The sequence below is a fragment of the Rhamphochromis longiceps genome, linkage group LG20 (genome assembly GCF_057381845.1).
Source record: "Rhamphochromis longiceps isolate RC_006_pf linkage group LG20, R_longiceps_female_GT1.1, whole genome shotgun sequence".
In the NCBI taxonomy this organism is placed as follows: domain Eukaryota; kingdom Metazoa; phylum Chordata; class Actinopteri; order Cichliformes; family Cichlidae; genus Rhamphochromis; species Rhamphochromis longiceps.
This window is the reverse complement of record NC_140576.1, coordinates 16,674,295-16,746,383: the sequence shown is the minus strand read 5'-3', so window position 1 is coordinate 16,746,383 and position 72,089 is coordinate 16,674,295. Positions and strand designations below refer to the sequence as shown.

The 72,089-nt window shown below is 38.7% G+C and overlaps 1 protein-coding gene and 1 pseudogene across 3 annotated transcripts; both read left to right on the top strand.

Moving 5' to 3' along the window:
* Positions 1 to 6,455: 6,455 nt before the first annotated feature.
* LOC146645146 (uncharacterized) lies at positions 6,456 to 7,302 on the top strand (annotated as a pseudogene).
* Positions 7,303 to 37,262: 29,960 nt separating this feature from the next.
* On the top strand, positions 37,263 to 69,722 carry slco4a1 (solute carrier organic anion transporter family, member 4A1). 3 transcript variants are annotated; one of them, XM_085394543.1, is made up of 13 exons: positions 37,263 to 37,402; positions 49,764 to 49,811; positions 51,338 to 52,441; positions 54,028 to 54,118; positions 54,967 to 55,088; positions 55,237 to 55,348; positions 56,868 to 57,022; positions 59,376 to 59,646; positions 61,427 to 61,577; positions 62,933 to 63,108; positions 63,474 to 63,538; positions 63,643 to 63,791; positions 64,565 to 69,722. In XM_085394543.1, exons 3-13 carry the CDS (start codon positions 51,610 to 51,612, stop codon positions 64,733 to 64,735), a joined length of 2,295 nt encoding a protein of 764 aa, XP_085250669.1. In that variant the 5' UTR covers positions 37,263 to 37,402; positions 49,764 to 49,811; positions 51,338 to 51,609; the 3' UTR covers positions 64,736 to 69,722. The 3 variants fall into 3 exon arrangements, with proteins under 3 accessions (XP_085250669.1, XP_085250670.1, XP_085250668.1); XM_085394544.1 differs by lacking the exon at positions 49,764 to 49,811 and having other exon boundaries at positions 37,274 to 37,402; XM_085394542.1 differs by lacking the exon at positions 37,263 to 37,402 and having other exon boundaries at positions 49,673 to 49,811.
* The last annotated feature ends 2,367 nt before the right edge of the window (positions 69,723 to 72,089 follow it).

Below are 72,089 nucleotides of genomic sequence, written 5' to 3'. Positions count from 1 at the left end.
AGCTAGCGCAAAAATTTTTTTTGCATATGAAACCGGAGGAGTTGTACTTACATCTTATGCCATCAGCTTGTCCTAGGTCACGGTTTCTAAAGCTTTGCTAAAACTGCATAAAAAGCGCTTGCAGGAACAAAAACATAATATTCCAGAAACACGCTTTGCCGATCCGATCAGCTGTTCATAACACTTCCTACGTTGGAATAGACGTCAGCGCGAACTTTTGCATTTCCGCCATTACCTGCCCGAAACCAGAAGTGACGCCATTTTCGCGGAAATGTAGTCTTTTTTACCATCAGGGCCTCAGGGCCTATACTGGTCTTTTAAAAAGTTATCTTTGACTTTATGACTTTCTGTGTCGTTTCTGGGATGCTTAGGACTCATATTGCACTGCTGGAAATAGTTTATTTTGATGCATATGCTGCTGTTTTGCAAATTTGCAGTATAATATTTATTTTCGTTTTTCCTGCAGTGTATAAAAATTGGTGTATTTCAAAAATAAAACTATGTAGACACTCAAAATAAATTTCCTGTGGTGGGAAACTATTTTGTGCAACTTTTTTGTATTTACAGTTTTGAGGGATAAGCCTCTTAAATTTCTCTAACTACAAATATATGTTAAAAAAGCAAAAACGATTTTCAATTTTTTTGTAGTTTATTGCACTTTTTTGCAATTTATGTAATTACTATGCACTTAATGCAGACATATTATTAAAATCTGGGCTATGGTTGTATTGATGTATAGCAACTTGAAATGCTCCCAAAAATGGCTCCACAGCATGTAAAAATATAATATAAGCTCTGGCGGACTTGGTTCTATGGTAGGTCTTAAAGGGTTAATATAAAATGAGTAACAGTAGGATGGACATTAGGTAAGGCTGCACTTTTTGCAGCGATCTCATATAGAAAACTATTCCGCGCGAATATAAAACAGGTCCGTGGCTCCGAACCGTAAAGGCATAAAACCGTAAAGAGACCTCTGGCTAATACGTCATTTTGGGCTCGTAGCCAAAAACTAGCTTTACTTTGTTGCCTGGGTCAACTTTGTATATATATATATTATATATTTACATGCTTCCATCTCCCGTTTCTGGTTGGTGACATCTCTTACTTTTCGACTCTTTTTCTCCCTCCCTCGAGCTCACAAACACATAAGGGTATGGCAGTCCATTCCAAGGTTATTATCGTTAACGAAAACTAACGAAATAACGAAAACTAGAAGTGAAAAAACATTTTCATTAACGGAAATAAAAATAAAAACAAAAAAGGAAAACTAACTAAAACTGTAATGAGTGTGCACAAAACTAACTAAAATTAACTGAATTTATAGCAAAAATGTGTTTAGTTTTCATTGATGTGTGCGTGTCATACAATAGTCAAGGGTGAAAATGAAGTTTAGTTTCCAGATTTTTTTTCTTGCTGTCTAATTATGCCAGCAGGTGGCAAGTACGTTTGTCGAGTCGTCTGTGTTGCTGCTCCGTCCATGCGCAGAATCATGTCAGGAAAAGTCGGGAGAAAGCGCCAGAGTCCAATTTGGGATTACTTTGAATATGACTGTGTTTTGGATAAAGCAAGTGTCTTGTAGTGGAAAGAGACAAATTATGAGGGACATTTCTAAAGGGAAAAAAATCCCACAAACCTTAAAGTGCACTTGAAAAGCTCACACAAGAAGGCTAACCTAGCTTACCTTGAGAAGGTAAGGGAGCACACTGAACCCTCATCCCCAGAAAACAGAAGCTAACCCCAGGCAAGGCAGCGTGATGCATCCCGAGACAACAGGACAGGGATATCTACATAACTGTGTGAGTCAATTGCCTTCAAAAAGTTTATCAATTCACTTGAACCAAAATTACGAACACCCGGTGCTGCAAGAGTTAATAGTCTCATTGGGGCCAAGATATACATTTTATAGTTGCCTGGTATCAATGGTTGTTCATCTGCCTTTATTTATTTATGTATTTATTTATTTATTTAAAGAACCCATAGGTGGAAATGTGATTTGTCTGTCTCTGCGTGTTAGCCCTGCGACAGACAGGCGACCTGTCCAGGGTGCAGGGTATGGTAGCTGGAATAGCAACATACCCAAGAAATAAGCAGAAGAGAATGACTGATATGATGAAACTGGGATTTTGTTACACTTAATTTTTGCAAACACAACTAAAACTATAACTGAAACTAATCAAAACTAAACTGAAACTAAGGATTTTCAAAAAAATAAAAACTAAACTAGCAAACAATTGGTAAAAGCTAATTTAAACTGATATAAAATTGAAAATCTGAAGTCAAAACCAAATAAAAATAAAAACTAATGAAAATTGCAAAACTATTAAAACCCTGGTCCATTCTCCCTGCAGCACGGACTACGCTTCCCATAAGGCTACAGTCTTTAGAGCTATGTCTGTAACACTCTGCCTATTGCCTTCATATTAAATCATTTTTGTGAATAATTAAAAAAAAATAATTCTTCACGTCATTATACGGGTGACATGCGGGCCATGAGATTGAGACACAGACATGAGAGCCTCTTAATGCGTGTTTTGTTTGGGTTTCCACCGGCGTGGACACCAAAAATATAGAGTTCATAGCCTTATGAAACAGGAAAATACCGCTGTGTAATCCATTCATTTCAACAAAGTAACTGTATTCTGAATACCACCTTTTAAAACGGTAACTGTAACGGAATACAGTTACTCATATTTTGTATTTTAAATACGTAACAGCGGTACATGTATTCCGTTACTCCCCAACACTGTATATTAAGCACCAAATCATAACAACAGTCACCTCGAGACACTTTGCTTTGTGTTGTTTAGCATTGGGAATTGATAAGAATCTAGCTATTCCAATTCCATTATTGATATCGCTTCTCTATTTCATTCCTTGTCAGTTCTGTTATTGACTGTGGTTGGGTTCTGATTGGCTTCATTTTGAGAGTCACCACCATTTCTAAGTAGCAATAAAGAAATCATATTCATGCAAATTAATTGCATGCTGTGGGTCAAATGTATGTGCATGTTTGTTGAGGTATTTCCTCTCCTTGTTGTGATCAGTGTTGGGTCATTACTCATATTGCACAGAATACGTAATGCAGTATGTTACTTAATTGCTCCTAGAAAAAAGTAATTTGTTATACTACTTGTTACATTACTTTCAAGTTCCTCTGTAAAATAGTTAAAACAGACTCTCTGATAATCACCATATTACAATATGAATATAAATAATCCCACACACCAACACAAATCCCTAATGGGGACACACATGTCTAAGATCTTAGAATGCAAAGCCTACCACACATACCAAACAATCGCCACAGTGATTCTGCTTTAGAAAAGTGAACAAGTAGAAAGGGAAGCTGCAGAGTGATTGCTTATCTATTTATTACTATTGAAGTTAAGGGTCTGGCTGCAGGGGTCAGCATTCACTCAAATTTCACTTTGGGTTCTTTGCTAGTTTAGCGTTAGCATATATTTTGGCAGATGCTTGCAAACAACCAAAGAAGAAAAAAGAAAGTGTTCACGGCATAATGCGGTTGTTTCTTTCCTGGATGCAGTTTTCCACTTATCTCGTCCTTTTGTTCAATAAAAATAAATGTCCCTATCCGTGCTCTAGACTGCGTTGCTATTTTCCTGTTCTGACACGCAAACTAAAATGAGCTGATTGTAGGGCGAGTGCAAGAACTGATAAGTGAGATTGATTGCAGGCAGATGAACAATTCCAAAAAAATTGGACTACTGGAATCCAGTTTTCTTCAAGAACCGGTTTTCGATACCTATCCCTAGTTTTATCAGTTTTGTGTTCAGAAAGAAAGACTGTATGTGTGTACTCAGTAGGGTAGATATTTGTGTTAGTGTGCAGAGCTGTAGTCTCAGGCTTACATTGAGTAATAACCCCAACACTGAATATTAGGCATGAGTTGCTGCGATGTTTTAGCTCAGCACGTTTATGGTATCATAAACATTTAAACATGTCTTAACATGTTAACTATTTGAGCACAATTATAAATAAACTATTGCTACACACTGTTAATACTTAACATGGTATATACTAGAGGTGTGGACTCGAGTCACATGACTTGGACTCGAGTCAGACTCGAGTCATTAATTTTATGACTTTAGACTTGACTTGAAAAAAGGTTGCAAGACTTGTGACTTGACTTGGACTTTTACACCAGTGACTTGGGACTTGAATTGGACTTGAACCTGTTTACTTGAAAAGACTTGATATTTTACCCAAATCTAAAATTTAACATACATATTATATAAAAAGTGTGGACCATTAATTCACTTTATTCATTCATTCATTCATTCATTCTCAATCTCGCGGCTCATGTCACCATACTCCGTATGTATGTGAGCGTGAGCTGTAGCACAGCCAATCAAATTAACCAGATTTTAAAAAAAAACAAAACAAAAAAAAAACGCTCGAGTAATTTCTTTCGGCTACATAAACTACAAAGTAGTCAACAACAAACGAAATGCAACATGCAAAACATGCAAGAAGAGAATTACAGACGGAGATGGAACAACTTCCAACTTTGTCCGACATTTGAAGTTGCATAAAGAACGGTAGGTGCTGCCTTTTTTGCTACGATGAGATAGTGACTTAGCTAACTTCATCTTATTAGCAAATGTTCTCCAGGCTACGTTGATGATACTGTTTGACTTTAACAGGTATGATATGTTTGTCAGGCTATTTTAAATCCGGTCCTACAAGCGCATCCAAGAATAACATGCAACTTGTTAGCTCAGAATTGTTGGTGAATGGTGAGCAGGGTCCGTTTCAAAAAGTGGGTTCTGTAGCTGTACTCAGGGAAGAGAGTTTCTCTCCGTCTCCTCCCCATCATTAACTCCATAGATTTAACCCAGTTTAGACTGACAAATACTTATTTTACCATCACATCACAATTCAAAATCACTGTTTAATTTGCAATTAGTGTATGGTCGTGTTTAACTTGCATGTCTGAGCCAGGGAAATTTTTTTTGGTTAGAAAATCTGGCCCACCTTAGTGTGTAATTGAGTAGTCCTGCTATATATGGCCCTTTTCTTCTGTCATTTATGTCAATACATCAAATAAAATACTTTGATCTTATGTTATTAGCTGTTGTTTATTTGCAAAGGTCAGTTATTCTTAACAGGGATGCTAAACATTGCTTATTAGAACTGTATGCAGAGTTTTGAGAAAAGTGTTTTAATAAATATTGTTTATATATTTTTCATTTATATTTTTATTGTCTGAAAACTATGAGGGTTTAAGTGTTAATAGTTATTTAGGATTATTAGGATCAACTTAAAGTCAAATGCAATTCATGAATGGCTGTAATGGAATTTCTGACATGAGTCTAATATGCTTACCTCTATCAGATTTGAAGAATACCAGATGAAAAAGAGGATCACAAATGAACCTCAACAGCCTTCCATATCACAGTTTATGGACACTTGTGCCGGACATGACAGCATGACTCATCCACAGCAGAAAGCTATCACGAATGCATTATTAAGTGACTTGATTATTGGTTGCAACCTGCCCCTTTCTATTGTGGAAAACAAGAATTTTCGGCACTTTCTGATGGTAGTTGACAGAAAATACAGCCCGGTATGTCGCAGAACAATTATATCATAAACAGAGAACCTCGCTGCTGAGAAACGTTCAATGTTAAAAACTCAGTTGAGCGAGACTGATCATGTTTCAGTCACTGTGGACATTTGGTCAGACCGAAGGATGAGGGGTTTCCTTGGTATCACTGTGTACTGGATACAGAAAGAGACAGAGAGGATGCAGCTAAAATCCAAACTGCTGGCCTTTGACCACTTCAAAGGATTACACACTGGTGAAAGAATCTGTGAGAAATTTGAAGCTATATGTGACAAATACAACATCAAAGATAAACTAGACTATATTATTAGTGACAATGCTGCCAATATCCGGAAAGCATTCACTGTGTGCTTTCCCACTGAGCAAGCTGAGGAACATGATGATGATGGTGATCATCTTGACGACCCAGAGCTCTGGCGTGACTTAACCTTGGAAGATAAGATAAGATAAGATAACCTTTATTAGTCCCACACGTGGGAAATTTGTTTTGGCAGTACCTGCATGTACTGATCAGGAAACAGTAGGTGCTGCTATGGCAAAGACACAGCGGCTGCAGTGTTTTCCGCACACACTTCAGCTGGTGGTGAAAGATGGTTTGTCAGAGACCAAAGTGGCATCGCCTTCACTTTCAAAGTTATCTAAGCTCAGCTCTCTATTGCACACAAGCACAACATTCAAAGATGTGTTTGAAGCTGAATTTGGTGAACAGAAAGTGATCCCTGCTGCTGTAATCACAAGATGGAATTCAGCACTGAGACAAGTGAAGGCAGTTATCCAATGTGAACATCTAAAACTCTGTGCTGTTCTTGAAATGGCTGGGCACAAGGAGTTATTATTCACAACACGAGAGTGGAACCTGTTGAAGGAGATGGTGGACATCTTCAAGCCTTTTGGAGAAACAACAGATTTGACACAAGGTGAGAAAATAGTCACGATTAGTGCTGTTGTTCCACCCGTGCTGTCCCTCAATCACCACCTTGAGAAAGTGAAGCCTCAAGTCCGTTTCCTGAATGGTTTGGTCAGGAGCCTCCAAGTATCTTTGAACAAAAGATTTCTTGGAATCTTTATCAATGTGCGAATGGCTAGAGCAGAAGATGGGATCACTGCCCCCTTTTCAGACCCAGTGTACCTTAAAGCAGCTGCTTTGGATCCAGCATTTTCTCTGTTGTGGGTGGAACACCATGTGTTGGGCAGTTGTGACATAAAGACAGAGGTGACACAAAAAGTTAAAGGTAAAGACTGAATATAGTTTATATTTTTTCTGTATTTTTTTTGTCTAAAATTGTAATAAAGGCTCTTTTGCTGTTGTTAATTTGTTTTGCCAGATCTGATCCTGCAAGATGCGGCAGATCCTGCAAAGTCAGAGCAACCTGTGACTCCTGGTGAGGAACACCAAGAGGCCTGTGAAGATGGAGGACTCTTTGCTGCTTACTGTAAGAGGCAGAAGAAGGATGTGGGGAAGAGTCCAGCTCTACAGCTAAGTCACTACCTGGATATTGCTGATGGACAGAACGCCCTCTTGTTCTGGGCAATGAACATGCAGACTCTTCCTTCTCTGTTTCATGTGGCCACCAGAGTTTTGGCAGTACCTGCATGTAGTGCTCCTGTGGAGTCGAGTTATCAGCTATGGTGGCATCATTCTACGGCCTCATCGTGCACAAATGACTGACAGACTTTTGGCCAATTTGGTCTTTTGCAAATGCAATGAAGAATAGTTAACTGAAATAACTTAAAGTGCACAATCTTGTTCATTGTATATATATATATATATATATATATATATATATATATATATATATATATATATATATATATATATATATATATATATATATATATATATATAGTTTAATTGAGCTGTACACGGTGCAATTTCAGAATTAGTTTGTGCATATTTTGTAAGTTACTTGTTTCATCAGGTGATGAGATAAATACAGATTTTAAAAAAAGAACACATGGTCTATTATTTACACCTAACATATAACTGCAACATTGTTTTAAAAAAAAAGACTTGAAAGGACTTGAAATTCAAAGTTTCGGACTTGGGACTTGACTTGCAAGTTGTCTGTCTTGACTTACGACTTGACTCTGACTTGCTTGACTTTACTTGATACTTGACTTGTGACTTGAGGAAAAAGACTTGAGACTTACTTGAGACTTGCAAAACAATGACTTGGTCCCACCTCTGGTATATACCCTAAATGTTAGCCATTGTACTCTTGACTCTTTATACTTTATATTTTCCTCTAGTGACAATTAAATAGTATTAATTAAATAGGGAAGCAATAAACAATACATTATTATTGTCTTTCTTTTATTTTTCAAAACACACTATCTGTCTAAATAGTACCTCTAGGGACAGAAATAGATATTCTGTTTTTGAGATAGTATACCTATGTCATCATCAAAACAATTTTTACCCTTATTATACTGAAAAAAAATGGCTTCATTGCTTATCTTTTGCTGTGTATCACTTCTGTTGTATTTAAAAGCCTGTCTCTGTGACACCCAGCTATGAGTGACTAATCTGCTTCATTCTCATTCTTATCTGACCTGATGATCTAATAAAATAAAAATTCATAGCATGATAATGTACTGAATACTGTAATAATAGCCAGTCAAGTATCTTGTTAAACTTAATTCCTGAAACTTTACATCAAGAATCAAAACAGGTCATAGGCCTACAGTGGGCGGTGGATCCCTCGATGTCATGAAAACCAATATATTTTAATGAGCCTGAGACCTGGGGCTAGACAATAATTTTCTTATTTGGGTCACGGAATGAAAAGTTGAATAACCTCTGCTATAAAATACATGGTATTTAATGGTATATTCACAGCCTACAGTCTCCACTTATCACCTTGTGGACAAAAAAGGGGGATGGGGTTGAATTTTACAGACTAAGGGTCACACTGTGTAAAGAGGCCAGTGGAGATACTGTCGGTGATGAGTATGGTCTATTTAAAGGTCCTCAGGGTTGGACACTATCTTTAATTCCTCAACTACCAGTTGGGCTGTTATCTCCTTTGCCACCACTGGGTGACTTCAGGTCACATAGACAAAGACAGAGTCAAGAAGCCATATAAGAACATGGCATTGGTGAATTACTTTGTGTGTTCCTTTCTGTAAGTGTTTGTCAGACTGCAAGTCTGTGTACCTCACTTTGATCTTACCTTCTGTGATCACTTATCCTTTAAACTTCCACCAGGTCACTCATGATGTTTTTGGGGCTAGTGTTAGGTAAATTCCATATAAAGGAGTAGATGTGAATCTATGTAATGTACCCTATTTTTACCTATTTAAAGGATTGTAGAATAAAAAGGGGGCCCGGAGGGACCAGACAGCAATGGGAATGTTTCTCTTGTCTCCATCCCCAATATTTTGAACCATAACAGGGTCATGAAGCCAAATTGTTTTTAAAAGACTTTATTTAAAAGATGCCATATTATACTTCCTGAAACTATATTTGTTTTGCAAGGTAAGATCCAACATAACCTTACCCTCAGTGGCCGGTCGTTCACTGGATATTAAGAGTGAACAATAAACCACTAAGAAAAGGAAAACTGCTGTCTTTAAAAAAACACAGATGTCTGTCTATAGTTCCCTGCCCTCTGTCTTCAAGTGTTTAACAAGTGTGTGTTGGCATAGGGAATTGTTGTAAAATATGAAGGGAGGCAAAATGAGTCATTCCAAGGCCTTTCTGAAACATTATTTACTGTGCCTCTCTGTTTGGTACCATAGATCACACTGCAACATTCCACATGATTTGCAGCAAAGCATGCTGCAAAGCAATCACAATAAAATCATCTGCATGTCTTATCTCTTAACTTCATTTTTGTGCACAGTTGAATGTGTGCAAATCACAGCCAAGAAAGTGAGGAGAGACAAGCCCAGCACACGTGTGAGTGTATATGTGGGTCTGTGTGATGACAGGGAAATGAACCAGAAAAGACAAAGCAGTGTGAGGGCAAAAAAAACTGTAGCTGGTTTCTAATCTTGGAAATACTTAAAAAGTCCCCATTTGGCTGGGGTCCACATCGCTCTCTCATCAGTCCCTCTCTTCTTTCTCTATTTGGATTCTGTGCATTTGTGAAAGATGGCTTTACAGCTTTCCTTTTAACCTCTTTATCATCCTCTTTGTCATGGTTCAGTCAGTTTATGGGTCAAAACAATGTTCCGTACTTGAAGAAAGTAAGACTACCTTACACAAAGCATACAGCTAAATGTCTGGCTAACCCATTGTTGCGTACAGATGATTGTTTTCCTAAATTTAAATTTGTTTTAGAAAGCAATGGAATTATGTAGTCAGACAAACAATAATTAAAGCTTGTTTGATGGACACTGAATCAGCTACTGGCTCTCTCAGCAGAGAGTAGTAAAAATGTAAACAGTGATTGGAAGATGGGTGGACCCGGGGAAAATTAATTGCTTCATTGCAAAATTTAACATGAGTGCCTGCTTTTCAGTGGTGGAATATACCTTTTGATGTTAATGGAACTTTTTAGAGAAATAAGAAGTGAGCGAATACCTTCAAGTGATTTAAGAAGGATATTTTGCAGGGATATTTTCACAATATAGGAGAAATTTGGCAAGCAGGCCATATTAGCTAGAAATCTTGACTTGTGTTTTTGGACTCTTGTAGGAAGCTTCCCACCAGAGTGTAAACTAATTATTTAAAAACTCAGAAATATTAAAAATAGGCAAAACCAACAGATTCTACACAATTATGCAAAAAGTCTGTTTACAGATATTGGCCTACAATGAACAAGTCAGAGTTTATGGTATGCAAGTGAGACTGAGAAATGAGACACCCAAGAGCTGAAGGTGGTGAGTAATATTGCTGGAAGCGGATGATGTAAGCATCTGCCAAATGTTGATTGGTTAATGAGTGAGTTGGAATAGATAAGAGACTAACAGCAAGTTCAACATGAACTGAATTTTTTTTTCAAATGCAGTATGAAATAAAAAAATTATGAAAATACAGTATGGGATTTATTGTACAATATTTTTGCCCTTTTGTACATCTAGTTGAGCGATTGATTGATAAAAATTAGCTTTGTATGTATCTGTGAAACTACCAAATGGTCAAAGCTGGTGGATAAAATTTTGAAAATAAGAAGAATCTTGAATCACAGGATATGTATTGAGTTGATATTGTCAGGGTTCCTGGGTCGTTGACCCAGTGATTTCAGTTTGTTCATGTTCAGTTTAGTTCGCCACATTAATGTTTCACTTCCTGTTTTTTCCCCGTGTCAGCTTGTCTCTCGTGTCATTAGTCAGATTATGTTCAGCCCTGTACTCACCTGTTTCCAATCATTGTCATCATTCAACCTGTGTATTTAAGTTACTCGGTTTCACCAGTTCTTTGTCGTGTCATTGATGTTAATGTCGTCTCTCCGTCTGTATGTTCAGTTAGTCAGCCATTCATCCAGTCTTTCAGCCAGCCAGCCACTCCATCGTTCCTGCTTTGTTCATTCACCCTCTCCAATAAATCCTCTTCATTTCTGCACCGTGAGTCTTGCGTTTGGGTCATCTCTTCCACGCCTCCACACACAACCTCTGACAGATATGCTCATCCCTTAGTATAATTCAATCACAGGTGGCCTGTATTAAACTGTCATTGAATTCAGACAATAATCAGTGAAAAGTACAAAGCAGAGGGACGATTGGTTTAACCGTTCATTATTTTCTCTGTAGTTGAAGTCAAGATTAAAAATCTCAAAGAAAGCTCAACAATATCTGTGTTGACAGTTGAGAACTGCATTTCATTATAGTGGAGGGGTCAGGACTGTACAGTAAACTGAAACCCTGAGTGCATCGGAGGAAGCAGTAGAAATAGTCTAGGAAGCACGCGATGCTGAGACAGACGGTATTGCAGTCCTCTGAGATGCTACAGTCTGGAACAGTGGCTGCTTTCTGTAATTGAGTTCAATAACAGAGTGAACTGAGGAGGGTATGTGGGAGGAGAAGATGCAATACAATACAGTATATCCAGTATATTTGGGCATGCACTGCCACACAGACCATAGCAGTTATCTAGAGTCAATATAATACAGATGGACTTTTTTAAATTAGTAATAACATTTAGTAACTAATAAGTCTAAAATAAGAAATCAACATGAAAAATAATATGAGTCAATATATTACAATCCTGAGGCGTTAACTCTGGCTTTTCTGGTAATAAGCTTTTTACCGGAGTACATTGCCATGGTAACTTATGCTGTAAATCTAACCTGCTTTGGAATAGGTTAGAGTCCAGATTAGAGAACAGCAGGTATGAATGCACACCTTATTGATGATTCAGGTTTAAAATCAAGTCATTAGCTTGAAAAACAGGGTCACTATTCCTTGAAGATCCCTCTGACCTGTTTACGCACAGTGTTTCAGACCGTCCTTTTTAATAACATGTAATATTGTCATGTTTCGATGGAAACAATTGGAAGACATATTTTTAGATGCAATTTTCCTAAGCATTTTTTTCCAGTCGGATGAAAACAATTTTATAATAGTTTTATTGTTTGATAAGAAATAATATATAAATGGGGACACTTTTTGGGTTTGGACAATAGGACTTTAAAATAAAGAGCATAAAATGGAACAAGGCAAGAAATAACACTGACACAAAGCAGACATAAGCAGTCAACAAGAGAAAGAGAGGGACGGGACTATAGACGGGAACCGATGGAGCACTGGATGCAGGAGACTAATAACAAACAAGTGAAGACAATCAAGATCATACGGAAGGATGTGAAAACCAAAACAAGACAAAACAGACAACTAATTATCAAGGTAAAACAGGAAATGAACAAGCATAACTGAAACAAGGAAACACTTTAACATAAATGAATTAATAAATACAGATGAAAACACAGGAAGATGAAACAGCAGCAGGACAATGCAGTCAATTACAAATACATGAATCAAAACACAGACAACTAAAAAAGGCATAAACCAGAGACTCATTAATATATCAAGGACACAAAGTCACAATATAAAATAAAAAAAAAGGATATTCTCACCTAACTATATATTTGGTCATCACGCTAATCGTGGAACTCACATTAAAATGATTATACTGAGAAGAAACAAGTGTAATTTCACTCCTCGCTGTTAATTGGGGGTTAAAAAGTTAAAAAGTGTCCGCAGGTTGGGTACAAACATTTCACTTGTACTGTGTATATGACAAATAAAATATGCATTTATTAATTTATAAAAAAAAAAAACATATGCAATATGGAGAATACCAAAAAATATACAATTCATACTAAATATAGTGTAATTTAGTATGCTCCAGTGAGCCAACATTTTTTTTACTTTGCCCTAAAGTTGTGAAACTGTTACTTCCAGGTGGGAAATTAAATAAATAGACGCGGGCTAAAGGGGCTGAAGAAAATATTTCCTCTGCATTTACATAAGAATATTATTTAAAACTATCATTATGAAGGGTACTTAATGTGCAATGTCCTGTGAATGTGTAAGCTTAGAAAGCTGACAAATTGAATGTCATTAATGTCTGACTGCACACATGGGCAAGTCTGGTTGTGCTGTGTTGGAGTTATTTGCTGATCATTACATCTAAAAACAAATAATAAAACAGCCTCTGGGCTTGAATAATGAAGCTGGTGTGAAGCACCCACCTGTCACTCAAAGCAGCCATTCCCTGGACACGGCAACTTAAACCAGTTTGGGTGATTGGACAGTTATTTAAATGTTTACCTCTGTACAGTAATAATTAATGGGGAAAATAGCTATAGAGTATCAGTGGACATTTCCATCTGTTTCCTTTGTAAATTTTTGTATATTTATACAGCAATTTCTGACATTTTTTGATGTTTACACCTGGGTTTTTCAAGCGCAGACTAAAGAACCAAGTGGACAGAAACACACCTTTCCTCAGCTTTCATGTACAGCAGCATCTATAAAATATGCAGACGCACCCAGTTTGATGAGAATCTCGGCACTGTTAGTTTAAATCATAAATGAATATGAAGGGATGAAATAGGATTAGCCTCTTTGTTATTGATTAGCTGGCCGTGTAATAATTAAAGCAGACTGAGCCGCAGGGCTACTGCAGCGTATGTGTGTGAGTGTGTGATGAATGCCAAGGTCCCCAAACTCAAGATCTTTCTACTCAGCACAACCACAACCACTTCTCCTCCTGCCAGCACCGCTACAGAGCAACCGCCGCATGGTCACACACGAGTGGGTTTGCTGTGTTTGTGTGTGTGTCAGAGTGTGTTTGAGAGATGCTGTAACAAAATGAGCCTACTGAGAACCTTTTTATGCATGCAGTACATTTTCTACTTTTAAACACATTGGTTGCTTTTTTTTAAAATTAAATACCTTAATTTAAGCATAAAACTAAATACTACTATTACTCAGAGTCTACACGCATGCACAGACCTACATCACAGAGAATGTGTGTATTGGTGTGTATACCACTGAGCACTTAGTCCTCTATCTCCCTGCAGGGTAATCTCTTGATTTGTGGGATTGACCCCTCTTAATTCAATGGAAGAGAATCGCTGTGACAGCAACACCGAATGGATTTTCAATGGACTGCACCTGCTCTAATAAGTTTAAGGATAACCTCCTCCTTTCCACCACACATACACACACAGAGGACCAGACCGAGCAGGGAGTTGACAGATCTTACGCGCAGATATTGTACAAACTGAATGAAGTCATCAGACTGAATCAACCGACTGAATTCCTCCATTCTTTCCTCTTGCATTCCCAGTCTCTGTAAATGTCTGTCTTCAGTCTGGTGGTTCTGATCAATGTCCTCTCTGTGAGCTCTGTCTCATTGGGCTCATCCCAGGATGTCTTCATTAGGAGTCTGTTGTCAGATCTCATTCGTAATTCTCTGCCAATAAAGCCTGTTAAACCTCTGATCCATCAGTCTGATACGTGGCTTACGTTTTACATTTAAGAAAGTTGGCAGATACTCTTATCTGCAATTGGAAAGATTGTTTTACTTATGAAGAGTGCTTCAGAATTGCTCCTGATGTGGTTGTGTGAAGATCAAACCTACAACCTTTTCTCTTTCACCTGGTCTCTGTGAGAATCACGGCTCCAGCCAAGTGCAACTAACCCTGTGCAGCATGTGCTGTGTGACTCGGAGGTCAAGGAGAGTCTCACCTCTACAACAGAAAGGAGGTGAAGGAAGAATGAAGGAGAGTGACTTGGTTAATGTGCCTGGCTGTACAGATTTTTGAAACATACTCTTTCTGCACTGTTTTTAGCACTCTGAACTCTAAAACACAGCAGTTTAAAGTAAATTATGTTTGGTTCAATATATGGAACACACACAAAATTGCTAAAGTGTGCAAGACAGGACTTTTGTCATTCTTTTTTTTTTTTTTTGCAATAAAATAAACTAACTTAAATAGGCTTTAATAACTTTTGAGAAGCCATAAACATATTAGAAGGGTGTTTGAAATCAAGAGCATAATAATGGGAACAAAAAGTTCTAACACCTTGCCTGCTGTTCACAAAATTGGCATTGTATGGTCATGAGATCTTGAAGCTACTTGCAAATGTCTATTTTGGACTTTTGTTCTGAGCATGATAGCAACTGTTGCACCCTCATAAAAACACACCCACTTCGAGGGGATTAAAAATATGGAATTGTTTTGGTCACACCAATACAATCATCATTGAGCCTACTCTATCCCAAAAAAAGTCAACAATTTGACTTAGGCCCCAGACATTCAAGCCTACTAATCAGTAGTTCGTGACCCCTGGCAAACAATGGTTAGAGAAGGATGTGTCTTCCCTGGCCAATTGTGAGTAGTTGCAGGAGGTTGCTGAATGTACCTTGGTGAAGAAGTCATAAAGAGGCATACACTGCTGTGCTGAAAACCCCCCTGTGATTGCTTCTGTCCCTAACATATGCCCATAGATTGCATGGAGACAGGCTTGTTTGCAAACACTTTCCAGCTACTTGCTGAGCAGTGATGAAACTGTGACGAGTATGACACAAATTGCCACGGGCGATTGTGGCTCAAGAGTTGGGAGTTTGCCTTGTAATCGGAAGGTTGCCGGTTCGAACCCCCCGGCTTGGACAGTCTTGGTCGTTGTGTCCTTGGGCAAGACACTTCACCTGTTGGCTACTGGTGGTGGTCAGAGGGCCCAGTGGCACCAGTGTCCGGCAGCCTCGCCTCTGTCAGTGCGTCCCAGGGTGGCTGTAGCTACAATGTAGGTTGCCATCACCAGTGTGTAAATGTGTGTGTGTGAATGGGTGGATGACTGGATGTGTAAAGCGCTTTGGGGTCCTTAGGGACTAGTAAAAGCGCTATACAAATACAGGCCATTTACCAAATATGACTCTTCACCATCAAAGGAAAAGTTGTGGCTTTTGAAATTTTTGAATTAATGGGTAAAGCACAACTTTTACTCTGAAGGCAAACTCTCTCCACATCAGTTTGCAACTGTGATGCAAAATGATGTAAACAATTACACTGGTGGTTACTTAGTGACTATTTGCAAACCAGTTGGTCTCTTGCATGCAAGCTAAAGGACACAGTACCAATTTGCTGAGGACAAAAGCAATCGTGATGTTGTGATGTCGACAAAAATGCACATTTTTTAAATAGTAGCAATTATTTGCTGTAGTTTTATCCAACACCGTTAAGCATTTATTTAATTCTAGTATTTTGATAAACAGGGAAAATAAAAACAGATATGTAATACCAGCAAGTAAATAAAAATTATTTTTATCTTTGAACTTCCCTTCTCATTTTATAGGTCTTTTGTGCTTTGTCGTTCTTCTTTGTCATTTATGCTACTTTTATTTTGAAAGGTGGTGAATAAAAACAAACAATAAAAACAAAACCCTTTTTTTCAAGCAAGGCTCCCCATGCTTTGTACTGTCTGAAGGCACAACAAGCTCGGCTAATTGTCTTCAGCTCCCTTCTGCATTTAGAGTTCTATTGCTGTTATCTGTCACCAAGATCAATGTAAAAGCAATAATACCTAGTTAACAGTCAAGAAATATAGCAAAGATATAAACAGCCTGCACAAATACATACTGCAGGTTGAGTAATAGGCTTTTAATTACTAGGAACAGGGAGAAATTGTTGGCAATTTTCAGAGGGACAACTAATATGTCATACCGGTGGTTTCAAACTGAGGACAACACAGCAGAGAGAGATGAGTGGGCCCTCTAGTGCTCAACATGGAGAAGTACCTGAACCTGAACTTTCTGTGATATCTCCGCTAATCAAAGTGAACGATGCCCACACATCGAATGCAATCAGGACCAAGAGGACAAGTCATCCTGTAAAAATGACTTCAACTACTTTGCCTCTAAAAAAAATTGCTCTTTACTTTTAATACTGTATATATTATTACGGTGGTCTGCTGTACCAACAGCTGCCCAATAAAGCAGATGGATGCCCAGGACTGATCGAGACTGGGATATTCATCAACACTGAACAGGATTATTTGTGGAGCATTGCATCACTCAACTGTAGGTAATCCTTCACTTTTACACGGCACATTATCCACGCCATGTAATGCACATGAGTGCCTGCTCCTCATAAAGAAATATTGTAAAGTTTTCTCCAGCTTGCTTTTCTTTATACAGCGCAATAACCTGAATGGACTTCCAACTGTTACAATAAAGCCTAAGCTGTAAAGAGAGCTGCCTTCAGTCAGTGTTGAAACCAAGATGTGACGACTGATTATTACTGACTACATTGTGTGTGTGTTTGTGTTCGTGTGTCTGTATGTATGCCGTTGACTGGAAAGATGGAAAATGTATTCATATCCTGACTAGAGCAGGGCGATATGACGAAAAATATTTATCACGATATACATTTGAAAATTTGCGATAACGATATAACTGACGATATAATTGACACTAGACAAAATACTTTACATCTCCACAACTTTATTAGTGCAAAAAAAACCACATCAATGTATTTTCACTTAAACAAGCAGCTTTTTTTTATGTGCATTAAAGTTATATAAAAATTTAACAGTGCAAATGCAAATTCCTTGCTGACAGTTTAACCAAAAGGCATTTCCAGTGGAAATTGGCTGACATATCCTCAGCATAACCATGTATAATATCCACAAAACTTAAAAAGAGGTTATACACACACAATACGGTAATATTATGTTGAAGCAAAGTACGTATCACTCCGCGAGGCGCCTGCCTACGATAGCCGTAATGCTCCGACAATCCATCAAGCGGTGCAGCTTCGTAGCTTAGCAAAGTCGTACTAAAACATTTGACAAATTTTCGAGCACCGTGTACCACATAAAGTCGTTTTTTCGAGGTCAGTAAACACAACCAGAATTCATACATAAGGCACACGGGATTATAAGGGGCACTGTCGATTTTCAGAAAAATCAAAGGATTGATTTTAAGTGTACCATATTTTCCAAAAAACACTGTAATAACGACGGCCCGCTAGCATGCTCTACCAAAAATAGTTCTTTGTTGTGTATCTGACGGACGAAAGCTTAACCAGTTCCACACCAGTAAAGTTGCAGCATTTTTACAAACCAATTCTGGTTCATCCGTTTCATTCAACATCCGCTTTTGCCCTTCTCATTTTCCGTCGCCGGCACACTTTTTCCTCCATGTGCGTAATAAAACACTGCATGCGCGTTTTACCCATATTCTATCGCAATATTTCATTTTCTTATCATTGCCCGACATTATACCGGTATTACCGTAAACGATATGATATGGCCCAGCCCTAATCCTGACCTTGATAAAAACAAAAAGAAAAAGAGAAAAGCTCTACACTTTCTTTTCCCTTGAGCACCAATATAAGTATTACCACAAATAAAGTAATCATGTTTATGTGTATTTTTATGCTGTATTGTTTGGACCACTTAAGGGCAACATAACCATCTTTTTAAGATGATACAGTACACATCCACCAGGAGCTTATCAACAGTGGCATGCATTCACACTCCGGTTATTGTAGCATCCATCCACCCATTTACTTCCGCTTATCCTTTTCAGGGTCGCGGGGGGGGGGGGCGGCGCTGGAGCCCATCCCAGCTGTCATAGGGCGAGAGGCGGGGTACACCCTGGACAGGTCGCCAGTCTGTCGCAGGGCCAGCACACAGGGACAGACAGCCATTCGCACTCACACCTAGTGACAATTTGGATTATCCAATTAACCTATCCCCACAAGTTGCATGTCTTTGGACAGTGGGAGGAAGCCGGAGTACCCGGAGGGAACCCACGCAAACACGGGGAGAACATGCAAACTCCACACAGAAAGACCCCAGCATGATGGTGGAATTGAACTCAGGACCTTCTTGCTGTGCGGCAACAGTGCTAACCACCGTGCCACCGTGCTGTCTATGTTATTGTAGCATTTATCACTAATTTTAGCACTGGTGCAGACAAAGCACTCCTCTCCATGGAGACATTTTTACCACAAGAGATACTCAATAACAGCTTGAGGAACCTGACATGTAGCTGTAAAATTTTGAACAGCCTAATGATGAGCTAGCAACGATGAGCAATGATGAGCAATGATGAATGAATGAATGAATGCTTTATTGGCCATATGCAGGTTGCCCCACAGAGGAATAGGACCCCCCCCCCCCCCCCCCCCCCCCCCGACTTACACACACAACAACAAGACAACACAAGGGAATACAGTCGGAGATCGGCAGCGTTGGGAGAATAACACTGAAAAAATTACACAACATTGGGAAAAGTACAAGAGGAAAAAAAAGAGACCTCTTCACACGCTGGGCAACCTATGGGAGGACAGCATGAGAACAGGAAACAAAAAAAAACTCCTCTGCACAGAGAGCACATTAATGTCCACATCACAACATCAGAGCACATGACAAGCCACAGGTGATGGATAGGGGGGTGGGGGGTGATTCGAAGGAACACAGCAACATACTGGTGGCAGATACCACAGGACACACCCACAGGTCCAGTGTCTATACTCAAATGGATCAAATCTGTTTTGCTGGCTCAAAGGCACCGATGGCTCACAGTAGGAAACTCCTGGGTTCAAATTTCTTTCCTGGTGGAGTTTGCATGTATTCCCTGTGTCTGCACAGGCTCCCTCGCGGCACTCCAGCTTCCCCTTGAAACATATGCATACAGTTAGAATAACAGGCAATTCTAAATTTGCCAGTAATCGGTCTGGGGTGTACCCTGCCTCTCACCCTATGGCACCCTATGACAACAGAGAAATTTAATCAAATGATCACAAAATAAAAATGACATATAAAAGATTGGCTTCCAAGTCTGAAAAGAAAAGACAGTGTTGAAGTTCCTTTCGTGTATTCAAAAAAGTTCAGCTATAGGGAAGTCTAGAAAATCAATCTCTGCACAGTTGAGCTTAAACCTCATTGTCCACTTTACTGATGAACTGGGTCTAACTAGTTAGTTTCAGATCTTAAAGAATACAACATGAAGTTCAGCCTTGTAAATCAGTCCCCACTGGAGTCAAACAACAGGACAAAGAAGGGGAGGCCTAGTTTGAGTGTCTCTGCAAACCAAATGTGTGCAGAGAAAGCAAATCTTTTTTTAAATTATTGAAGAAGTTTGTATATCCCACTGAACACTAAGAACATATGCTATGGCCCCAAAAAAACAAACAAGCAAAAAAAATAAGTGTAAAAAAAAAGAATGACAATGAAATCTAAAATGATCCCAAACATATAGCCAAACAAATGCTTGTGTCTTGTTAATATATAGTAAGAGCATGGTGCCTCTTATGTACATTTCTATATCTGTGTTATGTGGTTGAGTGTTTGGCACATGTTCTTTTGCAGGGGGGAGCTTTTTTTTTAAGTCCCTCGTTTGTGTTTGAGCAGCCTCCTGCTACTCTGTCTTTTGTTTGGCCTTTATAATGTCGTCCAAGTCCCTGGCTCTACATCACCATCTCCTCCGTTGTTAGGCCACTGTTGGGATGGAAGTCGACAGATCTCTATGGCCATGAAAAGCCCTCTCATTAATTCTGCAGAGAAAGACTCGGTTACCGAGCTCCGGACACCTTACTGCTGAGAACAGCCTTTCTCCGCATGCATTGATTTTTCTGGTACTTTCAGCCTCCAACCCCCCACCCCATCCAGGCCAGCTTGGTATACACATTCGCCACACCCAACCACCTACACACACACACACACACACACACACACACACACACACACACACACACACACACACACACACACTGAATCATCTGAATATCATCATACAATTTATGATGAATGCTAACTAGACAGCAGCTCCAGCTTTGATTAATGAAGATACCATGCTGGTTCACAACAGTAGACCTGGCGCCTCACAGCCCAAACCGCAGATAACTGTTCAGTGGGTATTAATCATGGTTAACCAGGCAGCAGTTTCTTACTGGACAAATGAAGTAACTTATTTGTCCAGTCTGCCCCCCCCTTCCCCACCCACCTACACCCACACACACACACACACGCACACACACACACACACACAAACATTCTGCATACTTGTATTCACATGGCAATGACACTCGATAATGCACAAGGTGAGCTTTTGAGCTGGATTTAATTACACTTTGGCCTGAGTCTGATGGTCTCTGCACAAAACAGAAACTTATCAGCCTGTACCCACCTTGTAACTTGTGGTTACTAACTCATTTATTTTTTTATTATGTTATTTCTCTCAAGTTGTTGGTTCTTTATTGCATCTATTTTTCTGATTTTTCTATTTTTATTGGATCTTGTCATGTTACATTATATACACACTCGTGTGTGTGCGTGTGTCTATATGCGGGCAGTCTCTCCATATATGTGTATGTGTATGAATGGGTGAATGACTGAATGTAGTGTGAAGCGCTTTGGGGTCCTTAGGGACTAGAAAAGCGCTATACAAATGCAGGCCATTTACCATTTACCATATATATATCCTCTATATCCGGATGATTGTATATATAGGCTTTAGAAAAAAGCATTTCTACAAGCATAGTCACTACAGTAGCAGTGCAGCAAAAACAGTTAGAAAAGAGCCCAGACACCTGAGAAGAATCACAAAGAAATCGCAAAAAAATGACTGAAGATGAGGTTGATGATAGGAAAAACTGTTTCTAATCAGTGAATTCTCACTGGTTTTCATTCAGGTTTTCATTTGGTCCCTTGGGTATATGTACTGTACACCATCCTGACATAACAGAGGGACGGTTAGATGCCAAATGCTGGAGAACATCGCACTCTAGTGGTCATAAAGAGTCAGTCAATGCAGCACTGCATGCAGATTGGTGACCTCTTCAGGGTGTACACCGCCTCTAACCCTGTGGTAGGGAACTTGATTTTATATACCTGTGGCCATGGAAGTGATCAGAATACCTGAATTGAATGATTTGGATGGGTGAGTGTACAACCTCTGCTTTTCATCCCAACATTCTTTATTTATCTTCTGCACTTCTCTGGCTTTTACAGTGAGGCTTTTCAGAATAAGGCTGGTCTATCAAATTTAATTTATTTCAAAGCAGCCATAATACACTGTGGACACTTGTCGGGTGTTCACCACATCTGTAATACACTATCAGAAAGAATGTCGGCAGAGAAGTGTGACTTCATCAGACAAACCAAAACAAGGCAGAAAGCTGGTAATATGATGCACATGTTTTTGAGAATCAAACTGACAGTAAATTCATGTGTCATCTTAAAAAAAATAAAAAGGCTACTCCCCATTTATGACTCATCCAGGGGTGAGTCAAAGTTTTCATTGGAATATCATTATTAATAGAACATTTACTAATCACATCTGCTGACTGTAGAAAAATAGGATGTTTTTCCAAATGGCTTACCTAAATAGAAAATGCTTATGTATGAGCATTAAGCTCCAGACACAAGTGTGAGTAATAATAATAATAATAAACTTTATTTATAAAGCACACTTAAAAACCAAGGGTATGCCAAGGTGCTTAACAAGTAAATAGAGTATAGGAGGAGGATAATAGAAATAGGACCAAAGCAAGTACTAAATATGCAAGCAGATAACTGTCACTAGTAGTAGCAGTAATAGCATGCTCTAGTGGTCACAGAGTACGCAGTGGCCATGCTGAAACATCTGTTAGGAGACGTTAATTACACAAAGGCACAACATAAGTTTCTGATGAATTGCAAATTGGTGAGAAACTTTTTCTTTTTCTTTTTTTTTTAGAGCTATTTAATTAAACTCCTGTGAACTATTTGAACTGATGGTTCATCAAATTCTCTCAGTTATTTTAAGTGACTTATATTCTGGGCAAGATCAGTTTATTCCATCACATAATTACTGTGAAAAAGGGAGGGTTATTTTGTATGGGTTTTTCAAACAAAATCAATTGATAAGAAAACCCAAGGTCAGACAAAAGAGAATGTTGTAATTTGTAAAGCTTATAAACCCATATTAGATAATAACATTTTATTTGTTAGTTATCATATTTTGTTATAACATATCAAATTTTAAAACTTGGGCATTTTACTACTTCAGGAAGAATATTAGCTCAGTTTAAATTAGAGTGGGGGAGTGGGTTCATGTTTTTTTTCTTCATTTCCAAAATTCTGAAAAAAAAAAGAAGAAGGTCAGAATTTCGACTTTAATCTCAGAATTCTGGAAAAGAAGAAAAAAAGACGTGCCTATGTCTAATTTTCCGGTGGCCCTAATCCTCTTCCGTACTGTTTGGATCAGCAATGTCATTTAAATATATCATATAGCAGACAAACACAATGCTATTTGAGAAGTGAAATAAAGTTTATAGGATTTACAGAAAGTGTGCAATAGTTACTTCAAATAAATTAGGGAGGTGCATAAATCTGGGCACCCAACAGAAAAATTACATCAATGTTTAGTAGATCCTCCTTTTGCAGAAATAACAGGCTCTAAAGCCTTCCTATAGCTTCCAATGAGAGTCTGGATTCTGGTAGAAGGTGTTTTGGACCATTCGTCTTTACGAAACATCTCCAGATCAGTCAGGTTTGATGGTTTCTGAGCATGGACGGCCCGCTTTAAGACACACCATAGAGCCTTCTCTCACCCCAACCGGTCGCAGCAGATGGCCGCCCCTCCCTGAGCCTGGTTCAGCTGGAGGTTTCTTCCTGTTAAAAGGGAGTTTTTCCTTCCCACTGTCGCCAAAGTGCTTGCTCATAGGGGGTCATATGATTGTTGGGTTGGGTTTTTCTCTGTATCTATGAAGCGCCTTGAGGCGACTTTTGTTGTGATTTGGCACTACATAAATAAAATTGAATTGAATTGAATTGGGCACTGAGATGGCCATTCCAGAACACTGTAGTTGTTCCTCTGCATAGATGCCTTAGTAGATTTTGAGCAGTGTTTAGGGTCTTGTTTTGTTGAAATATCTAGCCCCAGCGCAACTTCAACTTTGTGACTGATTCTTGAACATTGTTCTCAAGAATCTGCTGATATTGACTGGAAACCATGTGACCCTCAACTTTAAGAAGTTTCCCAGTACCTGCACTGGACACACAGCCCCACAGCATGATGGAACCGCCACCAAATTTTACTGTGGGTAGCAAGTCTTTCTCTTGGACTGCTGTGTTCTGTTTCCGCCATGCATACCACCTCCTTTTATGTCCAGATAACTCCATGTTAGTTTCACCAGTCCACAGCATATCATTGTGTTCATCTGGTATATGATATATTTAAATGAAATTGCTGATCCAAATAACCAATGATTTATAAAGAAAAATCATGAAAATTAACAAGAGTGCCCAAACTTTTGCATATCACTGTATTACACATTATACATGTAAACCAAAATAAAATCTATTACAATATAAGAAATTGCCACTTTTGATACTCACTCTCATCTGCCTTACACCTCCATACATGCTGGTAAAAAACTACAACGATGTGGCATGTTTGAAGGCCTGCAGACGACTGCTAAGTGAAGATTTGTATGAAGGAGTGTCAAATAGGTGCTCATTGTTTTCATACTGATCTAGGTCAGCGGTCCCTAACCCCCTGGTACCGGTTCGTAAGTCGTTTGATACCAGGCTGCGAGAGCTGAGGCTCAGGTGTGAAATTTATAGTTTTCAGGATTTTATCATTTTTTATCGTTATTTTGTATTGTTTTCATGATTAACTGTTTCCCTGGGTCTTTTCCCGTGTGTTATAAATAAAATTTTCTTTTTTTTGGTACCGGCACTGGTTTTATTTTGTTGTATTTATCTGTGGCACCTTAAAGGTCTGTGAAGTATTGTAAACCAGTCCGTGGTGCAAAAAAGGTTGGGAACTGCTGATCTAGGTAGTTTCTAATAGTTAGAAATAAGTGATTTCTGTTTGGGTACCATAGCTAAAACAGTGGGGTTTGGACTGCTTGAATGACATCTGTGTTAACTGACTCTCACTGTCAATCCAGTGAGAAATGGTTAACACATTTCCAAGATGTGTCTTTTGCTCTGCTGAGATAGTGATGATGAAAACTAAGTGGGTTCCAGTTTCTTTAAGCAGCTCAAAGCAATCACGAAAAACTGTTATGCTAATTTAAAAACAATTTATTTGAACAGGTGTGCACAAGCCTTAACCCTCTCAGGCTCAAATTAAACTTTTTGTTGCTAATGCACAACCAAGTCCTGCAGTGGTACTTCTGAGTAAAAAAAGACTCATAAAATATGTATGTGGGGTAATCAGGTTGTCCACACACTGGCAAGCAAAGCAAAGCCGACCAAAGACCACATGTCTTGCCCCCTCACCATATGTGAGGGAGCAAACTCCTCAAGATGGGTGGTGACCATGGTGGGCATTTAGAAGTCGGCCATCTTGGATACAACTTTTGTTTTTTCAATAGGAAGAGGGCCATGTGACACATCAAACTTATTGGTAATGTCACAAGAAAAACAATGGTGTGCTTGGTTTCAACGTAACTTTATTCTTTCATGAGTTATTTACAAGTTTCTGACCACTTATAAAATGTGTTCAATGTGCTGCCCATTGTGTTGGATTGTCAATGCAACCCTCTTCTCCCACTCTTCACACACTGATAGCAACACCGCAGGAGAAATGCCAGCACAAGCATCCAGTATCTGTAGTTTCAGGTGCTGCACATCTCGTATCTTCACACCATAGACAATTGCCTTCAGATGACCCCAAAGATAAAAGTCCAAGCGGGTCAGATTGGGAGACCTTGGGGGCCATTCAACTGGCCCACGACGACCAATCCACTTTCCAGGAAACTGTTCATCTAGGAATGCTCGGACCTGGCACCCATAATGTGGTGGTGCACCATCTTGCTGGAAAACTCAGGGAACATGCCAGCTTCAGTGCATAAAGAGGGAAACACATCATCATGTAGCAATTTCAAATATCCAGTGGCCTTGAGGTTTCCATTGATGAAGAATGGACCTACTATCGTTGTACCCCATATACTACACCAAACCATCACTTTTGTTGTTCCAACAGTCTTGGAGGGATCCATCCAATGTGGGTTAGTGTCAGACCAATAGCAGTGGTTTTGTTTGTTAACTTCACCATTCACATAAAAGTTTGCCTCATCACTGAACAAAATCTTCTGCGTAAACTGAGGGTCCTGTTCCAATTTTTGTTTTGCCCATTCTGCAAATTCTGTGTGCCGATCTGGGTCATCCTCGTTGAGATGCTGCAGTATCTGGAGTTTGTAAGGGTGCCATTTGTGAGTAGCTAATATCCGCCGAAGGGATGTTCCACTAATGCCACTCTCCAGTGACATGCGACCAGTGCTACGCTGTGGGCTCTTGCTGAATGAAGCTAGGACAGCCACTGATGTTTCTTCATTAGTGACAGTTTTCTTGCGTCCACATTTTGGCAAATCCAACACTGAACCAGTTTCACGAAACTTAGCAAGCAGTTTGCTAACTGTAGCATGGGAGATGGGTGGTTTCGTAAGGTGTCTTGCATTGAAATCTGCTGCAATGACCCGGTTACTGCGTTCACCAGATATCAACATAATTTTGATCTGCTCCTCACGTGTTAACCTCTTCGACATGTCAATGGCTGTGAACAAAGAGAAACTTGCAAATAACTCATGAAAGAATAAAGTTACGTTGAAACCAAGCACACCATTGTTTTTCTTGTGACATTACCAATAAGTTTGATGTGTCACATGGCCCTCTTCCTATTGAAAAAACAAAAGTTGTATCCAAGATGGTCGACTTCTAAATGGCCACCATGGTCACCACCCATCTTGAGGGGTTTGCCCCCTCACATATACTAATGTGCCACAAACAGGACTTTAATATCACCAACCATTCCCATTTTATTACGGTGTATCCATATAAAACAGTCTCTGATCGTGTCAGAGGGACTGGAACAGGTTTTGGATCCAATGTGTTTGAGGACTTGCATGTTGTTCTTCAGATGCTCGGTGTAGATTAGCGTTCTTTCCTTGCAGTCTGAAAGCAAATACAAAGCACAATAAAGCAAACTACCCATTTCAAAAACAAATAGAATAGAAGAATAGAATAATCCTTTAATTGTCCCACAAGGGGGAATTTGGTTGTAACAGCAGCCAAAAAGACAAATATACAAACAAACAGCACACAGGACATGGAACAGAAACATACACAATTTTTCTTACATATTTACATTAAGGACAATGGTTACTATTTACAAACTTAAATTATGTTATTTGTATGTCTATGGGGATATATTCTGTGTAAGTCTTTAGTGCTAGTGTTTTAGCCGTTGGCTGTAATGTTAGCTAGTTCATGGCTATAGGAGTCTGGGTCAGCTGTAACAGCAACACTCTGGGTTAGTTGTAACAATAATGTATGTTACAACTTACCACACTATTACTTTAACTTATATTAAACAAGTTGGGGCAACGACATCAGCAGAGAGAGGTTCACTGGTCGCTTTTGTACATGCGGTTAATGCCATTGGCAACACAATTACTTCACTGTTTGTGTTCCCACACATACATTATGCAGACTACTGTGTCAGAGATGGACCAGTAGGAAGTATTGGTAGTGGAAATAAATCAGGATGGGTGCAAGAAACAGATTTCCTCATCTTTCTGAAGCACTTTGCAAACCACACCAAGGTAAGCCATGATAAAAAGTAATGGAATTGCGATGCTGGTGAACAACTACATTTTTTCAGCTTCATTGTTATGTTCAAAATTGGTGCAAGAGCTGTAGGTTATAATGCCCACTGAGCCAATGAGGCCAAACTCAAGGAAGACCAATGAAAATTAATGAAATATTCAGTTGCAGAAAATTCCATAATTTGTCTTTTTTGGGGGGTTGGAATATGTTCAAAAGCTAGATTTCTGCATTCTGTCACACACACACACAGCTACATAAATGGCTCTAAGTGCATTCATGTGTTGAATAAACAAAGATTACATGTTAATATTTTGTCAGTACCCTTATTTCATTGTGTTACATTTCACCCCAGGATATGTTACAACTAACCCAGACTATGGGGTTAATTGTAACATTTCACTCTTTGTGTTTGAGACCATACCATGCAATGAGTAATTGTGCTGCAGAGAAAATAGCTGCACTATTTAATAGCAGAGACATGTAAATACTTTGCATTACATTTTGAATCCACTACCTTAAACGAGCTCCAAATTACAGACAGAAATGTCAAAAATGTTACAACTATCCCCGGTCTCATATCACACTGTAAAAAATGACAGATGCCACCACAGAGTCATAGAAGGTCTTTATAAGCGCTCCCTGGACTCCAAATGACCTCAGCCGCCTCAACAGGTAGAGACTGCTCTGACCCTTCCTGTAAAGAGCATCAGTGTTGTGGCTCCAGTCCAGTTTATTATTCAGGTGAACACCCAGGTACCTATAAGAGTCCACTATCTCAATGTCCACTCCCTGGATGTTCACCGGTGTCAGAGTGTGGTGGGTCAAATAGACATGTATCAACAAATTGATACTGATCAGGAAGGCTAGCTCTGTGGTCGGCATGAAGCTGGACACTCTGGTGACAGTGGCAGAGAAAAGGACATTAAAGAAACTGCTGGACATTATGAACAATGCTGGGCATCCTCTGCACACGGCCATTAACAACCAGAAGAGTCTGTTCAGTGACAGGTTGCTTCTCCCCAAGACAAGAACTAACAGACTTAAAAACTCCTTTGTCCCACACGCCATCAAACTGTTTAACTCCTCTCTGGAGGGGAGAGGGAGGGGAAACAGGAGGACAAAGGAGGGGGGAACAACTAAGCTGTAGTGCCTCTTCACCTCACTGTACAATACCTTGTGCAATACTTTTTGTAAATAGTCAACAGTGCAATAGACCTCAATACTTGAAATGTGCAATTCACTTCACTTTTTATTTTTATTCCTATTTATTCTATTTATCCCCTTTGTATATTTTATTTATATTTGTCTCTGTATTTATATATGTGTGTGTGTGTGTGTGTGTGTGTGTGTGTGTGTGTGTGTGTGTATATATATATATATATATATAATATTCTGTAACTCTGTAACTTCTGTCGGTGCTGTGCTTTTTTGGAAATCGGATTTCCCAGAGGAACCCACCCGAGGGATTAATAAAGTTCTATCTTATCTTAAATTGTCACGGTCTGCAGACCGTGGGGATGTGGGGAAAGGAAGACCCAAATGCTGGACTCTGTGCAGTAAACAGTGCGTTTATTTACAGTGCAGCAAATATTCACACAAATAATCCCTGTGCATTTCCCTGATTCCCGTTTCGTGTCTTCCTCCCCGATAAGTCTGTGTCTACTGCTCTCCGTTCCCGTGTGTCTGCACTCTCCGTGCTTGCTGCTCTGGCTTTCCATGCTATCCACTATTCACACACACACACACACACACACACACACACACACACACACACACACACACACACACACACACACACCTCCCTATACATAGACACATGGAACAAAACCCCAGACGGCAGAACAGTGCACACACATACACCAAATAATAACAACAACAACAACGACAACAACAAAAATAATAATAATAATAACAACAACACCAACAACAGTCCACTCTGCTCACGGACCCCAAGTCCTCCAGAGCTGGGTCCGTGACAATAGAGCTGACACAATTAATCGTATAACGATTTACAATTGTGATGCATTGCAATGCGGATATAGAACTAATCGATTATTAAATACAGTCCCGAAAAAAGTTTACGATCACTTGAAAAATAGTGTGAGATTATTATATTATCTTGTGCCACGTTAGACCCCTAATTAAAGATTGTGAAATCATAGTTTTGGTTTGCATTATTCTCCTGACTTAGAAGAAGGTGATAACTATTACACTTATTAAACTGATTTGTATTACATTAGACTGCTGATTTATTGTGAATTAATGATATTGTTTTATGATGCATTATACTGGTGCGATATGGCAGCCTCGCTTCTGTCAGTCTGCCCCAGGGCAGCTGTGGCTACAACTGTAGCTTGCCTCCACCAGTGTATGAATGTGAGAGTGAATGAATAGTGGTATTGTAAAGTGCTTTGGGTGCCTTGAAAAGCGCTATATAAATCCAATCTATTATTATTATTATTATTATTATTATACTGCTGAGTTATAAGAAATACTGTTTTCAGAGAGTCATCGCCTTATTTGTCTGATTAGAAAAGAACAGAACATACTGCAAAGGAAGCCAAGGTCATAACTCAGGCTCACTGAGAGAGAGAAAGAATGTGAATGTTTAGTTTTTTACGACTAGGTGGGGGCCATCAGGGGCTATAAGAGATTTGCTGTGACCCTCTTCATGCATGTCTCCCCATCCGGATGGTTTATGCTCATAAAGTGTTGAATTGTATGGAATAAAAGATTGTTGATTGAGCATCTATACACTGAGTACTGTCCTTCCTTCAGCCCAAAGATCGAAAGAATTGGGAGGATTTAACAATAGCAAAAAATCATCTTTAGCATGGTTGGATCTTAACAAGGTTCCAACAACATGCAATAAGCAGAAATGGGAGTGAGACAAAACATTTAGCTTACATTTAATAAACTTAAACTGGGACAGGCTGTTTTACAGCTGGTCAAAAGTTTAGGACCACATGCCTTTAAAAGGCCAAATCTTTGCAAAAATGTGGATTCATTGTCATTTTCTGTCAGGTAGTCACACTGTCATGACGTTCTGATGGCAAAAGCAAAAAACATTCCTATTTGAACATGGTTGGCTTGTTGAACTGCATAAGTCAAAATGTAACCTTTTTTTTTTCTCCTGCAAAAAAATGTAAACTTGATGGTCCTGATGGTTTCCAACGTTACTGGCATGACAAGCAGATCCCACCTGAGACGTTTTCTACGCGCCACAGTGGAGGGGGCGCCATAATGGTATGGGGTGCTTTTTCCTTCAGTGGAACAATGGAGCTTCAGGAGGTGCAGGGGTGTCAAAAAGCTGCTGTCCAGACATCTATGTCCAGATGTTGCAGAGAGCATCTCTCATGACTAAGGGCCCTCATCTGTGTGGTAACAACTGGGTTTTTCAACAGGACAACGCTATAGTTCACAATGCCCAAAGGACAAAGGACTTCTTCCAGGAGAATAACATCACTCTTTTGGATCATCCTGCGTGTTCCCCTGATCTAAATCCAACTAAGAATGGACAACAGTTCCAGACAGTAGATGCCCTTCGTGTGGCCGTCTTCACCACTTGGAGAAATGTTCCCACTCACCTCATGGAAGTGCTTGCATGAAGTGATCAACAATAACAGCGGACCTATTCATTACCGAGTTCAAGTTTGGAACTTTGATTTCTGTTTTTTGGAGGTGTTGTCCTAAACTTTTTATCAGCTATAAAACAGCATGCTTCAGTTTAAGCGTTGCTTTTAATAAATTCCATGCACAAAAAATGTTTTGCCTTACTCCTATTTCTTCTTGTTGCATGCTGAAGCTCTACTTGGAACCTTTTTAAGATCCAACCATACAAAATATGATTTTTTGCTATTTGAAAAATGGCATTTTTCAAATGGTCTTAAACTTTTGATCAGGACTGTAATGTCAGGGTGAGTGGGATGAGCTGTGTGGCTAAAGCTAAACTGTACTGGGAACAAAGCTAAACTACAAAACAGCAAACATGAAGGAGAGTCAGCAGAGGCATATGGAGGTAGATAGCAGGGAGAACACATGGAATGAAGTACGGTAAATTCACAGACGGACCAGCAACTACATCAACAGAAGACACGACTTAAATACACACAGAAGAACACAGGGAGATTACACACAGGTGGGGAACACAGCTGGAAGTAATAAGGGCGAAGAGACAAGGGGAGAAGTAAAACAGAACACGCTGACATCACACATGAACATGAACCTTCAAAGTAAAACAGGAAACAGGACACACTTTACTAAGTCACGGACTAGACAGAGAGAGACAGACTAGACACTGAACTAAACCTACACTAAACATGAGACTAGAGCTGGGCGATATAAGATTTTTTCATATCACGATATGTTTTTTTCATTTCAGGCGATAACGATATCTATCACGATATAAGCCAAATAACTATATTTGTAAGATTTAAATGTGCCGTTGCTCACAAGTAAAATGTGAAATAATCAGCAGCTTGTTTTTATTTAAATATTTATTTCCCATAATAAGTTCAACAGGGAAGATGTACTTAAGGAACATGAGACTTTTTCAGATAAATAAAGGCAAATATTGCAAACTACACAAAAGGCAGCCGCTAAAGCGTTTAAGTTTCAAAATAGAACAAACGAAACAGACTATTAAATTGTCAATTCCACTTAGAAACAAAATATTAATTCTAAAAATAAAGCTTAGTTTGTTTTACAGAAGAACAGACAAAATTGACTAACTTTTATCAATATCAAACAAACTGAGAACTAAAAGGAAGTTCTCAATCTCTCCTTGTTGTATAGCTTAGCTTTTCAAACAGTTTTAACAGTTACTTTAGTCTGACAAAAGCCGAATGATGAATTAGCGCTTCCAGTCAGAGACTGAGGCTACGTCCACACGTACACGGGTATTTTTGAAAACGGAGATTTTCCGTTTTCGTTTTAAAAAATAATCCCGTCCACACATAAAGGGAGAAATGAAGGAAAACGCTGCTATGAACATGCCAAAGCAGCAGGTGGCGCTAGATTCCTAACCGTGCAGAAATGTTGGCCAATCAGAAGTCTAGAAGCCTCGGTGGGAAAAAGTAAACAAAGCTGGGGCATAGAAGCAGAACCGAGTCGTATGTGTGGAGGGACAGTAACTGTGTGTATATGTAAGCATTTAAACACTGCAGAGAGTAGAATTAACAGTAACAGTATTGTAGAAATTCATTTCACCGAAACAATAATGTGGCGCACAGTGTGATGTCAAAAAATGCGCACACCTTTGACGCTGCGTTTTCTCCGTTTTTCTAGTCCACACGTAAATGCAAAAACTGAGTTTTCAAAAAGCTTCATTTTCAGTGCCCAAAAACGCCATTTACGTGTGGACGAAAGATGCAAACGCATAGAAAAATCTGCGTTTTCAAAAATACCCGGGCACGTGTGAACGTAGCGCATGCACCAGTTTATTGTATTTCCAGACTTGCTTTCAGCACAATTTACGGTGTGCGCTACTCTGTTTTTTGTCAGACTTGAAATAGCCGAAATACCTTCACACTATGGAACTTCTATGGCTCTTCTGTTCGACAATCTCTCCAGCATTGGAACCATCATCTGTTTTCTCTTCGGTAACCTTCGGTCACGCTCGGTTGATTTTTCTAGTCGGCACACTCATTTCCTCCATTACCCGGGCGGTACGGTGGCTGGCTGCTTCCCAAACAAATACACATGTGCGGCTTGGCACTTGTGCTGTACGTAACAAGTCACATGACGTGACGCTGCGGCTGTGATTGGTTCGGCTCTGCGCTACGTAATTTGGATTGGCTGTTCTTTTCTTTTCTTTTCTTTAAGAGGACAAGAGCGGCGAGGTCTATCGCGATAGTTTAATTTTTCTATTGAGAAAAAGTTATATCGCGATACATATCGTTATCGTTCTATCACCCAGCTCTACATGAGACACAACCCTAAGAACTAATCCCTCACCAGAATAACTAAAACATAGATTTATCATAATAATCAAAGCACCAGCGAAACAAAAAACAATCCATAATGCAAATACAGTATAAGCCAAAACATACTCAAAATACTGGGTCAAAACTGACCCAGAACCGAGACAACCCCCCCCCCCCCCCAATGCTGCTGGCTCCTAACAGCCCTAAACAGAAAACAGTACAACAAAACAGAGCACCAGGCCAGGGCGGCCGGAGGGCATCCAGGAAGGGGGAACAGAAACAACCAAAAGACAAGGAGCAAAAATCCAGGAACACAGGAAAACAGATCAAAACAAAACCAAACTAGATCTTGACATGAGTCCATGAAAAGTTCAAGGGGTTGACCCGGAGGTTGAAAGCACATGAGCCAAAAAAGTTCAGGGGGCCGGCCGTGTGGACAGCAGCGGCAAGATGGAACAGACCAGGCTGGATCTGACAGCAGTGTAGCAACCGCAGGACCAGACGAGGCAGGACCAGGCGAGGCAGGACCAGGCGAGGCAGGACCAGGTGAGGCAGGACCAGGCGAGGCAGGACCAGGCGAGGCAGGACCAGGTGAGGCAGGACCAGGTGAGGCAGCTGCGGAACCAGATGACAGCGTGGCAGCTGTGGAAGCAGACAACAGCATGGAGGTTGCAGGTGGTGATGCAGGTGGTGGCTGAACAGGCTCCCCAGAGCCGTCAGCAGACACGAGGATGTGCTGGCTGGGTCCTCCGGGTCCTCTTTGCAATGATAAGGAAGATTAAAACATAATCACTTGTGACTCATGATGTGCATTAAAGGGTTAAAAAACACTGTAAAAGCACACAGACGGTGTTATTTTCAGGGTAGTTGGTTATAATATTTCTCCATCATCCTCTCAGTATCACACTGACACGTTGCTTACCTTTCATACCTGGTCCTCTTTTACTCCTGTTACCTTACGGGACATCAGTGCTCTGCTTGGTCGAATGAAACTGACTTCAAGCCACCTTGATGTACTTCCTCCATCATTTTTCATTAGTGTGTTTTACTCTATTGACCCCTGTATTCTGGAAATAATTAATACTTCTCTTTCCCAGCTATTTTAAACAAGCTATTGGTTAAAGAAACCCAATTTGGACCCATCTCTTCCAAGCAGTTACAGGTCAATATCAAAATTGCCATTGGTGTCAAAGATCTTGGAAAAAACAGTTGCAGAACAACTTAACAACTTTTTGGAGAAGAACAATTTTCTGGACATTTTCCTGTGTGGTTTCCGCAAATTGCACTCTACTGAAACTGCTTTGCTTAAAGTGTCTAGTGACATTCTGATGGCAGCAGACACCGGAGAGTACACCATTCTGGTTATGTTGGATCTCAGCTCTGCTTTTGATACTGTTGATCACAGCATCATGATAAATAGGATGAAGGACTTGTTTGGGATTACTGGTGTTGTTTTAAAATGGTTTATGTCGTATCTATCTGAGAGATCCTTTACTGTCTGTATGAATCATGTGTTGTCGGAAACATCAGTTCTGCCTTCTGGGGTACCTCAAGGATCTGTTTTAGGTCCTATTCTCTTTTTGCTGTATATACTCCCTCTAGGCCAAATTATCAGACGTTACAATAATATTTCTTATCATCTCTATGCTGATGACATTCAGTTATACTGTTCTTTCAAAGCTTCTGAGTTTTATAAATTGTCTTGTTTAAATAATTGTCTGTCAGAAATCAAACAATGGTTAAATGACAATTTCCTTCAGTTAAATGCAGATAAAACAGAAACTTTGATTATTGCACCTGATCACACAGAAATTAGGCAGCATATCAGTTTTTTAGACCCTTCATTTCAGTCTCAGAAACTTGGGTGTTATATTTGACAGTTCAATGTCTCTTGAGAAACACTCTAAACAACTTGTCTGGAGCTGTTTTTATCATTTAAGAAACATCTCTAAACTCAGACTACTGGTGTCAAAGGCAGAACTTGAGATGATTATTCATGCTTTTATCTCTTCTCGTTTGGATTATTGTAACGGTCTTTTTACGTGTCTCAACAAATCAGCTCTGGATCGCCTTCAGTCTGTACAGAATGCAGCGGCAAGACTTTTAACTAGTACAAACAAGAGGTCACACATTACTCCAGTTTTGGCTTCTCTTCTTCATTGATTGCCAGTAAATTTTAGGGTTCATTTTAAAATTTTAGTTGTAACTTTTAGAGCTCTGCACGGTGAAGCTCCCTAGTATATCTCTGACCTGTTGAAACCTCATGCTAAATACATGTTCATACTTTTATTACACAATCAGAGAGAAAGAAACAGAGAGAGAGTGCAGGACAGACAGACAGGTGAGTCAGGAGTCTCAGGTGTATACACTGCTACAAAACAGCACAAGAGAAGGAGGATTTAGTGTTTGTGTTATTACGAAACAAGAAGAGTTCCCAGATGGTACAGTGGACACATGTGTGACTCCTGTGATTAAAGCATCTTTCTTTCAGCTTAACGAGTGAACCGTCAGCTCGCTCAAACACACGTTAAAGTCCGTTTGGCTCGACACCATCGAACAGAGGCAGCAATATAACATAGCTAACATTAACAGTGCAGTGGATCCTGCTTTTGCCGTGATATTCAGGACTGCAAACTGAGCAGCATCACTGACTTTCAGCCTGTTGTGTTTGTGGATACATGACTGACTTTAATTATCCATAAAATCATCACATTCTCTGTAAGATTAAAGTAAACTATTGAACGGCGTATAAAGTAAAGGCTTTAAAACCAATTTAGTACAAACATCGCTAATGCCACATAACTTTCCCGACATGTGGCCAACAGTAATGTTTTAATGTTCTTCATTATAAAAACATTTGCGCATAAATAAGTGGCATAATATTCAGTACTTACTTCTGAAAGTTTACTCTTCGGTGGCTCCGCTTCCGCCGTTTTTTTTCGGCTTATCCACACCACCGCCGCGTTATGAAATCTGGGATATGTTGGGCCCATCCTTAAAATTCAGGGAAATTAAGGACGCATTTGAGGGCCGCATTTTGAGCAGCCTTTGAATTGGGACAGCCTTCGTCGTGTCGCTGTGACGTAATTGGCCTTAAAATGCGGTCTTTAAGGCTGCAAACCCTGAATTGGGATACAGCCCAAATCCGGTCATTGGTACTTTCTGGCTTGTGTAGTTACTAGGTAACAAAAGCTCAACAGTGCCCCTAGCGTTCCTGGAGCACTTCCGTTGTGTTTTGGAATTTGCATGTGTTTTGGGGTTTGCATGTGTTTTGGAGTTTGTACGTGCTTTGTCTCTAGGGGCCACCGTAAATTGTAGATAATGTTACAGATTTTTCCTGTTGTTTTCAAAGACAATGTGCCATATTACTGTAAATTAATATATTTTCAACTAATTAGCAGTGTAAAAATAAATGCAAATCACTGTTTCTCAATTTACAGAAATTTAATATACATATTACAATCATTTACTCTTTTTGATTTAATGTTAATTTACCGTTGCCATTTTACAGTTATTTACTGTAATTTTTACATACATATCTTACAGTGATATTTTATTCAGACTAACACAATTTAATACTAAAAGGAAAAAGACAAGAAATGAATAAACATGCATGCGTAATCGTAATATACTCTATTTTTGCTCATATGTGTGTATTTGTTCATTTATTAATTAATTTATTTTATTTTATTTTTTATGGCGGCACCGATCATCCTCCATACTAAAAGTGGCCACACCGCGATTAAATCCCGCTGCCTCCATAAAAGAGGATCGCTAAGCAGCAGCATTGCAGTCAGTGCACCACATCTGCAGCTAGTTTTTCAGCACACGAGACTGTAGACAGAAGATTATATGGGAAGAAGTGAACTAATAAGCGCTGATTTACAAGGTAAGCGTGCCTATTTTCATACACCGGTGTCGACTATATGGCGGGGACTGCCGCTCAGCATCAGCAGCAGTGATATCCCTGTATCCACATGTCCGAAGCTAAAATGATGGCAAGAAATGCATTTAGTTTGCAATCTACAACATGTTCATATAGCAATACGCGAACATTCCACACATTGTCTGTTTTTTAGGGTTTTTTGAGCAATCCATAAACTAAAATGAACAAATTGCTTTTTAATCAGTCGCATTTGGTCTCATTCATCCTTCACATGCTCTCTCACTGAATTCTGCACTGTAGTAAATAGCCTAGTGTAATATATAGATGCGCTTTCAATGTCTACAGAGCCAATCATTCAAAATAAATCAGCAAATCATTAATGCGGATACGTTTTTGAATTGTCAGCCATCAAAAAGCATTCCCCTCACATATACGTCGCTCCCACGTGTCTTTCATTTAATGAAAAATGCGCCGATTTGGCTGATTATTGCAAGACAAGCATCTTCCGGTGGGTTTGTTTGCCTTGAGTGCCTTTCTTAGAAGCATGTGTAGACAGTGTGAGTCACCATTTATAGTCCTATGTGTATTCGCCTACGCTTTGTTTCCTGTGAGGCTACAAGATCTGCTTTAGCCAGACATCCGAACACACGCACACACACACACACTTGCGGTACAGGCGGAAAGAGTGCGTTTCAAGTCAAGAGCTCGTGTGATGCAGACATGCAACACGGGAAGTCCGTAGGGAGGCAATTTGATTATTTTATCAAAGACAGATTGGTGTAGGTGTATTGGGTCATGTTTTAATGCATACAATCTTTATTAAGGTGTAGGGAAATCTACAAAAAAACTGTTACGTTTTACGTTGCCTATTGAGTCCAAGAAGCTTTTTAATAATAATAATAACAACAAGAGTAATAATAACAATAATAATGATATGAAGGAATGCACAATGAAACTTTTTATGATGAATGACATAGGATGAAGACAAATCACATGAAAAATTTAAAAATGTGAGCTAATTTCTCTGCTTAAGTCTTGTTTCGACTGTGAGAGTGTGTTTGTCCTTTGCCTGCTCTCACTGTGACACATATGCATGTTGCTTGTGGATTATGTTGCTCCAAAGTAGTATCCACACAGCGAGCAGCAAGCACTGATGTTGTGATCAGACACGTTCAATGACTTCAAGTGACAGCTGGCGATACAAAGTGGGCAGATCCTGTGTTAATTTTTTTTTTTTTTAATTTGAGGAAAGCGATTTAAGCAGCTACCAATGGCCATGAAGAATACCGCTGACTGAAACATGACACAATTCAGACTATATTAAAGGCAACTCAGGCAATCACAGCTTAGAATGTCTATTAGTTTCAGTTACCATCTCAGTTGGACTTTTCATTTCATTTATAGCATTTATCCATCCGTCTGTTAGTGTTGCTGAGTAAACTGTGGCCAGGAAGGGATTGATATGATCAGCAGCGATACTCAGGTAGGTTGTGACCTTTAAATGATCCCCACAATTAACCACATAGACCTTTTTGGAAGCTGTCAGTCTGGTTGCTCAATAGACTGTTACTGACACACTCTCTCAAGAAGTGTGTTGCACGTTATCTGTCATGTTCCTAGTACAGTCCCCATAGTAATTTCTTCTAATTTTGACTTGATAATGTGGTGATTCTAGGAATCAGCAGATAGATAAGAGCCAAAAGTAATAACTTAGTAGAACTGCCAAAGTTTTAATGTGAGAAATTCCCTCTTGACTTTGTGCTAATTAAAGTGCTGCCTGCTTGTCATCCAGATGACAAAAGGTTCATCCACTGAGAAAGCCAATGATATATGTTAAAGATGTCTAACTTTCCAAATTTTGGAAAGGTTTTGTAGACAATTTCTTGGTTAAATTCCCATTTAGCAGCCTCCATCACAAATCTTTTTTTAGACTTCTGAAGTGATAAGGTTGATTACTCGCCCAGTATACTATAAATAAGGCGTACAATGAACTATAAACAATGTGTTTCTGGGTATCTAGTAGAGTCCTAGAAAAAAAACATGGAGCTGAAAATCAGCATACTAGGTCACATAATATAATGTTTAGTGATATTTAGGAAAGCATATTCCCTAAAATATCAAGTCTTTTACTTAAGTATCTTAATTCTGCAACATGAAGGTTTTTCTCTTCATTACAGGACAGAATAGCTCTGATGTGGAATCCCTATTCTGCATATTGCCTGGTTAAGATCCAGCTGACAGAAAGAGTATTATGAAGTTACTGGCACTTTGTGTAGGAAATTATGAATGTGATTTTATACACAGCTCCAGTATTAGATCACTTGTTGTCAAGTTAATATTCCTTGGCACATGCTTTAAGATGTTCCTCCTTTCAGTTTCACTTTGATAGCCGATCAGATTTGTATCACAGTAGACATTATTTTCATGTGGACACTGTTCTGTACATTTTAAAACATTGCATTCTAGTTCAGAGCTTATCAGAAGTAAAGTCATAATGTTCGTGTGTGTCTAGGCTTTGACTGCTGACTTAGTTTCTGCCAAACCACAACAGACCTATAAGCACTTCTCATCAAAGCTTGCACCTTCTCTGCACGTCTGTGTTTCTTACACGTTAGCACAACAGAAACAAGCTGTTTGCTGATGCCTCGTGTCAGTTATTTAATCTGTTAACACAGCTGTTTTACAGTGCAGTTTGAATGATGTACAATGTAAAGTCATAGAGTGTACCAAATGTGGAACATGACATTTTGCTTAATAACAGCACAGCGGTTTCACAGGGAGTTCAGCCTCTGTGCTGATGAGCGTGTTGCAGAACTAATGCAGCTTAATTTAACAAGATTGTCCGACCCAGTTCACAGAAACAGATGGGGCCAGATCAGGACCTTAATCCTAACCCCGTGATAAAATATCAAACTTTTGTTATTTTTGTTCTCCAAAGTGTTGGCTATTATGAGGCAAGAAAAGTAATTATTGTAACTAACACACACATTTTTTTGTATATGTATTTAAGCACTTTTTGCTTGTATTCCACACATATTGACACAGCAAGTGTTCAGAGCTTGGGTTGGGGTCATCGCAGATGACAGTTTAGACCTCAGAGGATTAATTACCATCTCTATTTCTGGCTCTTCTTGCCTCTCATTAGTCTTATTTTTATCACACCCCCTTCACCATAATTGCTTTGTAGTTTCTTTAAAAAAACTAATTATAACATAGATATTAGTATTAGTAGCATAGTATATGAATGTATTTGTCCAAAACAATACAGCAAATTTAATTAATTGTATCACAAAAGTGAAGTTTTCAACTGATACATCCTAATAGGGGCTAGCATGTACACATCTGCCTATGCAGAATATAACACATGTACCAGTTAGTAGTTCATTACTGGATCCACACGAAGCAGAAGTAAGAAAGACAAAAAAGAATAAAATCCATGAAAAAGTATATAACTTTGAAATGAGAAGCAGGCAACTTCATAATGTTACCCACATTATTTCTTAACAGGAAATAATGAGTCAGTGGTAAACAGTCATTTAGTTCTGAGAAATGGTGTGAGAGAGAAATTCCTGGAAAATACATGATTTACTGATATTTTCCCCAAATACATATTAACAGATGAACGTCAGTAAGGTAGAGTCAAAGGAAGGAGTTTTTTAGTAGCGACAGAGACAGAACAGAAACTTTGTCTTTTTAGACATTTCAACTGATTTAAGCATGTGTCTTTGCCTGTTTACTTTTAAATACATATAAAGCATTTAGAGCTGTCTTCATTTTTTCCAGCTGTAGGTGAATGATTTTGGAGAAAAAAAAAATATATATATATATTTTTGGCCTTCAGGTAAACCATTTCAGAGTTTTTGGTTGTCTATTTCTGTATGATATTTTCCTTTAACCTCCTATGTCATTTTTAGTGGTTGACTGCCTGTCTTTCTTTTAAAAGGGGGGTCTTGTGTCCCATGATTGCCAAGTGCTTGGATAATTGAAGTTCTCTAATCTCTATTCTCTATCTGGCTTAAGAGTTGGTAATTAGGTTTATGTGTGGCATGTTTGTTTCTGAGACTGTTCATCCTTTCTTGTGGTTCACAGTACAAATGCGGTACTTTCCCTCCTGCACCCTCCATCATTTCTTGAAAGGTTTAGCTAAGGTCAAAAGTTGAACTTCAAAGCAGTGCAGACAGTCAAACAGATTTGGTGGCATCTTCTTAATTGCCTTTTATACCCAGTATTGACTTACTCTCTAGGTCACTTCTTTCACCAACAGGAGGCAGCAAGTTCACGTATGCTAGTATGACTGTGAGATCTGGGGCAGGAGGTTGACGCATACATGATGACTGTGTGTGTGTCTATGTCTGCAGGTGGATGCTTTTAGCTTTAAACAAGCATGCCACAGTGGCATTACTGAATAGATCAAATTTAGGTTACAATTAATGTAAATATGTAACTTATTGTATTCCCCTTACAATAATTAAATAGCTGAACTGAAATAGAGGTGATTTTATCAGGTAGGGGAAGTGAAGCTGTTAAAGGAGAATGCATTTCAACAAGTCAGTTGTCAGAGAACCAATCAGAATCAATGAAAACACAAACTGCTTTATTCACAACTGTGTCACGCAACACTAAGACGGAGATCTGGACAAAATGGATATTTATATAGGTTTAAGAATGGTTGTGTAGTATATAAATATACATATCCTCCTTTTATGATAACTGTGACTTGGAGTAAAAGGCTCCACTGCTGCTCTGCTGGATGTTATCAGGTTCCTATTTTCTCTGAAATGTTACCATGAGCACACTGTGTACTGGTGTACTGCATGGACTTACTTCCCCCTAAATTTCCCCTTTCAAACCATGTGTATATGGATGGAAATCAATACAGGATAATTTGCATATCATGCAAATATTCTTCCACCTTCAATTTAGGTAGAGGTAGAGTTGGTGTACCTGCACTTCTAGTTGTATATTTGTTCTCCATAATCAGCCCATATTGTCACGACTATGGAGTTAAAAAGGCGAGGAAGAGAAGGACAGCAGACAGTAATGATGCTACTGTTGGTGTTTTTGCTTTCGAAGTTGCAGCCAAGCAGAAGGGCATTATCAGGTCAGTGCTGTCCCATTGCATTAATTCCCCACAGTAACAGTGGGATTCCACAGAGGTAGATCACCCTGCCTACTGTAAAATGAGCAACTATTGTACCACTTACTGACTAAAAGAAAGGAGTTTGCTGGGCTATTAATATATGCACTAATTTCTACATGCATTCATTGCAGACATCTCAGTTAAATGGATAGACTCTGCAGTCTGTTTAATTTTCAATGGAAATATTAAGACCAAAAATTGAGAAAATGGGAAAATGGACGGTGGTTTCCTTTTTCTGCGGCCTCAGTAACCTCTCAATGAGGTCTTAGATGCTCATACTAAGTAAAACATGAAGTTTATCTTTTCAATTAGAGTCAATAAGAAGTATTGTCTAGAGTGTGCTTATGAGTACCTTCAGGTTTGGTAGTAGTGTCTGCTTTGAAAACACCAATACACAGCGGTCAAAAAACTTTCAGCCCAAAGTTTTATAACAAACCTTCCCTTACCAAGAAGTGACAGCAATAGCATTTACCTGAGGTCAGAGATCTGGAGCAAATGGGATTTTCCGCCAAGGCTGGGCTAAGGCCAGGCAGGGTCTGATAATTTTTCTTTTTCGCCTAATACGTGAAATCATAATTTAAAAGCTAGACTTTATATGTTACCTTTCTAATATCGAATCTATCTAATAAATAAATAAACTTTAACCAACACTTTAAGTTTAACTAAATGAACAAACAATTATCTATCTAATAACAAAATTAGTTTGACAATTTTAACCGTGTTAGTGTGATAAATATCCCAAAAATATAAGAACTCATGAATGGAGGGGGGGGGGGGAGCACTTTATTCAATATGCCAGTTTGAATGTAATCAGAATTACTCTTTTCATGATACAAGTTTCAAAGCATTCAATTTATATATGTTTGCAGAAAAAAATATGTGGAGTGTGCCTTTTAACAGTGTTAACATGTAACTCATGTAACTGAGTGGCAGTGACAATGAGCCAGCATGTCCAATAGCAGTGCCCCAGAATCACATGAATGGCATGCAGTAAGTTTCGCTGTTCTCAGTTACACTTGTGCACCTCCACTATTCTGCCTGTACCAAACCAGCCGTGAAGAGGTTGATATCCCTTGCTGGTAAGTACTGAATATTGTACAAAGAAATGATTAACATATATATCAACAGAATAGATACAACAATAAGCAAAGACATACATGACCTGTAAACAGCTTTTGATACTTTTCAGTTACAAAGACTACTTTCTCTGTTTCCTGATTGCCAAAGGCCTTGTAGAACAGTCAACGATAAAACTCGTACTCACAAATTAGAATTGTCTCACATTTAGCAACTGGTGAAAAACTTTAAATTGAAACTGGATACTTACTTTAGAATAAAGTCCTGTCTTACCTTTGAATAAAGAAAATGATTTTTTGTTTCCACTTGCTTAATTGTAGTAATGTGATTAATATGCTTACACATGTATGCTGGATTCTGTCTATCATGAAGCACTGAGATTTATTACAAATTTTAAAGCTCTTACTCACTACGGTATATTGTATGATCAGGTTGGGTGTTCTGCTTTGTTACGTTTGAGACATAACTACTATTATATTCTCATTTTTAAGGCTATACTTGGTTTATGTCCATCTTACTGACTTACATGTGTCAGATACAATGCCATCAGCATGTTAATACTCTAAAATCAGATATGACCCTGATTTTAGATTAAAACAATAAAATCAGGGTCATACTGTGTCATGTGCCAAGGAGTAAAAATGGGTTTTAAAAGTGGACACTGAAGGGGCCTCTCTAATGTGATGGGGCAGATTGTTCCAGAGATTAGGAGCAGCAATAGATAAGGTCCTGCCTTGAGTTCCTCTCTCAGCCCTTAATAATTGTCCAGCTTCTCGTGTTCCTTCTTCTTTATGTTGCTATCACCTTTGCTTGTACACCACTACTATCACCAGTTAGTTATCTGTATCTGGAAGTCCATGGGATCTTAGTTTTGTTAGCTCCACCACCCTAGCGGGTTTATCTGATTTTGACCTCAGCTTTCCAGGTTATACCCAGCACAGATGTTCCTCTATATTTTGAAAGCGACTTGGTTATGGTGTTCCATGTATGCCCTGGCCTGCTGTTATGTGCTGGATTGTCTCAGGAGCTTCTTTGCACAGCCTACACCTGGGGTCTTGCCTGGTGTGATAGTCCCCAGCCTCTACTGATCTTGTGCTTAGAGCTTGTTCCTGTCCTACCATGATCAGTACCTCTGTAACTTTGTGCAGCCATTGGTAGGATTTCTCAATATCTTCAACTGGTGCGTTGAAGGTGTTGAGTGCAAGAGCAACGGACCTGCAAGATAGGATATTGGCTAAGCTGGAAAAGGATTAAAAATAATTTTTAAAATGTTACCTCATGTTTTCAAACCTTGAAGTTGCCATTCATGGTTGTATCACTTTAAGTCTTGTTCACATCAAAGAAGCAATAAGCAAAAAACAAGAGCTTCCAATACCTCTGTTTTTCTTTAAAAAAAAAACAAAAAAAACAACAACAACCAAAAAACTGAAAAATTGCAAAAGGACTCACAATTTCAAGTTCAGACTTGATTGAATTTCAAGCTGACTATTTGTCTCTGCTATTTATAGAAGAACAAAACCAAGAATTCTTGGGTTGTTATCGCCCACAAAAGATGTAACATTAGCCTGACATGCAAAAGTTCAACAAGGCCAAACGCACAGTGCTGCTGTAGCTCAATTTGCTGTAACTCAATGCTTTTCCACTTTAAGATTCAAAGAGCAGTTCCTGGAATTACATCATCAGTGGGTTCAAACAGGGTTACTTATTCTCAAAGCTGACACAGTGAGTCTCACAGTTTGTTCTCTGCTTCCAGTTTTACCAGAGCAACGACCTGCTAAAGTTTCTATTGTTTCTTTTGTAGTGAGATATTACAACAGTGTATACAAACACCGGTGGTGTTTCTGTGTGAGATTGACAGTTTAGGCTTCATCTAAGTCTGTTATAATAACCACATGAGAGACTTCCTCTTGATACTTCAAAAGCCTTTGTGTATCACAGAGGAGGAAAGTCTTCCCATTCCAAAATAAATAAGTTTCTACTGTGAAGATAAAGGACCCATTAGGTAAGGCAGAGCTTGTTGGTTATTAATATTGCAGCTCCCCACTCTGATCTTGCTTTGAAAACAGAAATGAAAAGGCGTGATGGAGAATTGGATCGAAATTACATGAGAAAAAAATTATCCATTGAGAACTATTCCATTTCTGGCTTCAGACAAACAAACAGTGAGACAGGAAAGTGTTACCTCACTGTAAGTGCATTGTTAACAGTGTGGCCTGGTTCAACTTTCAAAACACTCCCACCTCTGGTCGTCTCATCATCACCTGATAGTGGCCCACCTCCTTTCCTCTCCTGATAGCTTTTAACCTCTTAACAACCATTGGATCGTGGGAATAACGTGTTGGGTTAGGTGTAAGGTTTGAATTAGATCAGGGCTGGGCAATTGATTTTCCTAAGTGGCCACAAGCTGAACTCAGTTTTGCTCAATATTAATTTTATCTGTTTATACGCTTATTGGTGCAGCCCTCCTCAATAGTCCTAGTTCCTCATGTGACCCCTTTGGGAAAATGAATTGCCCTCCCCAAGTTAGATTAATGCATGGCCACCATTTTTATAGCATTTTCAAAATCTGAAAAAAAAAACCCCAAATGTAAATAAATAAATAAATGAAAAATAATGTACAGTCTAAATAAACACATGCAAGTTCATACCCCTGTCTTACAGAGGTATTGGCAATCTGGTGCATATTGATCCTGAGGAATTAAGTCATAATTGGTGATATCCCCAATCTAAACCCTAAGCCTAAACACACAAACAAAAAAACTTAAACACAAACAAAAAAACTTAAACACAGCATCACAGCATTCTGATAGCACAGTTCAACACTGATGATAATTTAGACATCAAAGTTAAAACTCACAGTCTAAAACCTCAAATTCTTCTGCTTATGAGGAATTCAGCCCCACCTCAATGGGGAAATAAGCCCGAGTTTCATTTGGGCATAATAAGGTTTTACGCTCTGGCTTCCCTCCAAAACCTTATACTTGTTCTTTTCATGGGCGATCAGCTGAACAGACAACAGCTCGCAGCAGTGTGGTTGGTACCATTCATTTTGTGTTGATTTGCTTGCCAGGACCCTTTCATGTTCTGCATCAAGGCATGTTGTCAAAGGAGTTTGCAAAGAAAAGTGTCTGGACTTCTTTAAGTTACTTGAAGACGTTTCACCTCTCATCCGAGAAGCTTCTTCAGTTCTAAGGTCAAATGGTGGAGAGTCCCAGATATAAACCTAGTGGGAGTAACCCCCCACAGAGGAACAAAAGGACCCCCTGATGATCCTCTAATCGCCTGAGCCAAGGTGTGAAACGGGGTGTGGGTCCCAATCAGCCAGAGTTTCGGGTGTGTTCATTGTGAAACCTGGCCCCACCTTATCATGCGAATTCCTGAGGTCAGATGGCATCGATGCATCTTAAGGATAAAGGACACTCTTTCGAGGATGCCAATGTTCATATTTTGGACAGAGAGGACAGATGGTTTGAAAGAGGAGTGAAAGAAGCCATCTATGTCCACTGTGAGTGACCATCTTTGAACAGAGGCGGGGGTTTACGACACCAACTCTCTGCCATCTATAATCCAGTTTTGAGATCCCTTCCCAGACGCCTTAATGCCCACTCACATCCTGGGCCATCTGACCTCAGGAATTCGCATGATAAGGTGGGGCCAGGTTTCACAATGAACACACCCGAAACTCTGGCTGATTGGGACCCACACCCAGTTTCCCACCTTGGCTCAGGCGATTAGAGGATCATCAGGGGGTCCTTTTGTCCCTCTGTGGGGGGTTACTCCCACTAGGTTTATATCTGGGACTCTCCACCATTTGACCTTAGAACTGAAGAAGCTTCTCGGATGAGAGGTGAAACGTCTTCAAGCAACTTAAAGAAGTCCAGACGCTTTTCTTTGCAAGCTCCTTTGACTACGATGACCTGGATGACTGAGAACCTTCACAGACATTAAGGCATGTTAATGCAGAGTAATGAGCTGAAGTGGACAGGTTTTAGGCATTTGAGTTTTAGTGATAAAAAAAAGTGGTCATTTGTTAAATCAAAAATGAAACAGTATTTTACTTTCTACACATAAATACAGTATTTATACAGTATTTATGGATTTTATGTACATGTTCTAAACCATAGGGCTGCCTATATATGCCTTGGTGCATGTATACTTGTTTTTGTCTGAAATTCGACAGTGCTCTCCTAAAGAGGATACATTTTTCTTATTTTCTGTCTTTTATAAACAATATCAGACAATAGATCTCAGTTGTTGAATTCAGGTATTGTCAGTCCAGCTACCACAGGTGTTATAAAAAATAAATCAACAATGTCTGCCTTTACAAACATTTGTTAGAGAAGGGACATTTTAAAAGGCTCACTGAATTTGAGCAGGCTATTATAACCTGTGGTATCAGAAATGAAAACACCAGATCTCAAAGATATTGGCTGTAGCTCAGGGGGTAGAGCAGGTCATCTACTGATCGGAAGGTTAGTGGTTTAATCCCTGGCTCCCCCAGTCTGCATGACAAGTATCCTTGGGCAAGATACTAAGCCCGAGTTGCTCTCTGATCCATCCATCAGAGAATGAATGTGTGTGAATGTTAGCTAGGAAGCACTGAAAACCATAGATGAAAATGCTTGTGTGCGCTTTCTTTGTATAAAGTACTTTGAGTGTTCCGGGAGATTAGAAAAGTGCTATATAAGAATCATATAAAAGAATACCATTTTACCAAAGGTTAAGATGTGCTATATGGTATGCATATGAGGCCCCATACTCTTTTTAGCCGTTTGCCCAGGCCAAGCGACCTGTTTCCTACATCAGTATGTTCAGTCTCATAATCCTCGATGTGCACCAAACCGTTTGTTATTCAGTGCTTTTGCCCTACTTAAGTTAACTATTTTATTTATAACATCAACAACGTGGTTAATTTTTAGCTCCGGTCATTTTAGCCCATTTCAGTCCAAGCCTTTTCAAGCATGCACTAACTGCATGGACATACTACTCCTTGTCATAGTGCTGTTCATTCAGCATTCAGACTGATCAAAAGTCCTTTTTGCATTTGAAATTTTGCTAACAAAGTTTCAGATATCCATTCCTACTTTGCATTAGTCAAGTTTTTTGATTTCTCAGTGTGTTTGATCTTGTAATAGCAATTCAAATTGCAATCCTTAAACACATCAACCTGTTTCTCCGCAAACTAAGTGCATAGCTTTACCTCTGACTTCAGTAAATAAATACATAGAAGTCCACGTTTTGTTAAAAGCTGTACGTTTTGCATTAGACTTTTTTATTTTTTAATATGAACTAACATTTTCCAGGGCTAGCAAATCTCTCATAAACATTGGCTCCAGTACATTTTAAGTGATCAAAGTGATTTAATTTGCAAGTTAAAAAAAATAGCAGTTGGTTTACAAATATAATCAATTAAGTTGTATTGTGATAAAATTAAAAAACAAAACAAAACTGTAAACTATTCTGTGATGGGGAGTTTATCAGAATGTTTCGTGGCTGAAATAAGACAAATTGCCTGGTAGCAGCTGAGGCAGCACAGCACCTCTGCCTCAGATTCAGATAAGGTATTCGTTTTTAAGCTCCAATAGGTCTTAAAAACCTGGGTCTCTCCACCATTCAGTCTTAGAACTGAAGAAGCTCGGATGAAAGGTGAACTGTCTTCAAGAAGCATAAACAAGTCCAGTCACTTTTCTTTGGAAGCTCCTTAGATTACCATGACCTGGATGACTGAGAACCTACATAGACATAAAGTGAATAATAGCTTTGTGCACTTGTTAAAATAAAGAAAAACTATATAAAAAACACAAAAACTTGTTAACCAACATTCAAATATTATTTATAGCCACATTTGAAATGACTGTTTCTATATTTCTCCTTGCTCACAATTTTGCTGCTCATTGGTGAGCAGTAATTCAAAGGTGGACTATGTGGGCTGGTGACACTTCCCTCCTTTCCTCCCTGCAGGCTGCCTGCAGGACTCCAATCATGTGGGGCGGGGGTTGTTGTGTAGGAATTTGCTGATGTAGTCCTTCAGTTATAAGAGGCTTTGAGAAATGGGCTTAGGACCTAGCATGGATATACCTCTCTGTAACTGTTCATCTTTATTTGCCGCTCTTATTCCATCTCTGTCAAATGTTTTCATTTTCCCAGATTAACAACTGTTAGCAGTCCTGTTGGCTGTTATATGAAGGAATAGAGGTAGGAGGGTAAACTGATTCTATTTATAATTTAATTTAATTTATATTTTAACTGCTTTGTGTGTGATACGTTGTAAATATTTTAAAGATTAAAAGGTGATTAAAAGGTGTTGGCAATAGAAATGTTTTGGGTTTTTTTTAAAAAGATTTTTAGCGAGTATTTTAGAGATTTTTACAGTATTGGCATAGAGGGAAGTGCTCTCTTTTACATTTTTAGCACAGTTACATAACTGTATGTAGAAGTTTATGAACAAGGTGTTTTTGGACATTGCAACACAATTCTTCATTCTTGGTTGAGATCAGGGAAACACGTTTTCCTTTTCCATAGCGCTGGTACAGTGGTAAGTACAGTCACTACATAACGAGGAGGCTTTTGGTTTTACCAGTCATCATCTGAGGAGTTGGCAAGGATATTGAGTGTGTTTTTATTGCTCAATCAAATTTAGATTTAAAGAGTTCTCTTTCTATAAATCTTTTCACAACTTGAACAAAATGGCTTTTCATCTTTCACTTGTTAAGGCTGACGATACATAAAAGTGACACAATAATGACAACTTAGAAAGGTGGAGTAAACTTGTTGATGTGCTACTAAACCAACATTCAGAGGTTAGCATCATCAGATCATGCTCAGAAGCTATTCCTGCATTCAGTTAAACTCACTGTTCAGATGTTTCTAAGCTGCCACTCCAAAACGTACGATGGGTAAATCTTGGAGTCCAAGCTTTGAGTGGGAAAACTAACAAGAACTTTGCTTGTACTGCATGTATTTAATATGTCGACCAAACTGTTTTATTGTGCTGCGCCTTTTCTTATTTCTCAGTAAATCTCTTCTGTTTTGTTTATGCATCCAATTAAGCTCTATCACTGTCACTGTCAAATATGACCCCCTGAAGGTCAGTAAGGCTGCTTGTTTTGTGTTGTGACAAGTGGACATTGAGTTTCTAGTGTTCCACATTGTACTTCACAATGAAAGAAAGTAATATAAATAAATACATTACATCAGTTAAAATGAGCTTTCAGATTGCAATAATGGATCAAATACACACTTGTGTTGTTGTGTTGTTGTTATGCAACAAATAGACCTGCACAGTATTTTCATGATGGTGATTATGAAAGCTCTATTTGTGATTACTAGAGCAAAGTAACAATGCTTATGGTTCATTAGCAGTGTGCACTTTGAGGTTTTATGAGTTCCCTGTATGTGTAAGACTCTGAGATTGGGTGCAATGCTTGATACTAATGCTTCAATCGACTCACAGTTAGAGGAGTCTTTGTACCAGCATAATGTTAAAAGGCAAAACTGTTCTTTAAACAATGCGGTGGTAATGCCAGGAATTATTTAATGCCCATGTAGAGATATGTATGTATGTGTTTTTATACATTTGGTAAAATATGAAGCATCGGTCTAGGTCACAGTGTCTGTGGCCTGTACATAAATTCTAATGATGACTTCTTTATGCATTAAATCTTTACAAAAGTTGGTTGTTTCTTTATTTAATCTATCTAATTTTTCTTTTCTCTCCTCAGGATGCTATTACTCATCACAGTAACAAAGCCATCTTTACACCATATGCAACCTTGTGCAAATAAAAAGGAGCACACGAAGAGCCGTGGACACATGAGGTGCAAACTACAAAGCAAGAATAGATAATTTCCAAGAAGAACCTGGCCTTACCACAATATCTTCTTGACCCTTTATTACTTCAAATTTCCTTTTTTTGTTGTTGAGGTAATTGATTTATTGCCTCAGTTCATAGAATCCACTTCACAGGATCCTCACAGTGCCCCTCAGAGGGGCGATGCCCGTCTTGCTAAATGCCGACGCCTCTTTTAGCTCCAAACAGGAGCTCCTGGACCTGCAGGATTGTCCTCTCAGCAGAGGCCCCTCTTTGGACACCCCTAGTCCTGTGGATTCCCAGACAGGCAGCCCCATAGGCTCTGGTCTCAGAAACCCTGACAGTCCCATTACTAATGAGCCACTCATTTTCACCGGGGCGTCGGCACTCCCTGGGCCAATATATGGGGGGGAAACAAGACCTAATGCAGAGATTGGGCTAAAGTTAATCTCTACTAACACAGATCAGTTGTGTGGCTGGGGAGCTCTGACCCCCAAAAACATCCAAGTGTTCAACACTCCTCGGTGGGTGTTGTTCTTCCTTTGTGTGGCCTCTTTCCTCCAGGGGATGATAATCAATGGCTTCATTAACACAGTGATCACCTCAATCGAGCGACGCTTTGATCTGCGCAGCTACCAGGCTGGCCTCATCGCCAGTTCCTATGACATTGCTGCATGCGTCTGCCTGGCCTTTGTCAGTTACTTCGGCGGTACAGGTCACAAGCCCCGTTGGCTGGGATGGGGAGTACTTATCATGGCACTGGGTTCTCTGATGTTTGCCTTGCCTCACTTTACTACACCTCCCTACCAGGTCAGTTTACCCGAGCAAACAGGAATGTGCTCTACTAACCGTACCAGCCCGTGTCAGAACAAAGAGGCAGGAGGACTGTCCAGCTATCGCTTTGTGTTCATGCTTGGCCAGTTTTTGCATGGTATGGGCGCTACGCCTCTCTACACATTAGGGGTCACATACCTGGATGAGAATGTCAACTCCAACTATGCACCAGTTTATATAGGTGAGTCCTACTAGTAACAGTCACCAGAAATGGCAGCAAGCAGACTGTTCTTCTTTATCTGTTTTGTTTGCAGTTGATTATTTACTATAACCCTATTCATTTATTTATGATTGATGATAATTTATGCCAAAAAATTAAAAAAAAAACATACTGTTGTCACCTCTCTCATCTCATGCCAAGCATTTGACATTATAGTCCCTGAAAAAATAGTAAAGATGCAGCATTCCTGGGATTACCCCAGAAAGCCATTCATCAGTTAAATAATAGCTTCAACTGTTAGGTAGTGGGGATAACTATTAATTACAATAGTAAAGTAGTAGTAGCAGTAGTAGCTTACCAGAAACTAAAATGTAATGTACCATACCTACATTTTATATTTCAGTGGCCAGCTTATTCATTTAGACAGGTGCTTATTCCTATCTGTGGGGGGTGGGGGGGGGGGGACGACGACATGCGAGTTCATGCCAAGATGAGTGCCAAGACGTTTTTCTAGAGAGACTTGGTCATTTTAGAAATATGGGACTGAAATTGTGATAATAAATTGATTATTTAATAGATATATTAAACCATCAAAATTTGAGAATTTATAAAAATTCAAACCACTACTCTCTCTGAAAAATTATTTGAATAATTTATTAGCTTATTAACTGATTGGTTGTTGTTTAGTTTTTTTCATAAATGAATCAACTGATTAAACATCAAATCACAATGATATATGTTCCATCAGTTGTGCAGCTCTATGTTGATCTTCCATCATCTTTGTTAAACTGATGACTCTTTGTTAAATTCCCGCATTTTTTAAATGATACAAGGTTTAAGGCCATAGTTGTGCTGATTCATGTGCTGCTTGGCTCATTTTGTCAGCTGGACAGTGATAACTCTCTCTGAAGATTAATTATTTTGACAGAGCTTTGATTAAATAGAATAGTGAGAATGCATATGCAAACAGCAGGCACTGAACACAATCCCAGCTGTGTCTTTTAGCAATAATTCTTTTGCAGGTGCAGGCTCAAATATATCTGTTGTTTAGCTCAATGTAAATGTAGACTTTTGTTTGAGCATCACATGCTAATGCAGGTGCATGAACAGATATATACTCTCACGGTTACAGCACGACTTCTTTCACCAGCTGTCTACCTTCTTTTATCAGTCTCTGTCCCTCTTCCACAGAATAATTTTATTACCAGCAACCATCCAGTATAATCTCTATTAAGAAGGAACTGGATATAGATAAAAGGGCTTGTTTGGTAAACGCAGCTAATGTGCCTCAAATGTACATATTGAGCACTGTCATTGTCTGATGCCATCTACTGCAAGTCTTGTAAATTTGACCCTCTAGGCTCCTGTCATGACCCCTTTTCAGCATTTAGCTATCATTCTCTTTCAAATAACAGCAGAGCACATTGCTTTTATGAAAACACACAAACACAACAGGAAATTTTCTAGATGCAGAGCCCATATAAAGAACAATGGCCCTTTTAACCTGTAGGACAGGAAGAGTAAGTAGGAAACAGGAGGTAGACGCTGGAGTCATTGTACTGACACACCCTTGCTCTGTGTCTATGGTCTTCCCCCCCTCCCCTTAGGGATCTTCTACACAGCAGCCATTGTGGGTCCAGCAGCCGGTTACCTGCTGGGTGGTTACTTCCTCAACATGTACACTGAGATCCATCTAACGTGAGTCTGCTTTGGTTGGTACCATGGACAAGGATAACTGACTCAAAAAGAAATGAGATCAGTATAATAGAATAGAACTGAGTCGGGGCACTGCTATGGCTTACCTCACATAGGTAAGGCCTGCAAGGGCCTGGGTTCTAGTCTACAGGGCAAGACTAGGGAGAGTGCCCCTTATCCTCTCACCTAGTTACCTTACTGTCATTTCCAATACATAAATAAAGGCTAAAATGGCCAAAATAATGATTTAGAAAACCACTGACTAGAATGCAATGCACTAAAACCAATTACAGATTACTAAACTGGGAATAAACAAAAGCTGACATGCAGAATGTGGAATAGAGTCAAATATTGTGATATGAAATAGACAATGGGAGAATGTAGAATAAAAATATACACAATAGAACAATACTGTCTCATTACAAGATGCTTTAGAGATCTGCCTCTTTAAAGGTCAAGTGGTTCATTCCTGCCTGTGCATATCTCTCATACAACTCCTCCAGCTAATGCACAAGTGCGCACTGCAGCAGTTGCACACCTTTATTGCAGATCCTCTACAGAGAAAATAAGAAACGTTTTACAGTTTGATAAGAGAGGCATCTCAGTTTCAACCATATATATTTAATTAGTGTTATATACTGGGAATGTTATATTTTAGCTGTTTGTATATATTAGAGCTATTTTGTTATATTTTGTAACTTTGTAATATATTGTATTATTTAATTTAGTTTAGTCAGGTACTATTCTTACTGTCTTGGAGCAACTGTGAGCACATAATTTATCGGGTATCAATACAATATTCTGATTCTGATTCTATAAATGTGTTTAATCATATGTGCGTGATGTTCCAGGCCTGAGATGACGCCAGAGAACCCTCACTGGGTTGGGGCTTGGTGGATTGGCTTTTTAGCAGGAGGAGCAGCCGCTCTGCTGGTGGCATTTCCCATCCTGGGCTACCCACGGCAACTACCAGGTGCCAGCAAAGGCCATGGCCAGTCTTCTTTATAACAGCGAGGGCATTAAAAAAAACACTGACTAATACATTAGGTGGTACTCTGGTATGTAAAATACCATATATTTTCGAAACAGCCTCACTCTTACTTTTCTGTGTCTTCCTGCAGGCTCTCAGGAGTATGTGACCATGCGTGTGTCTGAGGCCCACCAGCTTAAGGATGGAAGCCACACCACTGCCTCAGACCCTCAGTTTGGCAAATCAGTTAAAGACATGCCAAGGTAGAGAGCTTCAAGAAATAAATGCTTTCACGACCTCGTCTAGTTTCTATTTTAAATTGCATTTTATTACTTTGTACAGTTTGCTTCATTGTTTTGTTTTTTATCTTTTATGTTGAGCACATTGAGTTTATGTGTAATGAAAAATGCTGTATGAATAATTTCCATTGCCATTTCTCATGCTGATGAATCTGCTGCATGCATATTACTGGATCTCACTGCTGCATTTGATGCATTTAACCACAAGATCTCACTTGCCTCATCATCCGGAGTAATGTATTGGTATTTTTAGTACTACCCTGAGCTGTACGTTTCCATCACCATTGGTAACTATTCTTCTAACACTGCTTCACTGACCTGTGACATGCTTTACCTCTGGGTCCACTTCTGTATTACAGCTTCCCACTTTTACACTGATGACGCCCAAATATACTAACCACTTAAATAAATAACTGTTCACTATTACAAACCTCTACCAAGGCTAAAACCTCTGTCCTCACAGTGCTGTGATTAAGAAGCAGGATCCCGAAGGATATCTGTATCTTGATTAGTTTGTTTCACTTAGGAATGTACTGATCAGCACTAAGATTAATAATTTCTAAGCGACCCCTGGTACAGAAAAAAGAATATTGCAAATGCATCCATAACCTCTAGCTTAATCATCCTGATAAACAAACAAATCCCATTTGGGAATGGTGGTTCTAAATGGCTAAAAACTAATAACTAGACTGTTAAAAGGATTAATGTAAAATCTGTTTTGTTGCTGCAAAGAGCCTCCACTTTTTTCCAATGCAAACTATTGTTTGCATCTCCTTGTTTCTTTACATGAAAAGTGGCTAGTTGGCTTAACAAAAGAACCATGCGTTAGATAAATCAGAAACATATTGTTTTCTTTAGAGAATACAGATTAATTAGTTTTAGTTTTTAGTTTGTTACATGTAGCAATTATTACTTTTAATGAAGCCTGCAGTGCTTTCAACCTAAGCCCCATGTTGCTGTTCTGGGAGACAGACATCTCAAACCACATGTGGGCTCTCTTACCATTGGTACTGGTTTTACTGCTGTTTCTCATTGGCATTATGTAGCTCAGGTTTATCAGTGTGGCTTATGCAAGGATTAGTTCACCATGCAAATTCACCTCTAAAATGTCACAGAAAACCTTAATGTTAATAAGTTTACTGTCATCCTAAAGCAACGACAGGCAGCTATGAATGCAGAACAGCACAAATGAGTGACAGTATTGCTCCTTTCCATTTCACAACCATATATACTATGAGCTTACTGTGATCGCATCTATTACTCTGTCTCTGTGGAGATTACAGAGAGTTACATGATACGTTATGTAACTTGATTATATGTCTTTGGATTTACAGCAGTGTGTATCTGCTCTATATTAAGAACATCTTGCGATTAGAGCAGGGTGCATTAATGAAAAAGGAAGCTCAGGTTTGTTCAGTCACAGTGGCTTCACACATCGATGCCCCCTGACTCTCACCCTCTCTCTCTTACTGTGTATTTCCAGATCTGTGCTGCTTCTCCTAAAAAATCCCACCTTCCTGTTCCTGTGCTTGGCTGGGGCTACTGAGGCCACCCTCATTGCTGGCATGTCCACTTTTGGTCCAAAGTTCTTGGAATCACAGTTCAGTCTCAGTGCATCAGAGGCTGCCACATGGTTTGGTGAGTGAAAAGTAAAGAGGCCCATCACATGGGCAACTTTCGCTATGCATTTAACTCATTTTATTACTTTATTTATTGAACCTTAGAAAATCTTCACAACAGCTTGTGAAATAACACTGATCTAAAAGAGAGGATCTATTTTTTTGTGAAAATTTGAAATTTTAGGTGCTTTTGTTCAATCATAGACCGTTCCCTTAGTGCCTCCTATGCTGGTGATTTCTTACTAGCAGTTTATGTATAAACTGCTAGTAAGAGAGGATACTAGATAATCATAGTCTAGAAGGTCAACAAATGCAGCACAACCTCTACATGAATACAAAATGAATACAAAAAAATCCAAAATATCATATAGGTCAGATAGTAGTTTATGCTAGTAACAATGTTAAAGAGAAACAAGGAACAATACTGTTCTGCTGAATGTAATATGCTAGGCTAAAGAGCAATTTGACAATAAAGGGAAAACTACTGTCACCTGCTGTAGAATGATAGAATGATATCATGGAGGGATCGTTTGGTTTTGGCGATCAAATCCAATCTTACCTTTGGGAAATGTTAGCTAACATTAGCACCTCTGCTGAAACTATAACTGCAAGTTTCTCACAAAGTAAAATACTGAATTTAGTAAACAAGGTCAGCTATTAATTCTAGATTTAATCTCATAATTTAATAAGCCATTTGTAATTACTTTGAGTATCTTTCTTGGCAAACTCATATCTGAATATAAAAGCTGCATATTTTTCATTCTACTTTTAAATTACTGCAGAATGTGATTCAGAATATTAATCACGTAATATAAAATGGTATGATACTCACGGTGTATGATTCACAGGTCAAAATGTAGAACACTTACTGTCTATAGTACAGGGCAGTTAGCCAACTAGTTATTAATTACCTAGTAAACCTGTGTCAGCATTGGTAGCTTTCCAACATTCAAGTCAACTGTATTGTCAGGGTTTAAAGTAGGTCAGAATGATCCAGAAGGGCGTTCCAGCATCCAAACAGCCTAACAAATGTCACCAAACACATCAATAGTTTTTGTGTAGTTTGTCACATAATGTGTCTTGGAGATAACTGTATAGTTGTTGTATCTCCCAGGTAGAAAAAAAACAATTCTGAAAGGTCGTACAAACCAAATTGATGTATATGATTTTGTGTTATTCAAAGGTGCATGAAAATACCAGACAAACTAATTACTGCCAAAGTTTACAGTGATGCACTGTGGTGGACTGGTTGCATCTAGGGCACAGGTGTCGAACTCCAGGCCTCGAGGGCCAGTGTCCTGCAGGTTTTAGATGTGTCCTTGATCCAACACAGCTGATTTAAATGGCTAAATTACTTCCTCAACATGTGTTGAAGTTCTCCAGAAGCCTGGTAATGAACTAATTATGTGATTCAGGTGTGTTGACCCAGGGTGAGATCTAAAACCTGCAGGACACCGGCCCTCGAGGCCTGGAGTTCGACACCCCTGATCTAGGGTGTTGTCGCTGGCTGACATCAAGGTTAGAAGACATCAATTGATGATGCTGATTTGATTCACTTACCATTTCTCCCTTTTTGTAATATCTGGAAATCGGCCACAAAGCTAGTGAAAGATCTCTTTAGATCTAGTTGAATTCAGTTGACTAAATCCACGTAGACCCCTGACTATGGAAATTGCAGCACAGGTCAGCTGATCACAGTCTGCACACCCTTTTGTCAGTGCCACCGTTTCACTATTTTGCTGCTATCCTCAGTCACAAATCCACCCTGATACTCATCTCCACCTACTCCACGCTGCTTGCTCTTTCCTTTTCACTTCTCTTTTCCACTGTTTGTTGCTTTGGTTGGTTGACCCCAGACATTTAAATGAATCTGTTTACTGCTGCTTACTGCTATTCATTGATCATCATCAGCATTACTGCAGTTTTGCACATCACCTGCTCTGCACATTGTTCCTGAAAACTGGTACTCGCACACTTCTTCTTCACTTTTCTGGCATCCTGTCACTCTCCAGTATTGCGTTAAACAATCTAATAAAAAAGTCCACTGCTTTCTCTCCTTCATATCTGCATACCTCCACAGGCTGCCTTTCCACTCATCCTCTTCATAGCTGCCCTCACTACCTCTTTACTAATCCCGGGCTGTCAATGCTTATCATCAATCAGTTTTCCTCCACAACGAGCAGCACAACATGATCACATTTCTCCCTGATACCCCCAAAAAACTACAGATGACATAAATATTACATGGTTCATGGTTTGGGATCATTTTATGCCTCTTTAAGTCTGGAGGTCTTGCTCCTCTTTTGGACAGATGGGACTCTTTCATATATCAACAACATTGATCCGTTATGCTTTTATTCTTTTTCTCTCAGGATATATGGTGGTACCAGCAGGAGGTGGGGGCACCTTCTTGGGTGGCTACATTGTAAAGAAGTTGAACCTGCGGTGTCGAGGTATCATCCGCTTCTGCATGATGTGTGCCATGGTCAGTCTGCTCGCCATCTTCATCTTTGTCATCCACTGCCCCAATGTGCCCATGGCTGGTGTCACAGTGCCTTACCAGTCTGGTCTGAAGACTAAACAGCAACTGGACCTGTACAAAAATGTGTATGACAGCCCAAGTAAACTGTACCTCAGAAACAGGTAAGCTGTGTATAGAACTCGTTATTTTAGTTATGATTTCTTTAAGTTAAATTGGTTCTGACTGTTGTTAGTTTTATTCTACAAGAGGTTAATGTACCTGTCTGTCAGATCTGACCAGGTAAGTTTTACATTCAGCTCACAGTCTCTGTGCTAGGTAATGTTTTCTCTGAAGTTCCTCCCTCGTGGTTCCTCTTTACTGCTGTCATGTGAACACAAGCCAGAAAATACCAAATTAATTATATCTGGCCAGAAATTACTTTGGACTTTAAGTCACACTTGAAGTATTGGTGCACTGTGGTAAATTGTGTTCACTGTCATGTTATAGCTTCAAATGAGCAGAAAAGTTTTATATCAGTGTAAATGTAAACAGGGACTTTGTTTGTGTTGAGCTGCAGTGCAGTGGAATAAGCCAGCTACCCTTTAGATTTAAGAAGGAAACAAAAATTGCTACCTTAAAATAAAAGGCTGTTATATAGTATTACTGCTTTTAATAAATATTAAATTATTAAATATTAACAAAAGCATTTAATATAATATTAAATGTTACGATAAATCCATAAAACTTCCCCCTCCCACCCCTAACCAGTCATGGCAGATGGTTCCCCCTCCTTGAGCCTGTTTCTGCTGGAGGTTTCTTCCTGTTAAAAGGGAGATTTTCCCTTCCTGCTTAATGGAGTGCTTGCTCCTAGGGCGTCGTCTGATGGGGTTTCCTCTCTTTTTTTGCAGGGATTCACCTTCCTTGAGGCAACTGTTGCTATGATTTGCAACTATATAAATAAAATTGAATTGAAATTGAATTAAATATAAATCCAATCATATTTCATTTGGATATCTTTTACCACAATGTTTCTCAGTGCCAATGTTTCTCAGTGCCATCCAGCCATATCAGAGATTATTTTAGATGTTCTTGCACTTGCTGCCTACTCACCCAGTGAATATAAGTATTGCTTTAGTTCCAGGAAAGTAAGATACCTTTGCAAAGCATTGGGATATTGTCCACAGACATTCTGATAGGCCTTTTTAAAAAAATCCAAGTCCAACCATTATAATCACTGATCTGAATGAGAAGGATGTCAGGCAGATACATTAGAATGATTATCTTCTTTGTCCCTTGATTGCCAAGACTTAGGAGAACAGTTTAATCAAAAGTAAAATTACATTTTCTGATTGCAAAGTGTTCTTAGGTTCAGGTTAACTCCAATGATGACTCTGAACTTATAGGGTTAATTAGATTGGGGATTTGTGCTTTACCACTTAGGATGTATTGTACTCTGCAGATGGACACAAGGCCAAGACTAATGTACCCTGGGCATGTGTGCGGCTTCAGTACATGCAGAAACACTAGTTGTAGTTAACAGTTTCTTTTTACTTAATCTCCACACACCCATTTATCAATGGGCACATTGCTCCTGTAAGCGAGCTTTCTTCTCACTGGCCTTGACAGAATGTTTGATCAGCAGATTGGAAGTCTTCTGTGCTTGCAGACAGAGCTGTTTATATGACATTTATCCTCTTACATAGAACAAAAAGTAGAACAACAATCTGAAACCAAGAGTTTAGAAAACGTTTAGACTTTGTGGCTTTCTCTTTTGGCTCGGTGTAAGGAAAAACTTTGCAATTTAACTTGCTTTGTTTATTGTGAGCATCAATCACTGGAACAGTAATCAGTGGTTCATTCTAATACTGAGCTCTAGTGATGTATCCTCATCAGTTCTATCACGCTCTCCCCTCATTTGTTTCCTCTCATTTCTGTCCTTCTTTCTCTCCCTCCTAACTGCAGCTCTTCCTTAGATGTGGGCTGTAATGCAGGCTGTAGTTGTGTCAGAGAGCTCTACAACCCAGTGTGTGGGGCAGACGGTGTGATGTATTACTCCCCTTGCCATGCTGGCTGCACCTCCATTAACCACACCCAACTCTCAACGGGCAAACAGGTATCGCTCACACTTTGCTCACAGGGGAAATTACACCATATTTTTTAGACAGATTGGGAAATAGCAGAAAGCCTGAGCTTTTACAGGGGATGGCTTTGTGATACACATGTGTCTGATAAGCTAAAATCTTTTCTTTTGCAGAAATGATGCAATCTGACTGTTTTGAAATATTGAGTTATTTTACAATTATTTCAAACTCAGGAGCAGAAAAATGCACAATCCTCTGTGGCTCACTTTCATTGATACATTTTAGAATAAAAGCTGAATTTTGCAGCAGAGCCACTTACTGCAGTGCAAAAAGTGCATTTTATTGACAGAGATGCAAAAAAAATATTGCAAATATGAAATTATGTACAATGTTTAGGATTATATCATATCTTCGAAGAGACTTAAAAGAGAATAACTGCATACTGATTACATGGATAGATACAAGATTTTATATACTTCATAATATATTTATAAATGATTATTCTGATTTTTATGATAAAAATTCTCTGCTGTTTAGTCAAATCCACTGGTGTCCCAGAGATGTGCACAAGATGCTCTTTAGTGTTCCTGTGATGCAACAGTTAAAAGGGTTCCAACTTGTTATATTTTTACTCAAACCACAATCTTTCTCTGAACTAGTCAAAGTAACTTTGGTGCCTAAGCCTAACCAATATCCACCTGCCTACAAAAAGAACCTTAACATTATACTTTACCTAACCTTGGTTTGTGTGCTATCAGCAGTCAGATAGGTGTTTGAATGATAGAGTAAATATAAGGTTTTATTTACCTAAAGTAATACATCAGAAGATATCCCAAAAAGAAAGAGAAGACAGGCCGGGTGTTGATAGAAGCAAAGATTGTCCAGTTCCTACCAGGGACCTGCAAGACAACATAGAGGGGACACACAAAGGGAAACAATGTCACAATGTGCTCTTTAAGAGTCAGTTCCAACCTTAAAATAACAATACAGATAAAGTTAACGAAAACTACAAAATCACACCTGAGCAATGCATGTGACCAGTTTCTCCATACAGGGTGTGTCTTAAAGCCATCATCACCTACAAAGGCTTATGTATGAAGTATTAAATACATAGTAGTAAGCATGTTCATGGACTGTGTCCATTCTCATTATTACACACATATATTAATTTATGGACATCTATATGGTTTGATTTCTTGCATGTGTAATTTGGTTGGGTTGTTATCAACATTTGGGGAGAATTTCATGTCAATATTATGTTTAGAAATTAACTTAGAAAACTGGCAACGTGTTCAATAACTATATAGCCCACTGTATGTAGAGACTGAAGTGTGTTTCAGTAGTTATACATTATACATTTATATCTGACTTATGTTTTCGCCTCTAGGTGTACTCTGGATGTAGCTGTGTGGTGGGTAATGTGTCATGGGATGAGGAAGGCTTCGCTCTGGCAGGGAAGTGTGGCAGCTCTTGCCATCACATGCCAGCCTTCCTCTCCTTGCTTTTCATCATTATCAGCTTCACCTTCCTTTGTAGCATCCCAGCACTCACTGCCACACTCAGGTAGGTGGCCACACTTAAACCTCTGAATGTACTAAATATGTATCACACTCTGTTTCATTTATTAATGTCATTCATTTGAGCTCTAAGCTTCAAAGTATTTCTTAAACTGTCTATCTTTAACAAAATTCTAGTATAATTTGAATTGGTGAATAAAATAAACAATACATTTTTAATAATACATTTAAGCACCTTGAGACACTCTATAAATAAAATTGATAATTAATAAATTATTGTATTATTTGTTTAGTTCAGTGTGCTACTGTTATTATTCTCTCTAAGCAACTCTAACCACATAATTTCCTTAGCGATTAATAAAGTATTCTGTTTCTGATTCTAATATGTCTGGCTAACCCTGCCCTCCATAGGTGTGTACCTGACAGTCAGAGATCCTTTGGACTTGGTATCCAGTGGATTGTAGTGCGCACACTTGGTAGGCCAAGTGCATTCTTTATTTAGATTAACTTTTACACAGATGCCCATGCAAAATCAAAATGCTTTATGTTCTGCCATTTTGTCTCTTTTTTCTTCTCGCAGGTGGTATTCCAGGACCCATAGCCTTTGGCTCAGTGATTGACCTATCCTGCTTAATGTGGCAGGATAAGTGTGGCGAGCAGGGATCCTGCTACCTTTATCACAATTCAGCCATGAGCCAGTACACACTAGTAGCTGGAATCCTCTATAAGGTATTAATGATTCATAGGCGAACAGGTTGTTTGACGGATTTTTTTCACTCCCAAATGTCTTTTAACCGTTTATGTTTTTATAGTGTTTTTTTTAAATGAAATATAAAACCAGATAGGGTTACTAAATATTTTCCAAGATAACCAAGTAGCTAAGTTTAAAACAAACATACTTTGCATGCAATACTATTCATAACAGTTTCTATTTTTCAATCAATCAAAATCACTAACAGGATATTAATAGGTATTGGCCTTGACAAGTTCAAATACATTGTAAGCAACACTTACTGCGTGATTTAATAAGCGAATCTATGTATATGTATTCCACCCAATTCCTGTTTTTTAAAGTCTTTAAATATGTATGCTGCAGAATCATCCTCTTAAATAAAGAAAAAGAACAGTTTAAAGAAATCATTAAAAGGCCAAATTTTCCTTGACATTCATAGCCATGAGTGTATATAAACCTCTGACTATACCAACATTAGCATTTCAGTGTTCTCAGTTTTGTTTTTGTTTGTTTTTTAGTTTAATTAATATTCTTAATTTTTTGCTTTGTCCACTCATTTTATTGGCACAGAGGAGGCATAGCAGACAATTCTTTAGTGATTAGTGTAATATTTTGTTAAACGTCTTCAATTAAAATGATATCACTTTACTATGCTATAGCTAATTTTTTGACATTCCAGTGACCGACTGTATGTCAGTAACTTTGAATTAGTTGTGCAAATTTGTCATATTTTGATCTCTTTCACATCTTTATTCCTCCTCTGTTTCAGGTTTTGGGGACCATCTTTTTCCTGGTAGCCAGTATCCTGTACCAGCCTCCCCCAGAGTCACCACAAAGCAGCTGCGAGAACACCGACCATAGCATGGAACACTTGAGCGACCTTCCTGTCAAAGATCTCCCTGAGGACGGCGTTATTGTCAACCTGCATGCCAGGCTATGATGGCAGGGATCATCTTGTGTATGTGTATGTAACAAACACCCCCAGAATGCCTTCATGCACACACAAAAAACACCATGACTTACAATGGCACGTGATGACGTCTAAGATGCTGCTATCTTGACAGAAAACCCTGCTATGAACGCGTGGGTGTGAGTGTTTCGTAGCAGGGCCAAGCCACACAGGTTTTTATGTAGTTTTTTATGTACTAAAATTCTACAGATCTCTATAATCAGTTCAATTGACTCCATACAGTGTGAGGTTCATGACATTTGTGTTTCATAATTCAATAATCCTCAAGAACCAATGAAACACCTCAGACCTTTGTGGTATACAAAGCGTTTACAGTATGAACAAAAAAAAAGCATTTATACCGGTCGGTTATTTTCCACATTACTGGAACAAAATTACATATTTTGTTTTTTTTTCCTACAGACAAAGCAATGGCATGTTATACTCTACGAGATCCCACAGCCAGTATTAATAAAACCAAATTAACTTCATATTGCTTGAGTCATTTAAAGCCAAAAGTCGTAAAAGGCTCATACCTACACTCACTTTTTAGACATTCAAAAGGGAAATATTGCCTTATTTTTCTCATCAATCTTCACTCAGTATCCCACATTAACAAATGCACAACACATTTTTGATGTTTTGAAATGTAAGACTATTTAGAACCTTAATTCTTTACTTCAATGAACTTCTTAAAGATTAAATACAGCCTCCAGTCTTCTTAGGTAAATCTCTTCTGGTTTTGGATACTTGGATTTGGACAGTTATTGGTAAATCACTTTAAGATATGTCACAGCAGATAGAAAGATCTGTGCAATGCTATCACCACAGTTATCCACAGGTCTTGTCCTGAAGGGATTCCAGCATTGTGGTCTGCCATGTCAGTAACTAACCTTAGCTTCATGACTTTACTGAAATTACTCTATGCTTGATTTTTTTCCCTTCACTCCATTAGCTACACAATAAACAGTAGAGTAATAAAATGCTGCTTCAGTGGGCGTGTCCTCAGAGATGCTTGATCATCCTCCATCCTCACTTACAGTGATTATAGTCACCTTGCTGTCCAAGGTACTTTCTGTTTACTTTCTCAGTTTGAGTTTTGGTTGTTTTAAACTTGTTTCTATTCACGGGAATTAAGGCTGCTGTGGTCACATTCACGTTCAGAGTGCTAAAAACAGTTTTATGCCCTTGTCACCAGAGAGTTACATACACTGACGCAGAGCTCTTTTTCTCTCTTTCTAAAATCTATCAGGCAAAATCAGTTTACTGCAGGCAGACTGGAGGCAGTTTATTTACTCTTAGCTACAACTTAAGAGCAAATAAAGGAAACAAGATAATCACAGTTTGAAGGGCCATAGCAACAACCCAAATGCCCTTTTTAAGTGATATATTCTAATTACTGGTGGTAAATTCTAAAACAACATTAGGTCTGTGTAGGTTACTGAGGGTAACCTGATGATTAATGCCACTTAAATGTTCAGATTTATTTCAAAACACAATAAAATGTCTAAGAAGCTGAAGGTGCAGTATACTATCAGGATATTATATATATTAATATAACCACACCAGTATAGCAGCACAAATGTATTTTCCATTAGAAAAGCACATGCATATCTATATAGTTACTTGGACGTGCATAAAGAAGACTTGCACCACTTATGGTCTTATAATAAAGATTAGTTTGAAATAAAACAAGAAAGACAAAACTATGATGTATTTCAGATGAAATAGAGAGTTCTGTATAGAGATTATTGCTCTGTTTGCCAATTAATTGATATTTTCTTTAATGCTTCTTGCCCATGGAAATTGCTTGGCTGCCCATTTAAAACAAATGAAAATGTGTGTTAACGGCAGCATTTAAAATCTGTAACCTATTCAGATATGATGAACTTTGCCACAAGAATTTGTGCCATGACCAACAGACCTTTTTCACAAAAACCTGTTGACTTGTCTAGGCACAAAAAGCACAATTGATCATCCCTGTAAAACATGAAAGCTAGAAACCTAAAGCAAAAGCACTTATTAGTTATTAAAATCCTTTGTTTTTACCAGCACATGGGGTCGCTGTAGCTCAGGAGGTAGAGCAGGTCATCTACTGACTGGAGGGTTGGTGGTTCACTCCCCGGCTGCCCCAGTCTGCATGTCGAATATCCTTGGGCAAGTTGCTAAATCCTAAATTGTATGAATGTGGAGCTGAATGTTAGCTAGAAAGCACTTAAAAACGTAGCATGTTGTATAAAGCTCGTTGAGTCCTCTGGAAGAGCAGAAAAGCGCAATATAAGAATCAGTCCATTTACCATTCAATTTGCAATGCACCTCTACAACCAGAAGGTGGCGTTAGTGGATTAGAACTAGTGATGTTTCAGTCGCGAAAGAAACGGCTCTTAGAGCCGGATCATTTGATCCTTATCACTAGCCATAAGTTTTTTTTTCTTTCTCTCACCCTCTCTCTCGCACTTTTTTCCCACTTCACTCCGCACGGGAGCCTTGTGCTTTGTGCTGGGAAGAGGGGGGAGGGGCGGTAGTTACACTCGCACAGGAACAGAGTAGGAGGGAGAGAGAGAGAAAGAGACAACAACGTCACATTAGAAAGGTGTAGTAATCATCCACAACTATTTTCAGTTGCAGATGATAAAGGATTCAGAAAGTTTATTCATGCAGGCCCATATGACAGAGAATGTGCATCTTCTTTTTTTTCATATTTTAATTTGTATTTAATTGTGTTGTGGTTTGCAGTGTTTTGTGTTGTTTCACTTTAAATTTGTTTAAAAGGAAAAAGCTGAAAATTTAAATAGTTAAAAGTTGAAATGTGAATAGTTGTTTTTTGTATTATATGATTTATTTGTTACATTTTATGTGGAGTGAATAAATAAAAGCAAAATCTCCAGTGTTAAATTAACACTAGAGAGTGTCTATATGGGTCCACACCTCTGAGTGTTAAATACAACACTGAAAAGTGTTAAATTAACACTTTTGACAGTGTTATATGTTTAAAAGTAACCTAGTCAGTTTTGAAGATTAACAATGGCTAACACTGAGCAGTGCTGGTTTGCTAACACTGGAATATTTCTAACATTTTGAGTTATTTTCCAGTGTTAGAAAATCAGCACTGCTCAGTGTTAGCCATTGTTAATCTTCAAAACTGACTAGGTTACTTTTAAACATATGACACTGTCAAAAGTGTTAATTTAACACTCAACAGTGTTGTATTTTACACTCAGAGGTGTGGACCCATATAGACACTCTCTAGTGTTAATTTAACACTGGAGATTTTGCTGTGTATATTTACGGTGGCACCTAGAGACAAAGCATGTACAAACTCCAAAACACGTAAAAACTCCAAAAAACGTACAAAACACAACAGAAGTGCTCCAGGATGCTAGGCGCGGTTCGGAGCCGAAAAGAGCTGGAAATCCCATCACTACTTAGAAACTCTGTCAAAATGTTCTAAAACATCAATGTGGACCAGGGCAAACACAAGGTAAAGTTAGCATGGTGCAAGTCTACTACAACTATGTACAATCATGTGAAAGAAGATTGGGGTTGGCAGTTGTCAACGAATCGTCAAAAGGAGACCAGTAAATATGAAGTTCTATTTTTGATGTAAATGCCCATCCCTGCTAATAAATAAAAGTTAAAGTTAAATTTAAGTTAAATTAATGTTTAAAGCATAAAAGTCATAAAAGTCATTATTGTGATCATATCAAGATCCAGGCAGAAAAGAACCCTTTTCCCCACAGAGTTCTAGTCTTATTTTTGCAACCACACGAGTCACCCCCTGGTGGTAATTAAAAATAATGCAGCTACATCCACATTGGATGTACTTTTTTGACCAGTAAACTACATTAATCGTTAATATATAGTTTGTGGATCAAACTATGCTTACAATACTGACTTCTAATACCATATAGACATTTAGAAATCAAAGCATCTAAACTCAAAGCCAAATGTTCCATTACAAAAGTTCTGCAGATTTACCTGATTGAAGTGACTTTGGCACCATAATTTTTTAAGTTATTTAATTAAAAAAAGAATGTTTAATTCTTAAATAAACACTGAAATAAATATACACAATGCTATTTTTTTTAAATTCTTTAAATTACTTATCAAGTAAAAACAAGTCAGCTAAACAATAGCAGCTGGTTATAAGCTAACCTTATGCTCGCTAATGTTAGGCTCAAATGTCTTAAAAATCACACTTTCCATCTGATCAGCAGTTTGATTACAATTTCCTGCAATCTACTGACATCTAGTGGTGATATTTTGCACACTGTACCTTTATGTAGATGTAGAAACTCACTGATTGAGGAACTAGAACCACCCTTGCTCTGTGGAGACTCTTTACTCCCACATTTGGCTGTTTTAGATGCTGGTGTGACAGAGCCTTTTACAGAGTAAGTTGAACACTGGGATGTTGAGGGTGATGCTCAATTAGCACAACATGCAATATTTTTAAAAATGTCCCTGATTTGAATCTAATGATCACAATACTGTCTGTAAATGTGCCAAAGCAGCTTTGCATAAAAACTCTTGTATTTAATTTTTATTCACTGACATTAAATTCATTATTTATTTATAATATGTTTATATTTATCATATTTTTATTTTTGCATTAATTTTGAAATGAATAACAAGAATGCTGCCCTTTCTACACAAACAAACTCTCCTCCTGTCTGTGTCTTTTCTCTGATAGCATTGTTGTTATGTACTCTGCTGATGTTGAGGAGTGTGGCTGTCATGTAAATGTATATATGCAATCCTGCTTGTTGTGCTCTTTAATAAGTTCTCAATCTTTGACAACTTTATAAATTCATATTGTCTTTTTTTTTCTTTTGGTACTGTTTTTTTTTCTCTTTCTTTTATAATGATCTTTTTATGGACTGATTCATAGATGTCATTTTTCTTCTAATTACAAAAGCTGAACAGCTGATTATTTTATGTCTCAAGTATTTTGTGTGTGTGTGAGAGAGATTCAATGTTGGTCAATTAAATGTTATTTATTTAGTGCCAAATCACATTAACAGTCACATCATCTTTATACTGTGAGGTAAAAACTCTACAATAACACACATCAATTAAGGTTTGGAAACAGTATCACCACTAGTTTTAATTCAATTAAATTTTCTTTATATAGTGTCAAATCACAACAACAGTTGCCTCAAGGTGCTTTATATTGTAAGGTAGATCGTACAATAATACATACAGAGAAAAACCCAACAATGATATGACCCCCTGTGACCAAGCACTTTGGCAAAAGTGGGAAGGAAAAACTCCCCTTTAACAGGAAGAAACCTCTGGCAGAACCAGGCTCAGCGAAGGGCGGCCATCTGCTGCGAATGCTTGGGGAGAGAGAATACTGATAAAAATAACTCATAGAATTAAAAAAGGTGCCACAGCACAAGTTTTGATTGCTTAAAAAGCACATTTGGCTTGTTCTTTTTAGGTTAGTTTAGTTTAGGTTTGTGGAAGGAAGGTCTGATGCTTTCTATCATTCGAGTCCTAAAACATCCAGAGGTGTGTTTTGGTTCACTTGCCTGCAGAAGAACAAACAATAGTTACATAAATCTATGTAGCATGACATATCAATGCAGGGTGTTGTGATAACCAGCTTGAATAAAGTCAGTATAAATCATAAACTGTATCCCCATCACAAGGTTCCTCTGTGCGTTACAGTGAGAACACCACACACAGAGAACCATCTGCTCATTTACTCCATGTGTCACAAAGACAGAGCAGAGCAAAGTGTGAATTTCCAATGGTCTGCCTGCTTATTTTTCTGTCTCAGTAGTCTTTTCTTCACAGCAGTTGTACTTTTAAATTGGAAAAAAATAGATAAATACTACTTTTTCATAAGACAACTGGTTGCCTTGTCTTAAGACTCACCTGTGAACACCAACCCACGCCAGTCAGAATCGCTACATTCAAAATAGAACTGTAATCTAATCTAATTAAGTAGTCTAAATCTGTTCTGCTCTGGGACTGCTCTTAGAGCACAGTTGATTTCATATATAAAAAATAAATATTTTGTTTTTTGGCAACAGACTATATTAAATACCTGGAATTTGGTCCATGTTTTATTCATTCAGTTCACTTAGAACTCAGAGTGCATGTAATGCTTGAGAAAGTCATTTTGGTAGCTGAGTAACTTGTATTCGCGGACAGTCCACAGATATTTATTGACAGGAGTGCAAAAACACTCAGCCATTGCTTCATTGCTAGTCAGGCTCGGAGCCACACTCCTGGAGATGTGGCTCAGAGCCTGACTTTGCTTAGACCATGTGAGGTCTAAGCAAAGACAATGAAATGGAGATGTGACATCAAAGCTGGTGCTAGAAGTGTAGCTTCTAGTGGAAAAGCCTTTATAAAACCATATTTTGGGGCAAAATCATAAAAACATTTTTAAGGATTATTTTGGTTTTGCTTTGCTTTTTTTTTTTTTTTAAATATTTGCCTGGTTTGGCTCCACACATGCAGTTTTTATCCCTGTCACTATTAAAATGAAAGTTAATTTATGCTAACTGCCCAAAAAGGACACAGAGACAGACACTGGGTCTAAATCACCGCTAACGATGAGCAGTAACTGTGATAGTGTAGACTTGCGGTTAGGGATACTCCCATCTTACAGGATTAAAGTTTTTGTTAAGTTAAATAAGGAATATGTCTTTTCACTCGTTTGCTTGCATCCCTGGGCATTCAGGCTGATAATCCTTTCTTTTCTGTCACCTGGTCTTTCCCATAATGTGAAACTCTGCCATCATCACTCTGGTACAGTGCTTTTGCCTGCCTTCTGTGAATCAATCAGCCTCTATTCCTTGTCCTTTAAATCTCAGTTCTGTTCTGTTATTCTGCCTTTCAGTCTCGCTCCCAGTCAGTTCATTCTTGTCACTCAGAGAACCACAAGTCCTCATCTTCTTCACTTCCACCACCACCCTGAGACTCGCCTCTGTTATGTTACATCATTGCAGTGTGTTATTACTCAAAACCATTCATATGTGATGAGTTTCTTCAAATGGTGTCTCCTTAATAAACTGATAGCTGAGCATTACCATTTGGAATGAAGTGGGGCCATCTTACAGTCTGAAGATTAAATAGGCGACCACACAGAGAAAAATCTTTAACTATTCCGTTTCTCCAAGACAAAACTGCGACAATTAAACAGTATGAGATATTAACCATTTTCTTCTACTTAAGCCCTCCTGTGATTACAGATTGATCCCAATTTAAGTTACTAAAATGTTCTTTTTTCATTTCTCCCATCAGTTGTTTTAAGCTGTTTAAAATAATCAGCAAATTTGATTTGTACAAGGTTGCAGTTTCGATTTTAGTTATTTTTGCTATTACCTTT

Excerpts from the sequence above, each read along its gene's own strand:
- slco4a1 (XM_085394543.1), top strand. The coding sequence starts at position 51,610 with ATGCCCGTCTTGCTAAATGCCGACGCCTCTTTTAGCTCCAAACAGGAG. Across the intron at positions 55,089-55,236 it reads CTACCCACGGCAACTACCAG|GCTCTCAGGAGTATGTGACC; the intron begins GTGCCAGCAAAG and ends GTCTTCCTGCAG. Across the intron at positions 63,109-63,473 it reads GCACTCACTGCCACACTCAG|GTGTGTACCTGACAGTCAGA; the intron begins GTAGGTGGCCAC and ends TGCCCTCCATAG.